Source organism: Aegilops tauschii, chromosome 2 (genome assembly GCF_002575655.3).
Source record: "Aegilops tauschii subsp. strangulata cultivar AL8/78 chromosome 2, Aet v6.0, whole genome shotgun sequence".
Taxonomy (NCBI): Eukaryota; Viridiplantae; Streptophyta; class Magnoliopsida; order Poales; family Poaceae; genus Aegilops; species Aegilops tauschii.
The window spans coordinates 32381542-32453630 of NC_053036.3; positions in this window are offsets into that span (position 1 = coordinate 32381542).

Below are 72089 nucleotides of genomic sequence, written 5' to 3' on the forward strand. Positions count from 1 at the left end.
GGGACTGGAACCTGGAGGAGGACATGTAGCCCATCTATAACGTATAAGTGGAGTACGGTAAATTGTGAACGATAGCGCTGTGAATATATGTAGACTAGTCGTGCACAAATTTATCACATGAATTGGAGATGAACTTGTGTGGCATACTGGCATTTGTCATTTAGAATTTATTACTAGTAAATGTGTTATGTGCATGTGCAACTTGTGTGGTTGTTGCACGGGCTCCAACACGCTCTTTGAGAAAAAAAGGTGGCACAGCTTCGGATATATGTGATGCGGTGGCATCATACAGTAGCATCGTTCGCTATAGTTGTAGTACGCTCCTACTAGGACGACAACTCCTATAAAACCTTGCGCTTGGCTCTTTGCCTCTTTGGGAGGTTCAACAGTTCGTACTCGTGTGAACCTTGCACTTGGCTCTTCGCCTCTTCGGAAGGTCCAACAATGATGATACTACAGTACACATTATGCTTCTGGCAATCTGACACCGATTGAACTGCTGCACGTCCACCGCGAGGGCGAGGGCGAGGGAGAGGGAGAGGGAGAGGGCGCGCTGTAGTCAAAACCCTCTCCTCGTCCTGCGAACCACCGCGCACGTGGGTGAGGGAGAGGCGTAGTAAGCAAGCTTCTCCTCGTTCGGCGAGTTGACGGGACACATCAAAGCAGTACTAGTACTAGTCCATACTGCGTCCTTTCCGGTTAATATGTCTTAATTTGAAATGAGAAAAGGCGGTCAACGTATGTAACAATACGCTCTTTACGGTCACTATATATAGTTTTGCGGTGATTATACGATCACTAGCTCATCGTAGAGCACCGTATTGCACCCTACTGACCGGCCACATAGTCGACGTGGCACTTTGTTGACTGGTTAAATTGTCACTTGGTTTCTGGGTCCCACCTGTCAGTTGGCAGAGCAAAGAAATCAGCTAAAAAACAAAGAGTGTAGTACATCTACACTTCCAATGCATTTAGCCTTTAATCTAAATCGATATTGATTGACTAATGCACAAACTTGTGCTCTAGGTATAGGCTACATGTCTATCCTTAATTACAACATGCAACGACCTTCATTTAATCTTCTTCTCTCAATGGTCGCATGCACACATAACTTTTGGGCGTTAATTATGCCCTGGTCAATGTGTAAATCTCTAAATGTACAGTCTTTCACGGACGTAGGGAGTAGGTTGAGTACACGTAGTTCATATACCTATAGTTTTACTAGTTCATATACACGTACCATTATATTGAAAATACATAAAATTCACTTTTCATATTTACATCCTTATTTTTGTTGTTGTTTTCCCTCCCATCGCTGATTTTTTACCACTGGTTTTCCCTTAAACCAACTCAATTGTCCCACGTCTTATTTGCTTACAAAAACAAAACAATTTTTTTGGCAAATAAATAAGTTCTTAAAAAAATGTTTATCATTTCGGGATTACAAAAGTTCGGACTCCACCGAAATATGCAAAATAAGGTTGAACTTTTTGACCGTGGTCCTGGGCAGAAAATGGGCTGTAATAAATTACTTAAGAATTAGCAAATGGGCTGCAAATTATTAAAAAATAGCAAATGGGCTCTATGTTGTCTGCCACAGATTTGGAGGCTAACTTGTGGGCCTACTAAGTTCATGCATACACAAGGTTTATCAAAAAAGAAACTTAGTCAACAATCGACTCTACCAGTGTCAGACCGTTAGATGTCAATCTAATGGCAACCGTGCTTCTTCAGTCTCTGATCTTCCTGCCCCAGCCGCCCAAACCAGCGCCGTCGGAACCGCCTGCTCCCGCCTCCCATGGCCGGCTGTGCTGCCGGGCAGGCCTCACGGCCCCATCATATACTCGCATCCCTGGCCTGTCTATCCCTCTACTCACTCACACCTCCTGTTATTTTCCGGCGACGGCAGCCGAACCAGTCAACCCTCGTACTCTCCACCGCGTGGGCAGCCACTGCCGTGTCTTCCCCGGCTCCGTGTCGTTCCCTTCGTAGGCCTCGCCGTCGTCCACCGCCCTGGTGCTCTCGGTGCGGCGTGGTCAACGTGGTCAACGAACGACATCCATCGGAAGTGGACTGTACGTGGAGAGGCTGACAGCTAGGTCCACGGCCGCACTCAAGGAGATGCCTCCTTATTACGCGCAAAATAATGATTCCTCCACCTGACATCTGGGACCTGCTGGAAGGGCCTCTGTATTTCGTGAAAAAAACGTTCCCTCTGCTGACAGGTCGGACCCACCAACTATATCTTCGACGCAAGGAAGTGCCTCCTTATTGCGCACAAAAAAATGAATACCCCCTGCCAGCTGGGACCCACCACAGTGGGAGGCTTACTTGTGGGCCTACTAACTTGATGGGGACGGAGGGCTTTGTGAACTTAGTCAATATGAACGATTCTAGCTCCAGTGACCGTATGATGTCCATCCAATGGCCTTAGTGCTTCTTCAACCTATGGTCTTCTTGCTCCATCCGCCCAAAGCAGCGCCGGTTGTGCCGCATGCTCCTACCTCCCGTGGCCGGCTGTGCTGCCGCGGAGGCCTCACCGCCCCTACTATTCCCACCGCTGGCAAGGCCCTGCGGTGACGGAAGCCTCACACCGCAGCGAACCAGTGAACCCTCGTACTCCTCTCCGCGCGGTCTTCCACTACCGCGTCTTCCCCGGCTCCGCGTCGTCCCCTTCCTAGGCCTCGCCGTCGTCCACCACCCTGGTGCTCTCGGCGCGGCTTGGTCAACGTGGTCATGGAATGGCTTCCATCGGACGTGGACTGTACGTGGAGAGGCTGACAGCTGGGTCCACAGCCACAGCAAGGAAGTGCCTCCTTATTACGCGCAAAATAATTATTCCTGCACCTGACAGCGGGGACCCACCGGACGGGCCACCGTATTTCACGAAAAAACATTTCCCCCTGACTACTGGGACCCACCAGCTACATCTTCACACGCAAGGAAGTGCGTCCGGGCAAAAAAAAAAAACGATTCGCCCCCCTGACTGCTGGGACCCACCAGCTACATCTTCGCAGGCAAGGAAGTGCTTGACAGTCGGGACCCACCTGTTCGAAGCGTACGTAGCGTTGTCATTCTGGTCGCGAACGTGTACGTACATACTGGTCGATGTAGAGGCGCGCACGTGTCGTAGTAGAGGCGCGCATGTAGCATGTACACGTACGTACAACGGCCAGTGTGCAAGAAAGAAAATACGGCCACGTACGTACATACGGGTAGGGTCTCGAACGCCTACTCGTGCATACGTACGGCCAGGGCTCGTGTACATGGCTGGGTCGGAACGGAGAAATAGCGTCGTCGTCGTGTTCATGGGGAGCCAACCGGCTGGGTCGGAACGGAATGCGTCGTCATGTTCATCGGGAGGGCTTGGACGGAACAGCCGATGGAAACGAGGCCTGGCGTACCGCAGAACGGAGGAAACGGCCTTGTGTTCGACCGGCCACGTTCGAAACAGGATCCTGTTCATCAGGAGGGGTCTGGCGTACCGCAAGATGGAGGAAACGGACCTCCTACGGTCGAAACGGGGGTCATGTTGATCGGGAGGGGTGTGGCGTACCGCAAAACGGAGGAAACGGACTTGTGTTGGAGCGCTACGGTCGAAACGGGGGTCCTGTTCATCGGGTGGGGTGTGGCGTACCGCAAAACGGGACTCCACGGGATACTGTTCATCTCCACCGTCGACCCCCTCCAGCCTCCACGGGCTACTGTTCATCCACCGTCGACCTCCTCCACCCTCCACCTGTGACTGTTCATCCACGGGCTCCTGTTCATCCAGCCTCCATCGTGCGCTACTCCATCGGCTACTGTTCAACCAGCCCTCTCCACGGGCTCCTGTTCAACCAACCCTCCACGGGCTACTGTTCATCCTTCCCTCCACCGTCTACTGTTCATCCTGCCCTCCACGGGGTGGTCCTATTCATCCAGCCTTCCACGGGGTCCTGTTCATCCAGCCCCAACCGGCTCGATCGATCGGGGTACTGTTCATCCAGAGGCAACACCACGGGGTCCTGTTCATCCACCCCCATCGGGAACTGTTCATCCAACCCCCCCCCCCCCACAACGCTCACTGTTCATCCAGAGGCAACATCGATCGGCTTCAGTTAGCAGCAATAATGAAGGAATCGCTCGATCGGGTTCAGTTAACAGCCATCGATCAATCGCTCGGGTTCAGTAACGCGTAGCCTGCAGTGCAATCGCTCGGGTTCAGTTAGTGCCCAACGCCTCGCTCGGGTTCAGTTAGATCCCAACGCCTCGCACACACGCGCGTACATACGAGAGAAACGCGCATCGCTCGGCCCCCGACCACCCACCATAACCGGGGACTCCCCGATATTTTCCGCGCCCTCGCTTCTACCATGGTTTTTTCCGTCATGGACGCCCAAAGAATGTCATGCAGCTGCGTCTCCGGCCCGCCCAGGACGAAAAGCCCATTTTCTGTCATGATTTTTTGTCATAGAAGTAGGACCCCACCACATCTATGATGATACCGGGTTTTGTCACAATTATCGTCATAGAAGTGGCATAAGTATGATAGAAAAGATTTTCGTTCGGCCCAAAATGTCACGGATGTGTCTTTTTTTTGTAGTGTTGGGCGCCTGGGAGCCGGGCCTCTCGCGAGGGGCCTTCCCCTTCTCTGCGGCAGAGAACCTCTTCGACGGCGCCATTGGTGTCGGCGATGGAGCAGGAGAGGAGAAGCAAGCGGAACGGGAAGAGATGGGCGACGGGGGCTCCGCCCCCTCCCCATTTATAGCAGGAGAAGGCCAACCAGCGCCCCCCATGATCACAGGTAATGCTGGTTTTCCTTGCTTGTCGCAGGGACTTGTCAAGCCGGGCAGTTGCCGATGCAACGTGGGGAAGCGGAGATGCCCACGTCCAATCAACCGCCACGCGTTGACCAAGGGCGCAAGCTATTGGGGCCCGCGGCGCTCCGCACTTGACCTTTGGCTTCGCCTCGAAGCCAAGCCCGAGCGCGCCTTGGGCCCGGGGGCTACTGTCGGCGTTCTGGGAACAGGAGTCCCTAGACTTGCCTGCCTGCGGCCCATGGTGTGGCTCTGCTAGCAGGCCCGTACGGCCCATCTTCATCAGCAAGGCATTCAAAACCCTCACAAGGGGCCAAGCCTAGCGAGGCGGACGACACAAGGCCTCCTCAGGAGCAGCCTCACCAGGTTGGCTAGTGAGGGGCGGAGAGATCTAGGCAAGGCGAACCTCGCGAGGTTCTCGTGACGTGAGCTGTGACGACTGAGACCAGGCGGGCGCTAGCGCGCACAGTGTCCTTGTTTCCTCTTTGGTGCAAAGTGTTGGGGAACGTAGTAATTTCAAAAAAAAATTCCTACGCACACGCAAGATCATGGTGATGCATAGCAACGAGAGGGGAGAGTGTTGTCCACGTACCCTCGTAGACCGACAGCAGAAGCATTATCACAACGCGGGTGATGTAGTCGTACGTCTTCACGATCCGACCGATCAAGTACCGAACGTACGGCACCTCCAAGTTCTACACACGTTCAGCTCGATGACGTCCCTCGAACTCCGATCCAGCCGAGTGTTGAGGGAGAGTTTCGTCAGCACGACGGCGTGGTGACGATGATGATGTTCCACCGATGCAGGGCTTCACCTAAGCTCCGCGACGGTATTATCGAGGTGTAATCTGGTGGAGGGGGGCACCGCACACGGCTAAAATATCGTATATCAAAGTGTGTCCATGGGGTGCCCCCTGCCCCCGTATATAAAGGAGCAAGGGAGGAGGAGGCCGGCCCTAGGAGGGGGCGCACCAAGTGTGGAGTCCTACTAGGACTCCCTAGTCCTAGTAGAATTCCACCTCCCATATGAAATAGGAAAAGAGGAAGGGAAAAAGAGAAGGAAGGAAGGGGGCGCCCCCCTTTCCTAGTCCAATTCGGACCAGACCAAGGGGAGGGGTGCGGCCACCCTTGAGGCCCTTTTCCTTCTTTCCCGTATGGCCCAATAAGGCCCAATACGTATTCCCGTAACTCTCCGGTACTCCGAAAAATACCCGAATCACTCGGAACCTTTCCGTAGTCCGAATATAGTCGTGCAATATATCGATCTTTACGTCTCGACCATTTCGAGACTCCTCGTCATATCCCCGATCTCATCTGGGACTCCGAACTCCTTCGGTACATCAAAACTCAATAAAACTGTCATCGTAACGTTAAGCGTGCGGACCCTACGGGTTCGAGAACTATGTAGACATGACCAAGACACGTCTCCGGTCAATAACCAATAGTGGGACCTGGATGCCCATATTGGCTCCCACATATTCTACGAAGATCTTTATCGGTCAGACCGCATAACAACATACGTTGTTCCCTTTGTCACTGGTATGTTACTTGCCCGAGATTTGATCGTCGGTATCTCGATACCTAGTTCAATCTCGTTACCGGCAAGTCTCTTTACTCGTTCCGTAACACATCATCCCGCAACTAACTCATTAGTCATAATGCTTGCAAGGCTTATAGTGATGTGCATTACCGAGTGGGCCCAGAGATACCTCTCCGACAATTGGAGTGACAAATCCTAATCTCGAAATACGCCAACCCAACAAGTACCTTTGGAGACACCTGTAGAGCACCTTTATAATCACCCATTTACGTTGTGATGTTTGGTAGCACACAAAGTGTTCCTCCGGTAAACGGGAGTTGCATAATCTCATAGTCATAGGAACATGTATAAGTCATGAAGAAAGCAATAGCAACATACTAAACGATCGAGTGCTAAGCTAACGGAATGGGTCAAGTCAATCACGTCATTCTCCTAATGAGGTGATCTCGTTAATCAAATGACAACTTATTTCTATGACTAGGAAACATAACCATCTTTGATTAACGAGCTAGTCAAGTAGAGGCATACTAGTGACACTCTGTTTGTCTATGTATTCACACATGTATTATGTTTCCGGTTAATACAATTCTAGCATGAATAATAAACATTTATCATGATATAGGGAAATATATAATACTTTATTATTGCCTCTAGGGCATATTTCCTTCAGTCTCACACTTGCACTAGAGTCAATAATCTAGTTCACATCGCCATGTGATTTAACATCAATAATTCACATCACCATGTGATTAACACCCATAGTTCACATCTCTATGTGACCAACACTCAAAGGGTTTACTAGAGTCAATAATCTAGTTCACATCGCTATGTGATTAACACCCAAAGAGTACTAAGGTGTGATCATGTTTTGATTGTGAGATAATTTTAGTCAACGGGTCTGTCACATTCAGATCCGTAAGTATTTTGCAAATTTCTATGTCTACAATGCTCTGCACGGAGCTACTCTAGCTAATTGCTCCCACTTTCAATATGTATCTACACGGAGACTTAGAGTCATCTAGATTTAGTGTCAAAACTTGCATCGACGTAACCCTTTACGACGAACCTTTTGTCACTTCCATAATCGAGAAACATTTCCTTATTCCACTAAGGATAATTTTGACCGCTGTCCAGTGATCTACTCCTAGATCACTATTGTACTCCCTTGCCAAAATCAGTGTAGGGTATACAATAGATCTGGTACACAACATGGCATACTTTATAGAACCTATGGCCAAGGCATAGGGAATGACTTTCATTCTCTTTCTATCTTCTGCCGTGGTCGGGCTTTGAGTCTTACTCAATTTCACACCATGTAACACAGGCAAGAAACTCTTTTCTTTGACTGTTCTATTTTGAACTACTTCAAAATCTTGTTAAGGTATGTACTCATTGAAAAACTTATCAAGCGTCTTCATCTATCTCTATAGATCTTGATGCTCAATATGTAACCAGCTTCACCGAGGTCTTTCTTTGAAAAACTCCTTTCAAACACTCCTTTATGCTTTGCAGAATAATTCTACATTATTTCCGATCAACAATATGTCATTCACATATACTTATCAGAAATGTTGTAGTGCTCCCACTCACTTTCTTGTAAATACAGGCTTCATCGCAAGTCTGTATAAAACTATATCCTTTGATCAACTTATCAAAGCGTATATTCCAACTCCGAGATGCTTGCACCAGTCCATAGATGGATCGCTGGAGTTTGCATATTTTGTTAGCACCTTTAGGATTGACAAAACCTCCTGGTTGCATCATATACAACTCTTCTTTAATAAATCCATTAAGGAATGCAGTTTTGTTTATCCATTTGCCATATTTCATAAAATGCGGCAATTGCTAACATGATTCAGACAGACTTAAGCATAGATACGAGTGAGAAACTCTCATCGTAGTCAACACCTTGAACTTGTCGAAAACCTTTTGCGACAATTCTAGCTTTGTAGATAGTGACACTACTATCAGCGTTCGTCTTCCTCTTGAAGATCCATTTAATCTCAATGGCTCGCCAATCATTGGGCAAGTCAATCAAAGTCCATACTTTGTTCTCATATATGGATCTTATCTCAGATTTCATGGCCTCAAGCCATTTCGTGGAATCTGGGCTCACCATCGCTTCTTCATAGTTCGTAGGTTCGTCATGGTCTAGTAACATAACCTCCAGAACAGGATTACCGTACCACCCTGGTGCGGATCTTACTCTGGTTGACCTACGAGGTTCAGTAATAACTTGATCTGAAGTTCCATGATCATCATCATTAACTTCCTCACTAATTGGTGTAGGAGTCACAGGAACAGATTTCTGTGATGAACTACTTTCCAATAAGGGAGCAGGTACAGTTACCTCATCAAGTTCTACTTTCCTCCCACTCACTTCTTTCGAGAGAAACTCCTTCTCTAGAAAGGATCCATACTAAGCAACGAATGTCTTGCCTTCGGATCTGTGATAGAAGGTGTACCCAACTGTCTCCTTTGGGTATCCTATGAAGACACATTTCTCCGATTTAGGTTTGAGCTTATCAGGATGAAACTTTTTCACATAAGCATCGCAACCCCAAACTTTAAGAAACGACAACTTTGGTTTCTTGCCAAACCACAGTTCATAAGGCGTCGTCTCAACGGATTTTGATGGTGCCCTTTTTAACGTGAATGTAGCTGTCTCTAATGCATAACCTCAAAACGATAGTGGTAGATCGGTAAGAGACATCATATATTGCACCATATCTAATAAAGTACGGTTACGATGTTCAGACACACCATTACACCGTGGTGTTCCAGGTGGCGTGAGTAGTGAAACTATTTCACATTGTTTTAACTGAAGGCCAAACTCGTAACTCAAATACTCTTCTCTACGATCAGATCATAGAAACTTTATTTTCTTGTCACGATGATTTTCCACTTCACTCTGAAATTCTTTGAACTTTTCAAATGTTTCAGACTTATGTTTCATTAAGTAGATATACCCATATCTGCTCAAATCATCTGTGAAGGTGAGAAAATAACGATATCCGCCACGAGCCTCAATATTCATTGGACCACATACATCTGTATGTATGACTTCCAACAAATTTGTTGCTCTCTCCATAGTTCCGGAGAACGGCGTTTTAGTCATCTTGCCCATGAGGCATGGTTCGCAAGCATCAAGTGATTCATAATCAAGTGATTCCAAAATCCCATCAGTATGGAGTTTCTTCATGTGCTTTACACCAATATGACCTAAACGGCAGTGCCACAAATAAGTTGCACTATCATTATTAACTTTGCATCTTTTGGCTTCATTATTATGAATATGTGTATCACTACGATCGAGATCCAACAAACCATTTTCGTTGGTGTGTATGACCATAGAAGGTTTTTATTCATGTAAACAGAACAACAATTGTTCTCTAACTTAAATGAATAACCGTATTGCAATAAACATGATCAAATCATATTCATGCTCAACGCAAACACCAAATAACACTTATTTAGTTTCAACACTAATCCCGAAAGTATAGGGAGTGTGCGATGATGATCATATCAATATTGGAACTACTTCGAACACACATCGTCACCTCGCCTTTTACTAGTCTCTGTTTATTCTGCAACTCCCGTTTTCGAGTTACTACTCTTTAGCAACTGAACCAGTATCAAATACTGAGGGGTTGCTATAAACACTAGTAAGTGCACATCAATAACATGTATATCCAATATACCTTTGTTCACTTTGCCATCCTTCTTATCCACCAAATACTTGGGGCAGTTCCGCCTCCAGTGACCAGTTCCTTTGCAGTAGAAGCACTTAGTCTCAGGCTTAGGTACAGACTTGGGCTTCTTTACTTGAGTAGCAACTTGCTTGCCGTTCTTTTTGAAGTTTCCCTTCTTCCCTTTGCCCTTTTCTTGAAACTAGTGGTCTCGTCAACCATCAACACTTGAAGTGGTCTCGTCAACCATCAACACTTGATGTTTTTCTTGTTTTCTACCTTCGTCGATTTCAGCATCACGAAGAGCTTGGGAATTACTTTCGTCATCCCTTGCATATTATAGTTCATCACGAAGTTCTACTAACTTGGTGATGGTGACTAGAGAATTCTGTCAATCACTATTTTATCTGGAAGATTAACTCCCACTTGATTCAAGCGATTGTAGTACCCAGACAATCTGAGCACATGCTCACTAGTTGAGCGATTCTCCTCCATCTTTTAGCTATAGAACTTGTTGGAGACTTCATATCTCTCAACTCGGGTATTTGCTTGAAATATTAACTTCAACTCCTGGAACATCTTATATGGTCCATGACGTTCAAAACGTCTTTGAAGTCCCGATTCTAAGCCGTTAAGCATGGTGCACTAAACTATCAAGTAGTCATCATATTGAGCTAGCCAAACGTTCATAACGTCTGCATCTGCTCCTGCAATAGGTCTGTCACCTAGCGGTGCATCAAGGACATAATTTTTCTGTGTAGCAATGAGGATAATCCTCAGATCACGGATCCAATCCGCATCTTTGCTACTAACATCTTTCAACATAATTTTTCTCTAGGAACATATCAAAAATAAACACAGGGAAGCAACAACGCGAGCTATTGATCTACAACATAATTTGCAAAATACTATCAGGACCAAGTTCATGATAAATTTAAGTTCAATTAATCATATTACTAAAGAACTCCCACTTAGATAGATATCCCTCTAATCATCTAAGTGATTACGTGATCCAAATCAACTAAACCATGTCCGATCATCACGTGAGATGGAGTAGTTTCAATGGTGAACATCACTATGTTGATCATATCTACTATATGATTCACGCTCGACCTTTCGGTCTCTGTGTTCCGAGGCCATATCTGTTATATGCTAGGCTCGTCAAGTTTAACCTGAGTATTCCGCGTGTGCAACTGTTTTGCACCCGTTGTATTTGAACGTAGAGCCTATCACACCCGATCATCACGAGGTGTCTCAACACGAAGAACTTTCGCAACGGTGCATACTCAGGGAGAACACTTATACTTTGATAATTTAGTGAAGGATCATCTTATAATCCTACCGTCAAACAAAGCAAGATAAGATGCATAAAGGATTAACATCACATGCAATCAATATAAGTGATATGATATGGCCATCATCATCTTGTGCTTGTGATCTCCATCTCCGAAGCACCGTGCTTGTGATCTCCATCTCCGAAGCACCGTGCTTGTGATCTCCATCTCCGAAGCACCGTCATGATCACCATCGTCACCGGCGCGACACCTTGATCTCCATCGTAGCATCGTTGTCGTCTCGCCAACTTATTGCTTTTACGACTATCGCTACCGCTTAGTGATAAAGTAAAACTATTACATGGCGATTGCATCTCATACAATAAAGCGACAACCATATGGCTCCTGCCAGTTGCCGATAACTCGGTTACAAAACATGATCATCTCATACAACACATTATATCACATCATGTCTTGACCATATCACATCACGACATGCCCTGCAAAAACAAGTTAGACGTCCTCTACTTTGTTGTTGCATATTTTACGTGGCTGCTACGGGCTTAGCAAGAACCGTTCTTACCTACGCATCAAAACCACAACGATAGTTTGTCAAGTTGGTGCTGTTTTAACCTTCGCAAGGACCGGGCGTAGCCACACTCGGTTCAACTAAAGTGAGAGAGACAGACACCCGCCGGTCACCTTTAAGCAACGAGTGCTCGCAACGGTGAAACCAGTCTCGCGTAAGCGTACGCGTAATGTTGGTCCGGGCTGCTTCATCTCACAATACCGCTGAACCAAAGTATGACATGCTGGTAAGCAGTATGACTTATATCGCCCACAACTCACTTGTGTTCTACTCGTGCATAGCATCACCGCATAAAACCAGGCTCGGATGCCACTGTTGGGGAACGTAGTAATTTAAAAAAAATCCTACGCACACGCAAGATCATGGTGATGCATAGTAACGAGAGGGGAGAGTGTTGTCCACGTACCCTCGTAGACCGACAGCGGAAGCGTTATCACAACGCGGTTGATGTAGTCGTACGTCTTTACGATCCGACCGATCAAGTACCGAACGTACGGCACCTCCGAGTTCTACACACGTTCAGCTCGATGACGTCCCTCGAACTCTGATCCAGCCGAGTGTTGAGGGAGAGTTTCGTCAGCACGACGGCGTGGTGACGATGATGATGTTCCACCGACGCAGGGCTTCGCCTAAGCTCCGCGACGGCATTATCGAGGTGTAATCTGGTGGAGGGGGGCACCGCACACGGCTAAAATATCGTATATCAAAGTGTGTCCATGGGGTGCCCCCTGCCCCCGTATATAAAGGAGCAAGGGAGGAGGAGGCCGGCCCTAGGAGGGGGCGCACCAAGTGTGGAGTCCTACTAGGACTCCCTAGTCCTAGTAGGATTCCACCTCCCATATGGAATAGGAAAAGAGGAAGGGAAAAAGAGAAGGAAGGAAGGTGGCCCCCCTTTCCTAGTCCAATTCGGACCAGACCAAGGGGAGGGGTGCGGCCACCCTTGAGGCCCTTTTCCTTCTTTCCCGTATGGCCCAATAAGGCCCAATACGTATTCCCGTAACTCTTCGGTACTCCGAAAAATACCCGAATCACTCGGAACCTTTCCGAAGTCCGAATATAGTCGTCCAATATATTGATATTTACGTCTTGACCATTTCGAGACTCCTCGTCATATCCCCGATCTCATCCGGGACTCCGAACTCCTTCGGTACATCAAAACTCAATAAAACTGTCATCGTAACGTTAAGCGTGCGGAACCTACGGGTTCGAGAACTATGTAGACATGACCGAGACACGTCTCCGGTCAATAACCAATAGCGGGACCTGGATGCCCATATTGGCTCCCACATATTCTATGAAGATCTTTATCGGTCAGACCGCATAACAACATACGTTGTTCCCTTTGTCACCGGTATGTTACTTGCCCGAGATTTGATCGTCGGTATCTCGATACCTAGTTCAATCTCATTACCGGCAAGTCTCTTTACTCGTTCCGTAACACATCATCCCGCAACTAACTCATTAGTCACAATGCTTGCAAGGCTTATAGTGATGTGCATTACCGAGTGGGCCCAGAGATACCTCTTCGACAATTGGAGTGACAAATCCTAATCTCGAAATACGCCAACCCAACAAGTACCTTTGGAGACACCTGTAGAGCACCTTTATAATCACCCATTTACGTTGTGACGTTTGGTAGCACACAAAGTGTTCCTCCGGTAAACGGGAGTTGCATAATCTCATAGTCATAGGAACATGTATAAGTCATGAAGAAAGCAATAGCAACATACTAAACGATCGAATGCTAAGCTAATGGAATGGGTCAAGTCAATCACGTCATTCTCCTAATGAGGTGATCTCGTTAATCAAATGACAACTTATGTGTATGGCTAGGAAACATAACCATCTTTGATTAACGAGCTAGTCAAGTAGAGGCATACTAGTGACACTCTGTTTGTCTATGTATTCACACATGTATTATGTTTCCGGTTAATACAATTCTAGCATGAATAATAAACATTTATCATGATATAAGGAAATATATAATACTTTATTATTGCCTCTAGGGCATATTTCCTTCACAAAGGGGGCAAGCGCAGGCGCGGAGTACCGAGGCGTCAAGCAAAGGTTTCCATATCAGTGCAACGAGACCAAGACCAGCAGGACGGCAAGACGGAGGTCACCATGGAGCCCAAGACGACGTCACCACCAGAGCCTTTTGCAGGCGAAGACTGCTTTTGTCAGGATAAGCTGTACTAGCTATCCCCTTTCAAATTGGCCGTTGTTGGCCCCCTTCCCGCTCAATATTTGGGGAGAGGACCAGGGCCTCTATAAATAGGCCTAGCCACCACAGTAGGAATGGGTCTGTTCTTCAGCTGTTCCTTAGCCACACACCGAACACAAGAACTCCTCAACCTCAGGAGGCTGTTCTTCCCCTTGTACTGTTCATCCTTAGCCCAAGAGGCAATCCACCACCACCACACTGGAGTAGGGTATTACACCACAATGGTGGCCCGAACCAGTATAAATCTTGTGTCCCTTGTGTTGTGAGTTCGTCGAGTTAGCCCTTGAGATCTTAACGAAGCTAGGACGTGGATCGGTAGGAGGAGATCTTCGTGCGCACCCCAGTGTTCAAACCTTGAGGGTTTTGCCGGAACCCGTGATCCGACAACAACATCGAACAATGTCTCTCCTTGTTTCACAAAGGGTCTCTGTTAGGGAATGGACTTGTGTCTGGAGCGCAGATACAACATTGTTTTGAGCTTGCATATCTTGATCATGAGGCAGTTTGGACGAGATTGCCTTAACAACCAACCCAGTATTACGCAGGAACGTGCTTTTGGCACTGTTAGTGGATAGGTACTGACCCACTGCAGCAAGAGCTGACATTGCGGTTATAGTTGCCTCGCCATCTTCAGAAGGTGGCGGTTCCACCATTTTTTCCATAGCTCGCTGAAAAGTTGAGGTTTTACATTAGTAGTACCAGAACAGAAGATATTAAGGAGGCAGCAAAACCAAACAAAATAGCTTTGGTCTATATACAGAACTTATTCTGGTGAACCCATGTAAAATATTAGTTGTATTTTATTGCAAAGTACATAATAAAACCAGGTTTCAAACATATGACCATGTACCATCGCTAATGTATTGTCTATTTCTTCACATTGTATTGAGGGCTAAGGATAAAGAGACAAAGTTTATAATACCGTAAGCATAGTATGACATCATTCATATCACAAAACAACTGAGAACAGACAAATAGGCAATTGTAACATTGTGTGGGAAAGTCCAGCACGGAACTAGATTACAGGTCAAGATCAAAGGAACATCACTCCTCTCTTTTAAACGTTGTAAGGTGCAATGATACGCTAAGACAATTGTGTATAAAATTGAAAAGAGTAATAGACATTGGCTGCAAACCATGCAGTTCAAGGCACAAGTCAGAGTAAGTAGTAGTTAAAAGGCATGAGTATTAAGGACTTACAACAACGGCTTTGACTGGTGTAGTCATGCCCTTCTTCTTGCTGGTGTGACAGTCCTTGAAGATTTCCACAGCATTTGGTTCAGGCACTTTTTGGTCCTTGCGGGCTTTCCTCAGCATTTGGAACAAGTCAATATAGATATGATAATATGGTACAGCGAAAAGAGTGAAACAGCAGCTAATTACAAGAGCCTCGCAGTGTGCAATATAGCTATGAGATCCTGTCGTCTGTTGGAATTTCACTTTCGTACGGTTGGCCTTGTTCTTTGAACAGTTCACCTACAAGAAGATAGATTTGTGTGGCACATGCGTAAATAGGACTTCAACATGTGATCTGATCACATATATATAATGTACCTGATACTTCGGATTAGACCAGTGTTTAACGAGGCCCCTCCAGTCTTCATCTGATATATTTTCCACTAGAGATGTTTGGGAAAGTTCACTGTTAGCCTTGCCTTCAAAGTGAGTTTTCCTCAAGTTATACCGATACTATCGTAGAGCAGACTTGAAAACATGGGTGCAAGCTTGTCTGGTTGTATCATCTGGTATTCAACTTGATCCTTATCTGTTGAAAATTATGGGAGTCTCATTATCAGCAACCTAGAAAGTATGGGGCATAGCAAGACGATATTACTAGTTTCCATACATAACCATACTTACAGATAAATGGTCGAGGAAGGTGTTGAACTGGGTTTCTTCTTTGTCATTCCTGTACTGAATCCATGTTGGGAGGATACGTACATGACACCTAACGGCAACCGCTGCCTCTGATACTAACTTGGCTGACTCTGTAGCATCACGTGGCCTTTTTAAACCTGCCTCAAAATGGATCTCCATTCTTCCTCCTCTAGATTTAGTTAACCTATCGAGCATTATCCCTGATGTTTTTCCTCTTGCGCCTAGGTGCTAGTCCAACAACGAACATAGGAAGTGTTAGTGTACATCAAACTGTGAGACTACATATAAAGAAGCATGCAACTGTAACTTGACTCCAGTACTACTAGGAAAAGGGCTATAGATGGAATGGCCACTAATGGCGCACCAGACATGTGGTGCGCCATTGCTATATAGCAGTGGCGCACCATGTGCTGGTGCGCCATTAGTGTGAAAGACACTAATGGCGCACCAGCCACACGGTGCGCCATTAGTAACAATTTTTTTTATTTTTCAAAACATACTAATGGCGCACCAGGGCACAGTGCGCCATTACTAGTTCTAACTAGTAATGGCGCACTAGCCAGATAGTGCGCCACTACTAATTTTTTTATTTTTTATTCTTTTGCAAAACTACTAATGGCGCACCAGGGAACAGTGCGCCATTACTAGTTTAAACTAGTAATGGCGCACTGTTCCCTGGTGCGCCATTAGTGTTTTTTTTGCAAAACTACTAATGGCGCACCACCAGCAGGTGCACCATTAGTAACCAGGGTTACTAATGGCGCATTAGGTGGTGGTGCACCATTAGTAACCTGGGACGAGCTAGATATTTTGGACAGCCACACCTACCCACTCACTTTCCCCACTTCATTCTCTCCACCTCCTACTCCAAGCTTGTCTCGGCTGCCTCCTCCTCCTCACCTCATTTGCACCATAAATTCATCCAAATTAAGTGGTTAAATTACCTTTTTTGATAGGTAAGTAAGGGGGAAGCTATCTTTATGTTGTTCTCCCTCTCGAACAACGTGCACATGCACTTTTTATGGCCTAGCTAGATCTATGTATGTTTGTGGTGTTGCATATGTTTGTGGTGTTGCATATATGTTTGTGTTTGCAGGTACCGGTATTTGAAATGCGATAGTTGCCAATATTTTGCCGGAATGTTGATTCATTTCCGTTTCGGCGAGAATTTTGGCACTATGCATTCTTTTTGGTCCTATTTTTAGGGAAAGTCATGCCAATTTTTTTCTTGGTTCTAAAATATCGTTTTGCTCTACCCCGCAGGCGACCATGGTCTGCACGATGACCGAAGGCATCGTGAATAGGTTTTTGAGCTCCGCGAAGGCCGAGATGCTTGAAAAGAACGAGACGGAGATAAGATGTCCGTGTCGAAGATGCAAGCTGAAGAGCCTTATTGCGGACCCGGATTCCGGGCAGGTGCGGGACCACCTGCTCTTGCGTGGTTTCATGGATGGCTATCGGTGGCAAGGTGATGAAGATGACTATGAAGTCGTCCATGGGGGTCGGGCAAGAAATGAGGATGGGCAGCAAGACAACCACCGCGGCTCGGGCGGGCGAGAAGACGAAGAATCTCCAGGACATGATCACGACGGTGATGCTGTACACAGTCATCATGTAGAAGATGCCGGACATGATGATGAGGAAGATGCGGGAGCAGACGAAGGGCATGATCATGAAGATGAAGATGCCGGCAGAGCAGACGACGATGGACCATCGATGGGCTGGGTGCAGGACCCTCATATTCAAGAGCTGCTTCTCAAGCAGACGGATAACGCAAGAGCTGCCGCCCGAGAGAAAGCCAAGCTGGATCAACTGGAGATAGACGCGGTTACTCCATTGTATGAAGGATGTAGGCCCGAGGATACCCGCCTGACAGTAACGCTCATGGCTCTGGAGATGAAGGTAAAACACAAAATGACCGACGCATGCTTCGACGAGAACATGTCATTCTGGCACGAACGTCTTCCCAAGGGGAACAAGTGCCCGACCAGTTTCGAGGAGGCGAAGAAAATCGTGTGTCCTCTGGATTTACCGCACGTGAAATACCATGTGTGCATGAACAATTGCATCATTTATCGGGACGAGCACGCGGAGTCTACCATATGTCCGGTGTGCGGCGTCACTCGATACAAGAAGAGGAAGAAAGCTCCTCGAAAAGTGGTGTGGTACTTTCCGATCACTCCTCGTCTGCAACGGTATTTCGCGGACCCTAAGGTAGCAAAGCTCCTGCGTTGGCACGCAGATAGGGAGGAGAAGAAGCGAGAAGATGACGCAAATGATCCGGAGATAAATAAAAAAGACAAGATGCTGAGTCACCCTAAGGATGGGAGCCAGTGGCAAGCGTTGAACTTCGAACAACCAGAATTTGGGAAGGATCCAAGGAACATCGTGCTGGGCGCGAGCACCGATGGAGTCAATCCATTTGGCAGCCAGAGAAGCACACATAGCACCTGGCCTGTGTTTGTGTGGATGTACAACCTTCCCCCCTGGTTGTGCATGAAGAGGAAGTACATTCACATGAGTATGCTAATTGAAGGGCCGAAACAACCAGGGAACGACACCAATCTGTATCTGGGGCTGCTGAAAGAGGAGCTAGACACGCTGTGGAAAACGCCAGCCAATACGTGGGACACCGCAGAGAAAGAATATTTCCCTATGAGAGCCGCACTGCTCATGACGGTGCACGACTATCTCGGTTACGGATATCTCGCGGGGCAGGTGGTCCACGGATTTTCTGGATGCGTCAGGTGCATGGATGACACAACGTATCGCCAGCTAGATAGAGATCCCGGGTCTTCGAAAACCGTGTTCATGGGACATCGAAGGTGGCTTCGCGACGATGACCCGTGGAGGAAACGCAAGGATCTGTTCGATGGTGAAACCGAACCCCGAAGACGCCCGCGTACGAGGAGCGGCGAGGAAATAGACGAGCTGTTGAAAAATTGGAAAGATTGCCCACTGCCGGGAAAGAAGCAAAAGGCGCCAGAGCCGGGAAAGAAGCAAAAGGCGCCAGAGCCACTGCTGAAGGTATGGAAAACGAGGTCTGTTTTCTGGGACTTGCCGTACTGGAAGATCCACCGTGTGCCTCACAGCCTTGATGCCATGCATATCACGAAGAACGTGTGCGAGAGTCTGCTTGGTACCCTGCTCAACATGCCAGAGAGGACCAAAGATGGGCCAAAAGCAAGGGCAGACTTGAAATCAATGGGCATCAGGGAGGAGCTTCACGCTAATGATGATGATGATGATGAGGCGAAGCAGGACACGGAAAGTCGTCGCAAAGGCAAAAAGGCCAAGAAGACCGGAAATGACTTCCCTCCCGCGTGCTTCACTCTAAGTCAGGAGGAGATCGATCAGTTTTTCACCTGCCTCGTAGGAGTAAAACTTCCTTACGGTTACGCGGGGAAGATAAGCAGATACCTAGACTTAGCGAAGCAGAAGTTCAGCGGGATGAAGTCTCACGACTGTCACGTGCTGATGACGCAGATACTTCCAGTTGCAATCCGTGGGATCATGGACGCGCACGTCCGTGAAACGCTATTTTGCCTATGCAACTTTTTCGACGTCATCTCTCGGAAGTCGGTTGGCGTGAGGCAACTCAGAAGGCTACAGGAAGAGATCGTGGTGATACTATGCGAGCTTGAGATGTACTTCCCTCCCGCATTCTTCGACGTTATGGTGCATCTACTGGTCCATATCGTGGAGGATATCATCCAACTCGGGCCAACGTTCCTGCACAGCATGATGCCGTTCGAAAGGATGAATGGTGTCCTCAAAGGATACGTTCGCAACATGTCACGTCCAGAGGGAAGCATAGCCAGGGGTTTTCTGACCGAAGAGTGCATCTCCTACTGCACGAATTATCTAGGCATCGAGAACCCCGTTGGTCTGCCCGTCAACAGGCACCTCGGCAGGCTCGGTGGATGGGGTCACCGTGAGGGTCGCCGCGAAATGCATGTCGACTTCGATGGTCGACTCGCCGACTTTGAAAGAGCAAACCTAGTCGCGCTACAACACATAGACATGGTCGATCCTTGGGTGGTACAGCACAAAACGTTTATTGAGAAGACGTACAATGACCGAGGCCAACAGAGGACGGACGGAGATATAATCAAAGAGCACAACTCATGTTTCACGCATTGGTTCAAGCAGAAGCTTCTGTCGTACCCTTTACATGAGGATTCTTCCGCGGAAGAACAACTCATATTCGCCTTGTCACAGGGCGCCAAGCACAACCTGATGACGTATGAGGCGTACGATATCAACGGCTACACATTCTACACCAAGGACAAGGACATGAAGAGCGATGGTTATCAGAACTCCGGGGTAACGATGGATTCCTACACCGGTAACGACAAGGACAGATACTACGGAAGGATCGAGGAGATCTGGGAGCTGAGCTACGCTGGAGAGAAGGTCCCGATGTTCCGTGTCAGATGGGCCAAGAGCGTCATAAAAGAAGACCGATATGTCACCACCATGGTTATACCCGAAGCCAAATCCAAGACCGCAGGCGCGAACGTCACCGCAAAAAATGAGCCATGGGTACTGGCTTCCCAAGTGGACCAATGCTTCTTCATTACCGACCCGTCAAAGCCCAGTCGTGTTGTCGTGAGGAGAGGCAAAAGGAAGATCATCGGAATGGATGGAGTTGCCAATGAGCAAGACTTCGACAAGTACGGCGACCCGAAGATGGAACATGACGACGACGATGAAGTATCAGCATACACCACAAGAAGAAGCAGGACCACCCTACCTAAAGGACGTCCGTTCAAGAGAAGAACTCCATTTACGAAAAATAAGGGCAAGAAGATTGTGAACAGATAGCTAGCTAAGAACTCCATTTCTCGATTGTATTTCGACATATTGAAATGATATTTCTTCTGTTCTAGTGTCCTCATGAATATTTATTTATGTTTATTATTAATATTTTTTGAACTCATGAATATTTTTAAATTTCATGGGCACTTTTTGAATTCATGAATATTTTTTAAATTTGATGATATTTTTTCATATTCAATATGAAAAAATATTGAATATTCATGAGGTCGACACTCGATCTCGATCCCCCTCCATCTCGATCGCTATCCCCCCTCGCCAGATCCCCCTCGCCGCCGAGCACCCCCCCACCCTCCCCCGCTCCACCGCCGCCGCCGACCCCCCGCACCCTCCCCGCTCCACCGCCGCCGCCGACCCCCCGCACCCTCCCCCGCACCCTCCCCGGCCCGCTCCACCGTCACAAATGAATGCAACTAAAATTGCAAAAAAAAAACAAATTTGATTATATTTTCAAATAATAAATTTGATGATTTTTTTCATATTCATAAATATTATTACTGTTTTTATAAAAAATTATTACTGTTTCATATTCATATTCATTTTCTAAAAAATTATTACATGCAACAAAAAAAAATAATAATAATAAAAGTTTACTAATGGCGCACCTCTGGCTGGTGCGCCATTGCTACATAAAAAAAAGTTTACTAATGGCGCACCGATCGTGGTGCGCCATTGCTATATAAAAAAACATTCTAATGGCGCACCGCTTCGTGGTGCGCCATTAGAATGTTTCCCCCCTATAGCTAATTCCTCCCTCTCCCTCGCCAGTTCCTCTTCGTCCCTCTCCCTCGCCAAGATCCACCCGCGCCGCCGCCCCCACGCCCCGTCGCTCCTTTGCCGCCCCGCCCCAGCACGTACGTCCCCTCCCTCCCTTCCCCCATCCCCCGACCCACTGCGCCGCCTCCTCGACGCGCCGCTGCCCGCAGCCTCCTCGACGTCGGTGTTCTCCTACGGCAGCCTGCCGTTCTCCCACAGGTGATTCCTCCCCTCTCCTCCCCTCCCCCCTTCCCCCTAGGTTTTCTTGCCTCCTCCCACCATGGCTACCTCCGGCGAGCACGACGCTGCACCAACACTGACCTAGCTCCCGGGCTCCGCCGCCCCCACCCACCCCCTCCCTCGCCTTCGCTTCCCCTTGCCCTCTCCCCCAGAGCCCAGAAAGCCTCGCCGCTGTCGCCCCGTCTCCTCCCACCTGCCGCCAGACCGCAACCGCTGCCGCAGCCATCCAAGGTTTTCTGCTTGATTTTAGTTATCAGCATACTTGTAGTTAGGGATCCCCTCCTGTTATTTTTTTGATGAGATGCTTAAGGCAGCTAGTGGGTTCTGTTGTTATCAATCTTAAGGCAGCTAGTTTCTGTAAATCTAGTCTGAAACTAGTAGAGCTCTTGGTGATTTGCAAATTCAGTTTAAATAAAAATTTGGTACATGACTACTGATCATGTATGAAAGATGTTGCTACTGGATGAGCACAAGAACTACTGTTATATTGCTTGTTTTTTATTTGATGATTCTTAAATTGTTTTCTGAAGATTGCTGAAGAGCACAACTTTCTGATCTTTGAAGACTACAAATTCACTGACATTGGGAACACAGTAACTACGCAATAGGAAGGGTGAGAGCAGAGTAAAAATAAACCACCTATTAAGTTTGTTTATTTTATATTTACTGGCATAAGATAACTAGGGCTTGATGTATGGAGGCTTGTCTACTTGCTGCTAATACAACATAATATTTGATATGAGCAGGGTGAACAACCTTCAGGTCCCGGGAATCTACTCAAGGCTGCAGACACTTCTTGTCTCACTTCTTTTATCATCGGTAGAATATTCATATTAAGGAGTTTCTATAAGTTCATTGTTCTTACCTGCAAATTTAAAATGAAAGCACAATCAATCCATATTAAAGACTTTAGGTTGGTTTTGTTTTGAAGGTTCTTACTAGGTTTCTTCTTGGCTGCAATTCCCTGGTATATTGGTGCTTTTCTTCTATTCTTTGTTGCTTTGGATCACCAGGAGAAGCCTGGATTGATTGCCTACACAGTTGCTGTAAGTACTCCATTTTCTAAAGCTTATCACATAGTACTAGCATTTTCTTCCGGTGCAAAAGAAAAGGGCTGTTGTTTGTCTTTTGTATAAAATGAACTGAAAACACTTAGATACTTATTAATGTTTCCTAACACGAATACTTCCTGTAAAGTTGATTTTATAAAGATGTGTGATCTTTGTTTCTGAGACTGAAAGTGCTTCTATCTCAAAAAAAGAAGAAGCAAAAAATTAAAAGTGCTCATTCTAGTGGCAGGCACAGCTCCTGTCACTTGTGACCATTGCTGCTGGGAGCTTGATGGCATCTTGCCGCACGCCCTTCCCTTTTAATGCAGCTCCTTAGAGATCTACACCACCTTGTATACTATTCAGAGAAATGTATAACACTTATGTACCCAAATTGTATTTGTTTTCTGTGTACCCAAATATGTACCACCTTGTATAGAGGTACCCAAATTGTATAGTGGTACCCAAATATGTACCCAATTTTTTGATGGTTTTTGTTTTCTGTGTTACTGACAAAAATGCATTTTCTGAATTTTTGCTGTCAAAAACTGTATGTGCAATCTCCAGAACAATTATGCTTATGCTGAGAACTTCATGTATGTGAAAACTGCCATAGGTGCTGTGTTGTGTGATTCTTCATGCTTATGTGAAAACTGTATGTGCAATCTCCAAATGTGAAAAACTGTATGTGCTGTCATAGGTGCTGTGCTGTCAAAAACAGTATGTGCAATCTCTAGAACAATTATTCTTATGTGAAAACTGTATGTGCAATCTCCAAATGTATCATCATAATGTAGGTGCTGTGTTTTGTGATTCTTCATGCTGAGAACTTCAGCTTTTTCAACTTGCTGCTGTATCATCATAATCTAGGACTTGTGATGCTGCTGCTGTACCCCGAGAGGCCCTTGAGTTTGCCGGAATGTCGATTAACTTCCGTTCCGGCAAATTCGGGTACTCCATATGTCCTATTTTCAGCAAAGGTCATGCTGAAATTTTTCGTGAATTTTAGCATGACTTTGCTAAAAATAGGACATATGGGGTACTTGCGACTAATGCATGGGCCGGGGTATCTTAGTACTTAATTAAGTAGGATCAACTGCCCCTTTATTCTTGCTGCATTAAACCATAGGTGGCAATAGAGCCAAGTGATTAGGCCCAACTTAGAATTCTCCTTCCCAGCTTAGCTTTTAGGGTGCCTCAGTGTCGATGAAAACCTAAATGATGTACGCTTAGGCTTTTAGGGTGCCTCGGCGTCGACAAACCCTAAATGATAAAAGCTTAGCTTTTAGGATGCCTCGGTGTCGACAAACCCTAAATGATGAGACCATGATCTTGTTCCTTGACAATAACCAACTTTTTGACCAAACTTTTTTCCTATTTAGAGCGAAACATGGCCCACAACGATGAGGCCGGCGGTTCGGGCGGCAAGCAATTCTGGGAGCTATCCCAGGAGATGGGAGGAAGAACCTCACCGCTATGAGGACGCCGCTGCGGAGGACACCGATCCTGACTACACAACCCCTAGTGGCGTCGGGGATGACACCACTGATGGTGTCGCCGAGGATGCCACCACTGATGATGGCGGCGCACGCACAGATGGCAGCCAACCGAAGAGGCAACGGAAGGACCGGCGCCAGAACGTGCTCGGCACCGTCAAGGAGGAATTTACTGAAGTGAACTCCGACGGGCATCCAACGGCGCCCAAACATGTAGTCAAGGGGTACTCGGTTCAGCTCGGGTGCATTCTCCGGAGCACTGTCTCGATCAACACCGAGAACCTAAGGCATAAGGACCGAGGGAATTTGCGCAACCTCCTCTTCACGAAGCTGCACGAACGATACAAGTTCCCCACTGAGTTTGCAAACACACGCCTCTCAGGGAATAAAGTGAACAGTGCCGCCCTCACGAGGATGAGCACGGCCCTGTCTACATGGAGAAGCACGGTGAAGGCAATGATTGAAAAAGGCGATAGTTATGAGAAGATCAAGGCGAAATATCCTTTGATGAGCGAAGATGACTACAAGGAGTTCAAGATCAAGTGCGAGAGCAGCGCAACCTCCGAATCAAGTCAGTGGGGGAAAGAAATGCGGGAATTGAACTTAGGGGTCCACCAACTCGGTCCCAGCGGTTACAGAGTGGCGGAGCCTATATGGGACAAGGAGGACGCGGAGCGTGCCGAGCAAGGCCTACCGCCCCGCTTTGAGAAATTACGTGACAAGCAGACCAGGAACTTTGTCAGGGCCCGGTACAAGGAGGACCCGGTAACAAAGGAGCTTACCACGGATCCGAAGACCAGGGCGCTTGAGCTTGTTCTGGTAAGGAATACACCCCCGCATAATTAGCTCCATATGGTTGCATTCTAATTAATGAAGCCAAATTTCTAAATGGTTCACATTCCTTCCGCAGGAGGCTGAAAGCAGTAGCGCGGGGTCGTCTCAGAGCTCCCCTTTTGACACCCCTTTAAATAGGGCGTTGAACGTAATGAAAAACAAGGATAAGCTCAGTAAGCCGCCGTCAGCTGGTCGTGTGGCCGGCAAAGGCTTGTCCACAAAATGGTCGTCATACTATACCGCTGGTTGGCGAAAGGAGAAAAAGACCAGCTCGAAAAGCCAGTCGCGCGAGGTTCAAGAACTCAAGGCACAAGTGGCGCGGATTCTGGAGATTGTCCAAGAGCAAGTGCAACAACAACTGGGAACGACGCTCACCACCATTGTGCCTACCTTGATTCAGGGGCTGACGACGTGGATTGCGGGCGGCCAACAGGGGCCTCCCCCGGTTCCCAGCTTCACGGCCAGCAACTCGCACAACGCGCAGGCGGCGCCATTGGTGTCTCCGGCGGAGGCGGTATTCGTGTCTCCGGCACCGGCACGGGCATTGGACCTTAATGCACCCGGGTGTACACCGGCCGGCACCTCGCCAGCAAGCGGCCCCTCCGTCAGTTGCACGCGCACACCCGCCGTTGGTGGTGCCTCGACATTAGCCGAGCTCGACGGCATCACGGTAACTAAGCCTCTCGGCCGATGACTTCATCTCCTTGCCTTTGACTGGGCATCCCTGACGCCCTACATGTTTTCGCAGGGCGCCACCGATGTTCCTTGCACTCTCCTGCACTTCGTGGGCGGCGAGTTGGTCGATGTCGCCAAGGGCAGAATCGTTCAACCGGGCATCCGCGTGTTCCACGGTAATCCGATGCCACCCACCTTGTATAGGGTTGAACTGGTTTGGGTGCTGCCAGGCTGCGACGAGTTGTTACCTTCGATTCGACCCGCTGTGGCCGACGAAGATGATGTGATGACCCTCAGCACCTGTGTAAGCTGGCCCCTGCTTTGGCCGAAGAGCCAGATTCGTTTGGGGGCGGGGGACACCACCCCACAGACAAGACCGCCAGTCGTGCCAACGCCAAGCCATGGCAAGAACGCCGCAACGCTACCGGACATGCCAGACATCCCTATGGCACAGGATGTGGACATGCATATGGCACAGGATCCGGACGACGACGACAATGACGGCGGTACATTTTCCAACGTCGATAAGTACTTTGCCGAACATGGCTACGGTGACGAGTTCTGCGGGCCTCCTTCTCAAGAACCCAACCCTGAAAAAGACGACCGCGATCTAGCTGGTACGGCGGAGAAACCCAATTGCAACAGGCGTCGTTTGGCGTTCAGTTCTCAGGAGACGCCTCCAGCTGCCGCCTTCATCGAGCCTCAGATAGCTGAGGTGCCAAATATTATCAGCCCCAACACGCTCAAGAAGGCGGTCTGTGAGCAGAACTCGATCCCATTACAGCAGATCAGGAAGAAGGGACGGAAACGAAAGACTAACAAGGGTGCCAGTGCGAGCCAGCCGGCATCGAGTACGATCCGTGCTCAGGACGGGCCAGCTTCACCTAAGGATATCTCGAGGAGGGTACATGTGGCGGGTAGGCCGATGCTACCGACAAATATGCTCAATGCTGCAACCAGTGCTATGCGGAGTTTCCATGACAGTGTTCTTTCTTTGGAGAAGCGGCGTCTCAGAGAGAATGATGTGGCATACCCGGTTTTCGTGGCCAAGGTGCCAGAGGGCAAGGGCTTTGTGGATAGCGCCGTCGGGGGTACGATCGTCCTGCGGTTTGATGACATCTTTGCTATGCTTAACCTTCATCCGCTGCACTACACCTTCGTTCGGCTGTTCTCGCTGAGTATGGAGATGCGGATCATTAGAGACAAGACCCCGGACATTGTGATAGTCGACCCCTTCTACATGCGTGCCAAGATCTTGGGCAGCGCTGGGGACCGGCAAGTCGCGAGTTCACACCTCGAAGGCGTCATTCTGGCAAACCCAGATAAGGATAACTTCCTCGTGCCTTACTTTCCCGAGTAAGTCATCTCCTAACCTCCCCGTAACATATGACTTCTTAGATTTCGATCGTTCTTTTTTTTTCTAACATTCTGTGTTCTGTGCAGTGACACACATTGCACACTCATCCTCTTAAGTCCGAAATATTCCATGGCCACGTATTTCGACCCGGACCGTGACTCCAAGATAGACTACACAAATATCAAGAAAGTTCTTGATGATGCTCTCCCCGGTTACGCCGCATCTGGAGGCACCTTTAAGAGGCCATCTCGTAGGTACGGCAGGCACGTGTTCACCCACAATACGACGTTCCCCTGCGTCAAGCAGCCGCCTGGCGGTCAGAAGGATGCCTACTACGCCCTCCATCACATGCGGGCGATCGTACGGGACCATAATCACCTTCTGCTACCAAATAATCTCAAAGATTGGGCCGCAAGCTTGGCGGCAATCCAGGACGCGGACATCCGACAAGAATTCTTTCGCATCCAGTCGGAGTTTGCAGAAATCATCCATCAAGATGTCCTTCGTACCTCGGGGCAGTTCTACATCAAATTTCAACCGTCCAACAGCGAGATAGACACAATGCTACAAATGCAGGCTGACAACGCCCGCGACTTCATGACCATCACGACAGATGGCGGCTTCATCCACGCTCCGGTCCGATGAGTCGAGTCGAAAGTAGTGATGCTATGTGTAGTTTTGAAACATTGATTAGCTCTTGTTGTAATTAAACTTTAATGAACTTGTATTTCTCTTTGGTTTGGACAGTCGTTCAACTTAGATGTAATCGACGCTATTTATTAGTAGGACCATGAATCATGCTATTAATGTCTTGCTTTTCTCTTCCGATCCTTTTGTTGCATACTTATATATTGCTTATGTATTGTCTGTTGTTTGGCTAGTGCATAGAGATGCCGTCGTATGTCGTGTACAAGGGTAAGGTTCCCGGAGTCTACGACGACTGGGAGGAGTGTCGGAGATAGGTTCACCGTTTCAGCGGTAACAGTTACAAAGGGTACACCACTGGGGCGGAGGCGGAATCTAGATACGCGCGCTATCTAGTGGGAGAGAGGAGGGAGCGTTGGAGGAACCGGATGAAGACCAGTTTCATCGCGATGATGCTCATCGTGATGACCGCAGCTCTCTTCTATGTGATGGTAGTTTAGATGATCGATATCGACTTGTAATGTGAAGACAAACTCGCTACTCGCGGTCTCGAGACTTGTAATGTTCTATCTTTGTTCGGTCTTTTGAATTCGGAGACTAATATGATGAATTGTATTCGGAGACTAATCTTCTATTGTATTCGATGAATCTGCTGTTGCTGTGTGGTGCTTCTTATATTCTGTCCAATAATATATTTTGTAATCTGTGCAAAAATCAGAAAAGAAAAAAAAATCCCTAATATACATACTAATGGCGCATCACCCCAACATGCGCCATTAGTATGCCAAAGGATACTAATGGCGCATCACACCGCAGTGCGCCATTAGTATGCCAAAGGATACTAATGGCGCATCACCCCGCAGTGCGCCATTAGTATGTCAAAGGATACTAATGGCGCATCACCCCGCGGTGCGCCACTAGTATGGCTAGGCACATGGGTAAATATGGCCCTCTGGGAGGCATACTAATGGCGCACCGTGGCCTATACTAATGGCGCACTGCCTGGTGCGCCATTTGTATACCAGATACTAATGGCGCACCAATGGTGCGCCATTAGTAAAAAATACTAGTGGCGTTGTACTAGTGGCGCACCAGTAGTGCGCCATTAGTAGGCAAAACTGGTGCGCCACTAGTAGGCCTTTTCCTAGTAGTGCAGCAACTACCTTCTTGCTGTTGAAGCTCACAAGGTTCATTTGATCTTGCCAACTCGTCTTGTGTCAAGAGTGCTTGGGAAGTAGTGTCAGGTGGCAAGGGAGCTTGGGAACATGCTGCTAGCTCAGTTGACGCACGAGTAACTCGTGCAACTGGTAGTACTATGGAAGGTGTTGCAAGAACTAGGGCTGTCTCTGCTTGTTTGGTGGCAGCTATTTGTTTCTGTTTGGCTTTTTCTGCAGCTCGTGTAGCATGGGATACCCTGTTTGTAGAATTTTCCGCTGGACTTTGACCTTCTATTGCACCATCAGTACCAATAGAATCTGCAGGAGTCTTCTGGTTCCCATTCCCTGCCATTCTTTGTTTCTTCCTCTTTCTCTGTGCCATGTTAAGTCAAGCCAACAAGAAAAACGAATAACAATTTAGTTCTTCAGAACAAATTGATGCGTGATACAAACGAACTGAACTTTGATGTTAGACAACCACATGATAGGAGGATGTAATATGTACGAAAAACAGGACGGAAGAGATAACCAGAACTATGATGTGTAAACTAAGCAGAAGACATTTCAGTAAATTAGAAACAATGCAATGGAAGGTAGACACCATATGAAAGATGCTACAAATATCGCTCTGCCAAGTTAACAGTGTCTCATCATAAATGGCGTTTAAACAAATGTGAAGCAGTACAAGAAATAAATCATATGCAAGATGCAAACAACATCACACTACCAAGTTAGAGGTCTCTCGTCATTAGTGCCATTGCATATTCACAGCTTATGATGTGTAAACTAAGGAGAAGGCATTTCAACAAATTAGAAGCAATGAAAGCTAGACACCGTGTGAAAGATGCAACGAATATCACTCTACCAAGTTAAAACTGTCTCGTCATAAGTGCCATTTCAACAAATTAGTAGTACAAGCTAGAAAAGAATGCGAGAGGTAACCTATATCACACTCCGAAGTCAAACGTGTCTTATGATAAGTGATTGTTGCAGGTTACACAACAGTAGTAATTTGATGTAAGAACATGGTGTGATAGACATATATTGTATGTTCTAGAAATAGGGACACGTGTCTTATTCAAGTATAATGTGTAAAGTAAGCAGATGGAATTCAACAAAATTAGAAGCAATACAAGCTAGACATCACACATAACATGCAACCACATATAACAGTGCCGAGTTAGAGGGAGCACCGGTGATGGTGCACTAGGGGAGACGTGCTCATCATAAACACAGCTACGTTGAGTGTCTATGCATGTGTTGTCTTGAAAATCATCTTGGGGGGATGGAGGAGTAGAAACTGTAGAGGCCCTCCGTTTGGAAGGAGCACCTTTATCCGCTGCCTTGCTAACTTCCTTCCGCTTTATTGATTTTGAATTGTCAAGTAAAACTGACAAGAAAAAGCAATAAAATTCTCTCTTCAGGACTCATTCATGCATGATACTGACAATCACTACTTTGATGTAAGGCAAACACATGATACAAGGATGGAATATGTACGAAAAACAGGACGGCATGGCATGTTCACAACTATTTGTGTAAACTAAGCAGAAACCATTCCAACATAAGAAGCAATGCAAGCTAGACACCACATGAAAGATGCAACCAATATGACTCTGCCAAGTTAAAAGTGTCCCATCATAAATGGAATTTCAACAAATTAGAAGCAGCACATGCTATAAATCATATGAAAGATGCAACTAATATCGCACTGCATATACTAAAGGTGTCTCATCATATTGATTGATGCGGGATACAAAAAAACAATAGTTTTATGTAAGGACATGCTTAATAGACAGATGTACTATGTACTAAATACAGGAAGGCATGTCACATTAACAGGTATAATGTATAAGCTAAGCAGAATAGCACATGCAGTTTAACCAGATTGGGAAATTACAATCTAGACACCATATGCAACATGCAACCACATATCACGCTGCCAAGTTAGAGCAAGCACCTGCGATGCTAGTGTAGGGCAAATGCGGTAATCAACTACAGAGCTACGTTCACTATCTTCATCTAGCCTTGCTGTTTCTTGAGAATCATGTCGGGAGGCTGACGCTGCATTCTTTAAATGAGGATTAGTCCACTTGCCTGACTGTCTCATCATAAGTGATTGATGAGGGATACACAAGAACATTAGTTTGATGTAAGAACATGGTTAATACACAGATGTACTAGTATGTACCAAAAACAGAAAGGCATGTCATATTCAAAGGTATAATGTGTAAGCTAAGCAGATGCAATTTAACCAAATTGGAAGCAATACAAGCTAGACATTCGGCTGGAGTGGTGAGCATGATCATCTAGGACCTGAGAGCCTGGTGGGAGGCGGGCTGCTTCGCCACCATCGCGGCTTTTTAGTTGGCTTTCAGGTGATGCCTGTCTTTGCTGGGCTTGTCACTGGCTCGGCCAGTGCCCTGACTAGCTATTTGTCTTCTGGTGCTCACGGGATGGTGGTTCATGTAAAAAATATCTTTCCTTATCTTAATAAAGACCGACTTCGGCCTTTCAAATACAAGCTAGACACCATATGGAACATGCAACCACATATGACACCGCGAAGTTAAAGCAAGCACCTAGGATGGTGGTTCATTGCGAGCGAGGTCATCAACTCCAGAGCTACGTTTACCGTCTCCATCTGCTGACACTGCACCCTTTATAGCGCTGTAATGTGCCGTGCTTACCCACGTAGAAAGCTGGAGCAACTTCTCTCTTTTCTTTTCTGCTTCTCTCGAGGTAGACTCTGAAATACCCTTGCATAAAAACACAATAGTGAGAGTATGGGTGAAGTGTGTGCAGAACTAGTGCACTGTAAAAGTAGCAGATAGCAGGTGGATGAAAAATAAATGACAGGAGACATATGATAGCTCTACAACATTGCATGGCAAACAAAATTAGATTCTACTCCGTATGATTTTGTAATATATGAGCACAGGAAATGCAGGTACTCCTCCAGCACACCACCACATGTGGTCATATCAAGATAACAGTTGACTGAAAATAAATAGGTCAGTCAATTTTTTAATGAACCGTTCGATCTATAAGGAACGGGCAGATGACCTTCGTCTACCTCCCGCCAGTCACTGTTGACGATCTTTCTCGAACCGCCAGTGACCACCGGCCCAGACCCCTGCCTCCGCCGCCCCGCCCTCCCCTCGACCTCACACCACCGCCGTGCTTGGCAGCGCCCCCAGGCCATCCCTTTAATCCCGGCCGACCTCCAGATCGGGCGCCAGTAGCTCTAGGCCCCACACACCCCTAAGATAAACACTGAGGCGCTGCTTCCCCGGCGTAATAGGCGGACTAGCGCTTGTTACGCCAGGGAATGCTTCCGTTAATTGGGAATCAACTGACCAGGAATTGAAATTCAGGGGGGCGACGGACCTTTAGCTAAGGTGAAATAGTATATGAGGAGAAACCTTGTGCATCGCGAGTTACTAGGAACATCTAGTATCAAGAAGAAGCGGTCAACTAGTGTCTTTTGTGGGATGAATACCGTGCAAGGAGACACGTAAGATTTGCATGAATACGGGAAGAGGAGTACCCTTATCGGTTGCCAGTGTGGTCTCCTCCATATGTCGCGGCGATCTTCTTTTTTCTCCCGGGGGAACTGATGTTTTGGAGAACCGTGGATCCTTGGACAAACCCATGGCCAAATTGTTGACTGTGTTGCCGTGGCCGTATATCGACGGAGGGGAAGCAGATCCGAGGCGGCGAAGGATGGTGTAGCAGGAACAGCTCCGGTGCAGTGGAGGGTGGCGAAGTTGGAGTGGCAACGGTGAGGCGCAGGACGGCGTGGTTGAATTGGCTCGGGTACGGACGGCTCGGCCTCGGCTTCAACTACTAGCCGTGGAGGGCGTTGCGGTTGAGGTTACGGTGGACGACGACGTCGGGGTATCGGCTCCGGCGTGATGGAGGAGGGCGGCGGTTGATGGGTGGGATGGGGTGGCGGACGGAGAACGCCGGGGTTTCGCGGCTGGTGGAGAGGTAGTTTTTGCACCCACGGAGTATGAATGGGGAATCAAACGGGTGGGCGGGGGGGGGGGGGGAGGGGGGAGAACCATGTTTTGGTCTGGGACGCGCTTGTTTTTGGCTTTTTTGAACAGAAGATGAGACGCGCTTGTTTGAAATTTGGGGAAAGTACAAACTTTGCGCCCCTCTTAAATTTCGGACCTACTGCGGGTCGAGGGTAGGATGGTAATCCCATGTGTCCCAAATAGTGGGCGGGAGCGATTTTGGCCGCGCGCATGTGTGCTTAGGCGACCATTGTGTATGAATGTTTTTTGGAGGCGGTTGCGTGGCATCTAGATGAAGCTACAAACCTACCCCGGTTTAGACCTTTGGACGTCGGGCCGGTAGGTTTCACGGGTCGGAGTTATTAGAAAAGTAATTTCTTTGTACTACCAAACATTGGTCTCACGCGGTTTCGGGCGAGTAGGAGGCTCTTTTGGCGCTTCGTTCAAAATTTTGAAACACAAGCATTCACGTTTAGAGTACTCTTGAACTTTGAGGATTGACCTAAATAGACAACGTTAAATTTGACCTTGTATGTTTGAAAACCTCATTAAATTATCCGCTTCTTTTTGAAATTTTGACACTTGAAAATCCTATAAATACAATTATTTTGGAATGGAGGAGCTAAATTTGAATCTATTTTGTACACGACTACATATGCTATTATGTACAAAATCAGAGCAAAGATTGGTGCCCCCATAATTTAGGTATGATTTACAAATGCCATGATATCAAATTCAAATAATTGAATGGACTTCATGTTGAATTCGATTTTTTAAACCACCTTAAGTTGAATTCAAATGTATGCTAGTTCATAGGTAGATATTTATAATGTTCATTGTGTAACTTTCGTATGTATAATGTGCTTTACACACACAACATGAACTATACTCACGTTTATATTCGATTGCTAAAGCGATGCATTGTATGGAGTTCAAAATACTAACTATGTGGATCAATTGTGTCGAATAATAACATAGACATGCTCAAATTCTATAGAGTCTAGATGTCTGATGGATCAATGACTGTTCCTTACATGAATTGCAAATATCATGATCCCATCCTAATATTTGGATACAATTTATATCTTTAATCAATGTGTACATCAGTCTTTTACGTGTAGTTTCACTCTCCGTCGGTGGTCTCTCACACATGCTCACACACTCTCTCCCGAGGTGTGTTTCTCGCACACATGCTCTCGATATAACCCTCCCTCCCTCTCGTAACCATTTACGACTGTTTTCACTAACCTTTATCACAAGCACTCTTCCTCTCGGAAGCATACACACGCACAATCCCCATCGACCCTTTCTATATACATAGACCTGCCTACGTGTCTCCTGTACGCACATTATCTTTAGGCCTATCTCTCACGCATTGTCTCGCACCTCTCTTCCTAATAGACGAGTATGATTCTAGCAGAGTATTCTGTAGGATGCCCCTTAAAGTTAGGTTGGATGAATAGTAATATCAGAGACAAAGGGGTTACCTTAGTCCGAGAACCTAGGGTTACAAATCCTAGCCGGCTTTGTCAGTGGACACAGAGTTCTTCACAATTATGCTATCTTTGTCTTGTACGACTAGTCATCCATGGGTCTCCCTAAATGTGTCACGGGCCAACCAATGTGGCGCAGGACGGAACCGAACGAAGGGCCTCACCTCGACCCACCGGACCTCACGCGGTGACACACCCTCTGCCCCCATGTCTCGTTATCTTCTCACACCCACACATACCAACACAGACACCACACACTCAAAAAAAATTCTCCTCGTGCCTCTATCCACTCCCCCTTGCATGTACACACTCAAGGGAATCTCTCGCCATGACATCATATTCATCTCTCTCTCTAGACCACTCTCATTTCTCGTGCTATCTCTCCCACGCCCCCCCACCGGCCCCTCTATCCATGCCTCTCTCGAATACGTAGTACACACACATACCTCTCTAGGCCCTGCCAAATGCATCAACTACACATTCACACATGTTACATCACGTACCCCATTGATCTAAAAAGCCCTCTCTTCACGTTTATTTCGCATACAACATTCCTTTTGAATAAAGTATGGCCAAAAAATTATTTTAGAATTTCTACATATATACAACATTACAAAGTTATATGGAGGAGTATGAACGCTAATTTGCATTGCATGGTGCCCACAATGATATTTATTCCACACTGTGAATTTGTACATTTTTATACTATATATAAAGTTAGTCATAATAAAGAGAAACGAAGAGCATCTCTCTCTCCACCGCATACCCCCCTCTACGCCCCTTTCACGTACGCACACAAACTATCTCCAGGTCCTCTAAAATTAAGCCCCCAGCACATCCATGCATGTTTCATCTTTCTCTCACGATATATACAGTGACGATCATTGTATTTGAAGCGAAAGCACGATACGTACATTGGACTTCAGAATCCACTCATTACGGTCACCATTTATGTTTTGTGGTTATTATACTGTCACGGGCTCACCGTACAACTCTGTATTTGCTCAAGACACGACTAGTTGACCAGTTAAACGCTCCACGTGGCACCTCTAGTGTTGCATCACATTATCTCACTACCATCGGGCCCACCTGTCGGCTTGTATCTACTCTACATATACACTCTTATAAAAAACAGAGTTGGTGATGATGGTGTGCCTACCATCCTACAATATAGGCCGTCCGATTTATATCTGACGGATAGGAAAGAAACTATGACAATTTTGCAGAAAGGTACCCACACACCTCTCCACATTTGCAAATAAGGCCTTCCCTCGTTCATCCTTTTCTCTGACAAGATAAACTAGTCATACAAATGCATCTTGATGTTACGTGCAACGTAGGGGTATCTTGCTAGTAAGAATGAAAACAAACGACAAAAAAATATTGGACGGTGGTTCGAAGTCATGACCGCGGGCACAACGGACAAGGTGGCCTTGTATTGGTATGCTGAGCCGTCTGTTTTAACACACAGGAGCTGGTGTGGGGATTATACACACACGCACACATGCACACGAACTACATGCACGCAACACTCACACGAACACATGCACCCACGCACGCACGCAACACTCACGCGTACACACGCAGCCATGCCCGCACGCAACACTCACACGCACACACGCACGCATGCATGCACACACCAGTACACCACACGACCAGCACACACTCTCACGCTCAAGTGCTCAACCTACACGTGCATGCGCACACATCAGGCCCTGACAGACACATACACAACCAGGTGATTCCCGCGCACGGGTTGGAGTCTTGTCGCGCCTGCATAAATTTATGTTTATCCGACCTTTTCCCTATGCGAACTGATAGGTGGGACCCACAAGGAACGTGGTCAATTTAACTAGTCAACATGGTGCCACTCAAACTATTTGGCCGGTCAATAGAGTGCAATCCGATGCTGAACCGTGAGCAAGTGACCGTATAATCACCTCAAGACGTATATAGTGACCGTAATCAGCTTATTCTGAAGTTCGGTGAACGTATTACGCTTTTCTCTCTGTAGGCCCTCCAAAACTACATCTCTACATGTTCTCGCATGTTACATCTAACAACTATGCAATACAGCACTACTACTACACTCTAACACAATAAATCATATGTGTTTTTAGTTTTACTAGATATCATATTGTTACTTAATTATTCAGTTTGCATACATTAAAATTGCCTTTGAAATGTATGGCCAGTATCATATACCGCGCGGGAAAAATCCCGCCCTTTCCTGTTTAATCGGGTTTGTATCGATGGATCGTGCGAAACAACAAAACTATAGTACTATATAGTACAAGTGACAGTTCACTGGGCCGTCGTGTCGTGTACTCCTCCGTCGTAAGAGTGGAGCGCTTGGTTTCATAAATCTTCTAGTCCCTTTCTCCGACATGTGGGACATCAAGCTACCGGGTCCACGTGCCATACCGGAATACAGTGCAGAGCAGCTGGGGTGAAGCACCCAGTCATGGCGCCGGTGTAGTAATGAGCAATGAGGCGTCAAATCACAAAGCTGCACCTTTCCCGCAGTTAAGTTGGAGGGACGAAGTAATAATGCTAAAAAAAGAAGTTGGAGGGACGAAGCAACCATCATTTCACTCGTTGCTGAATCCGCTTCTCCCTCATCTTCTTCAAGTTAACCACGTGTTGCTTCTGCCGTTGTTCTGCCTCATGTGGGAAGCGGATCGGCTTGGTAAAGCACTGACACGTGGGACCGCATGTTAGCAAACCGCCAGGACAACGTCCTCTAAAAATAAGAAACCTCCCCCGCCATCCGCGCGACAAAATCACGTCCTTTTTACTAATCTTGATTCTATAATTTTTTAGATCAATATAATTGAGATTTGTATAGATAGCACACAGGAGCAAAACCAAGTGGTACGGTTAAGGGCATCCACAATGTGTAGCCAAATGTGAAAATAGCTTTTGGCATCGTGGGAACCATTGTGGACGGTGTTGCCAAAGCCAAAAGGATGGAACCGAAGCTCCCTGATTGATTGATTGAAGGAATAGAAAAATGCAACGTCTCTCCTCTTTCTCCCATGCTTGGACGCATGTACAGTATAGAGCACAGAGTCTACTCCCCTGTCCCTTCTATCACAAATCACAAAGCAGTGAGGCGTCAAATCACAAAGCACGGACGAAGCAACCATCATTTCACTCTTCACTGACTCCGCCTCTCCATCGCCTTCTTCGAGAAACCATCTCACCGCACTAAGCTGGACGGACGACGCTATTGTGTACAAGTAGTACTAGTACATTTACGCGTCCTTTGGTTCAACAGACTTCCTGGATGCAAATAAGGCGGTTGTCTCGGCTTGCAGGCGGCACTTGCGAACGATTTACCGTGATCTCCCTCAATGGTGTTCTCCGTCGAACGCACTTCGCCAAACCACAACGTTCGAGATATCGTCGACATCACCGCAATGGGGAAGGAAGTCAAATATAGTTACTACCTCCATTTTTTTGTACACAAGGCCAGTATATCAAAATTACAATTTGCAAAAGGCCACTAACACTAATCGAGGCAAAATTGATGGGGTTTGCCTCGTACTAGCAACCAAGGACATTAATATCCCCTGCATGCATGCGGAAGTGAGAAGGTTGGTTTGCATGGCGCTGCATTAATCAAGTGATGAGGAGTGAGATGGTTAGCTCTTTGGGCTTTGGAGAAAAAAATACGCATTAATTGACAAGTGAAATGAGGATTTGTATCGATTAATCCTGCGAATGAAAACCCTGCCTTTCTTTTTTAACACTAGTACTCCTAGTACGTAGTACGTACTTATCCTGTTTGGGTCTAGGCCTTGCATTGCCATACTTCGCCACACATTTTTGCCAAGCTTGCCTAAAGGTTTCAAAATGAAAAGGAGGTACACTTGCGCACGGCTGTCGCGGTCACACCGCACCCTCACACGGTCGCACCGCACCCTCACACAGTCGCTCCTGCACGCCGCAAACCCAACTAAGGGAACGCACCCTCACTGACACGTGATGTCGCATGTGAACAAACTAAACTCAGCCATCCTACCGCTGACACAGAATTTTCGTTCATAAAGTATGTTTATCCAACCGCATGTTGGGGAGTATCCGTACGGCCCGTGCGGTGGTCTGTTGGGGAAGAAGAAGAGATGAGGAAGAAGGGTTAGGAGATGTAGCATATTCATCCAACCGCCTGAAATGGTCGACTGCTACCTCTTGAGCACTGCGTTGGTTTTCCCTTGAAGAGGAAAGGGTGATGCAGTAAAGTAGCGTAAGTATTTCCCTCAGTTTTTGAGAACCAAGGTATCAATCCAGTAGGAGATCACGCACGAGTCCCTCGCACCTACACAAACAAATAAGAACCTCGCAACCAACGCGATAAAGGGGTTGTCAATCCCTCAATGGTCACTTACGAGAGTGAGATTTGATAGATATGATAAGATAATATTTTTGGTATTTTTATGATAAAGAGAAATAAAGATGCAATGTAAAATAAAAGGCAAAAGAAATAACTAAGTGTCGCAAGATTAATATGATGGAAAATAGACCCGGGGGCCATAGGTTTCACTAGTGGCTTCTCTCAAGAGCATAAGTATTACGGTGGGTGAACAAATTACTTTTGAGCAATTGATAAAATTGAGCATAGTTATGAGAATATCTAGGTATGATCATGTATATAGGCATCACATCCGTGACAAGTAGACCGACTCCTGCCTGCATCTACTACTATTACTCCACACATCGACCGCTATCCAGCATGCATCTAGAGTATTAAGTTCATAAGAACAGAGTAACGCTTTAAGCAAGATGACATGATGTAGAGGGATAAACTCATGCAATATGATATAAACCCCATCTTGTTATCCTCGATGGCAACAATACAATACGTTCCTTGCTGCCCCTGCTGTCACTGGGAAAGGACAACACAAGATTGAACCCAAAGCTAAGCACTTCTCCCATTACAAGAAAGATCAATCTAGTAGGCCAAACCAAACTGATAATTCGAAGAGACTTGCAAAGATAACCAATCATACATAAAAGAATTCAGGGGAGATTCAAATATTGTTCATAGATAAACTTGATCATAAACCCACAATTCATCGGTCTCAACAAACACACCGCAAAGAAGATTACATCGAATAGATCTCCACAAGAATCATGGAGAACTTTGTATTGAGATCCAAAGAGAGAGAAGAAGCCATCTAGTTAATAACTATGGACCCGAAGGTCTGAGATAAACTACTCACACATCATCAGAGAGGCTATGGTGTTGATGTAGAAGCCCTCAGTGATCAATGCCCCCTCCGGCGGAGCGCCGGAAAAGGCCCCAAGATGAGATCTCACGGGTATAGAAGGTTGCGGCGGTGGAATTAGGTTTTTGGCTCCGTATCTGATAGTTTGGGGGTACGTAGGTATATATAGGAGGAAGAAGTACGTCGGTGGAGCAACGTGGGCCCCACAAGGGTGGAGGGCGCGCCCCCTGCCTCGTGCTCTCCTGGTTGATTTCTTGGCGTGGACTCCAACTCCTCTGGATCACGTTTGTTGCGAAAATCACGTTCCTGAAGGTTTCATTCCGTTTGGACTCCGTTTGATATTCTTTTTCTGCGAAACCCTGAAATAGGCAAAAACAGCAATTTGGGCTGGGCCTCCGGTTAATAGGTTAGTCCCAAAAATAATATAAAAGTGTATAATAAAGCCCACTAACATCCAAAACAGAATATAATATAGCATGGAACAATAAAAAATTATAGATACGTTGGAGACGCATCAAGCATCCCCAAGCTTAATTCCTACTCGTCCTTGAGTAGGTAAATGATAAAAACAGAATTTTTGATGTGGAATGCTACTTAGCATAATTTTCAATGTAATTCTCTTAATTGTGGTATGAATATTCAGATCCAAAATATTCAAGACAAAAGTTTAATATTGACATAAAAATAATAATACTTCAAGCATACTAACTAAGCAATTATGTCTTCTCAAAATAACATGGCCAAAGGAAGTTATCCCTACAAAATCATATAGTCTGACTATGCTCTATCTTCATCACACAAAATATTTAAATCATGCACAACCCCGATGACAAGCCAAGCAATTGTTTCATAGTTTTGGTGCTCTCATACTTTTTCAATCTTCACGCAATACATGAGCGTGAGCCATGGACATAGCACTATATGTGGAATAGAATGGTGGTTGTGGAGAATACAAAAAAGGAGAAGATAGTCTCACATCAACTAGGCGTATTAACGGGCTATGGAGATGCCCATTAATAGATATCAATGTGAGTGGGTAGGGATTGCCATGCAACAGATGCACTAGAGCTATAAGTATATGAAAGCTCAACAAAAGAAGCTAAGTGGGTGTGCATCCAACTCGCTTGCTCACGAAGACCTAGGGCATTTTGAGGAAGCCCATCATTGGAATATACAAGCCAAGTTCTATAATGAAAAATTCCCACTAGTATATGAAAGTGATATCATAGGAGACTCTCTATCATGAAGATCATGGTGCTACTTTGAAGCACAAGTGTGGTAAAAGGATAGTAACATTGTCCCTTCTCCCTTTTTCTCTCATTTGTTTATTTGGGACTTTTCTCTTCTTTTTTATGGCCTCTTTTTTTATTTTTATTTATTTTCATCCGGAGTCTCATCCCGACTTGTGGGGGAATCATAGTCTCCATCATCCTTTCCTCACTTGGGACAATGCTCTAAAAATGATGATCATCACACTTTTATTTACTTACAACTCAACAATTACAACTCAATACTTAGAACAAAATTTGACTCTATGTGAATGCCTCCGGCGGTGTACCGGGATATGCAATGAATCAAGAGTGACATGTATGAAAGAATTATGAACGGTGGCTTTGCCACAAATACGATGTCAACTACATGATCATGCGAAGCAATATGACAATGATGGAGCGTGTCATAGTAAACGGAACGGTGGTAAGTTGCATGGCAATATATCTCGGAATGGCTATGGAAATGCCATGATAGGTAGGTATGGTGGCTGTTTTGAGGAAGGTATATGGTGGGTGTATGATACCGGCGAAAAGTGCGCGGTATTAGAGAGGCTAGCAATGGTGGAAGGAAGAGAGTGCGTATAATCCATGGACGCAACATTAGTCATAAAGAACTCATATATTTATTGCAAAAATCTACAAGTTATCGAAACAAAGTATTACGCGCATGCTCCTAGGGGGATAGATTGGTAGGAAAAGACCATCGCTCGTCCCCGACCGCCACTCATAAGGAAGACAATCAATAAATAAATCATGCTCCGACTTACCGAGTTCATCACATAACGGTTCACCATACGTGCATTCTACGGGAATCACAAACTTTAACACAAGTATTCCTCAAATCCACAACTACTCAACTAGCATGACTCTAATATCACCATCTTCATATATCAAAACAATTATCAATCATCAAACCTCTCATAGTATTCAACACACTCATAAGATAATTTTTACTAATCTTGGATGCCTATTACTTTAGGACTAATTTCTCAATTTAAGCAAATTACCATGCTGTTTTGTAGGACTCTCAAAATAATATAAGTGAAGCATGAGAGAACAATAGTTTCTATAAAACAAATCCACCACCGTGCTCTAAAAGATATAAGTGAAGCGCTAGAGCAAAAACTATATAGCTCAAAAGATATAAGTGAAGCACATAGAGTATTCTAATAAATTCCGAATCATGTGTGTCTCTCTCACAAGGTGTGTACAGCAAGGATGATAGTGGCAAACTAACAAATAAAGACTCAAATAATACAAGACGCTCCAAGCAAAACACATATCATGTGGTGAATAAAAATATAGCTCCAAGTAAAGTTACCGATGGAAGTAGACGAAAGAGGGGATGCCTTCCGGGGCATCCCCAAGCTTTGGCTTTTTGGTGTCCTTAGATTATCTTGGGGTGCCATGGGCATCCCCAAGCTTAGGCTCTTGCCACTCCTTTTTTCCATAATCCATCAAATCTTTTACCCAAAACTTGAAAACTTCACAACACAAAACTTAGCAGAAAATCTCGTGAGCTCCGTTAGCGAAAGAAAACAAAACACCACTTCAAGGTACTGTAATGAACTCATTATTTATTTATATGGGTGTTAAACCTACTGTATTCCAACTTCTCTATGGTTTATAAACTATTTTACTAGTCATAGATTCATCAAAATAAGCAAACAACACACGAAAAACAGAATCTGTCAAAAACAGAACAGTCTGTAGTAATCTGTAACTAACGCAAACTTATGGAAATCTTAAAATTGAGCCAAAATAGGAAGACCTAAACAATTTGTTTATTGATCTGCTGAAATTGGAATCAATATTATATCACGTTCTGGTAATTTTTAACAATTGTTTTCATGAACAGAAAGTTTCTGGAATTTTCAGAAAGATCAAATAACTATCATCCAAGAAGATCCTATAGGTTTAACTTGGCACAAACACTAATTAAAACATAAAAACAAATCTAACCAGAGGCTAGATCAAATATTTATTCCTAAACAGAAGCAAAAAGCAAAAAAACTAAAAAATAAAATAAAATTGGGTTGCCTCCCAACAAGCGCTATTGTTTAACGCCCCTAGCTAGGCATAAAAGCAAGGATAGATCTAGGCATTGCCATCTTTGGTAGGCAATCCATAAGTGGCTCTCATAATAGATTCATAAGGTAATTTTATTTTCTTTCTAGGGAAGTGTTCCATGCCTTTCCTTAACGGAAATTGGAATCTAATATTCCCTTCCTTCATATCAATGATTGCACCAATCGTTCTAAGGAAAGGTCTACCAAGAATAATAGGACATGAAGGATTGCAGTCTATATCAAGAACAATAAAATCTACGGGCACATAATTCCTATTTGCAACAATAAGAACATCATTAATTCTTCCCATAGGTTTTTTAATAGTAGAATCCACAAGGTGTAAGTTTAAAGAGCAATCATCAAATTCACGGAATCCTAGCAAATCACACAAAGTTTTTGGAATCGTGGAAACACTAGCACCCAAATCACACAAAAGCATAGCATTCATGATCTTTAATTTTAATTTTAATAGTAGGTTCCCACTCATCATAAAGTTTTCTAGGGATAGAAACTTCCAACTCAAGTTTTTCTTCATAAGATTGCATTAAAGCATCAACGATATGTTTAGTAAAAGCTTTATGCTGACTATAAGCATGCGGAGAATTTAGCACGGATTGCAACAAGGAAATACAATCTATCAAAGAGAAATTATCATAATTAAATTTCTTGAAATCCAAAATAGTGGGTTCATTGCTATCTAAAGTTTTAACTTCTTCAATCCCACTTTTATCAATTTTTGCATCAAGATCTAAAAACTCTGAATTTTTGGAACGCCTTCTAGGTAAAGGTGGATCATATTCAGTCCCATCATTATCAAGATTCATATTCCAAAACAAAGATTTAATAGGGGACACATCAATAACTTTTAGATCTTCATCTTTATTTTCATAGAAACTAGAAGAACACGCTTTCACAAAACAATCTTTCTTAGCACGCATCCTAGCGGTTCTTTCTTTGCACTCATCAATGGAAATTCTCATGGCTTTGAGAGACTCATTGATATCATGCTTAGGTGGAATAGATCTAAGTTTCAAAGAATCAACATCAAGAGAAATTCTATCAACGTTCCTAGCCAATTCATCAATCTTAGGCAACTTTTCTTCAAGCAAAGCATTGAATTTTTTTTGCGAATTTATAAATTCTTTAACACTAGTATCAAATTCAGAGGGCATCTTATTAAAATTTCCATAAGAGTTGTTGTAGGAATTACCATAATTATTAGAGGAGTTACTAGGATATGGCCTAGGATTGAAGTTTCCTCTATACGCGTTGTTACCAAAATTATTCCTACCAACAAAATTCACCTCCATAGATTCATTATTATTCTCAATCAAAGTGGACAAAGGCATATCATTAGGATCAGAAGGAACACTTTTATTAGCAAATAATTTCATAAGTTCATCCATCTTTCCACTCAAAACATTAATTTCTTCTATTGCATGCACCTTTTTACTAGTAGATCTTTCAGGCGTTGTTTGGATAGTGAAGATTAGCGATAGGATTATAGAAAATGAGTTTTTAGCCAATTTCTAGGAAAACCTGTTTTACGTCAGTTTTTACGAATAACCAGTTTATAAATAACTACGTTTGGTATGGAAATTTGGAAAACTGGTCGGCCCAGTTCCTTGTTTGGATGCCCACGACCACTAGCTGCTCCTATTCCTATTCTCCTCCCGTGAGTGACTCACTTTCCCCAAATCGCACACCATGGCCTCATCCATCCAAGCTCGTTGAGCTGCTGCTGCCCTCCGATTCCTCCTCCGCTCGCTCACACCGCTGCTCCCTCGTCTCGCCCGTGGAAGAATCCGCGCGCGGACGCCGGGTACGGCGCGCCTCCGCCGTCATGGACACCGGTTGCTGCTGGACTCCCAGGTCACCAGGTACACGCCGCCACGCGCGGACGCCCACTACTGCGCGCCTCCGCCCCCTGGATGTTGGTTGCTACTCGCCTCCCCTCCCCTGGACGGCTAGGTCCCCAGGCGTACTCCGTTTCGTCGGTCGTCGACCCCGCACAAGCTCTACCTAGCGAGCGGTCCTACTTCAGGTCAACGCACAGGCCTGCCTCCCCTCAACGTCGACCGTGTAGGCTGCACTGACATCAGCCTGTATCGGCGGCGCCGAGGGCAGCAGGCAGCTGTAGCGGATGGGGATTCCAAGCTAGCGGATGGGGATTCAGAGGAGCAGGTATGTTTGAGTATTATTTTCAAGTTTTGTACTAGTAAATTAACATGAACTACATCATGCACTTGACGAGAGAAGCTACAGTTATCTCCCTTTTTGGTTTCTTAGCATGTTTACATGGTCTACATCACGCACTTGCGGAGAGTATACTACTTCATAACTGACAGGACTTAGCAATTAGCTACATATCTACTTGGTCCATTGAAGAATCTGGTGCGTAGGTACAAGGGGAACACTTGAATGTCACATAAAAATGCACCAATTTGAAGTAGTCTATTGGTTGCTTTACTTGCTGAAAAGATTGGTAGACAATAACATTTCATCTTGTAGCTCCAGATAGAGAGAGGGAGAGGCAGAGGGTGAGAGAGAGAGAGAGATAGAGCATATAAGCCTATAAAAGAATGGGAAGTTCATGTCCATATAAAGAATTAAAAGTTGCAACAAAAATTATGCAGATATATCTGCAATTGAAGATGGAAAACAAATATTACAGCATCTAATCATCTTATGGTTGAGCACTACGTTGTTGATGTTTAGTCCACAACTCTCGGGCGATGGCAGCACGAACTCTCTCACCAGCAACTCTATCATCTTCTCTTGCTTTCCCATGAACTTGTTGATCACCATGGTCAGTATTTTGTTCTGTTTCCCCATGCTCATAAAGCTCGAATAACTCATCAGGATGATTAACCTTCCTTATGAAGTTGTGGATAATGCAACAAGCCATAACAATTTTCACTTGAGTTCTGTATGGATAAGGAATTCCTCCTTTCCTACTTAGAATTGGAAAACGAGCTTTTAGAACACCAAAAGTTCGTTCAACAACATTCCGCAACTGTGCATGTAGATGGTTGAACAAGTCCTTCTCACCAGTATATCACCGATTACTTCCACGAAAAGAAGCAATATGATAGCGATCTCCATGATACGGGGCAATAAATCTTGGAGTATTTGCGTAGCCTGAATCAACAAGGTAAAATTTACCTGCACATTAATTTCATATCAAACTCAGCATCTTTATATATATTGTAGATACACAAATAATTGTACTTCACCTTGAGGAACAACTAAACCCCCACTAGTCACAGCCCATCTTAGAACAGCTTGATCTGATGCAGAACCCTCCCATCCAGCAGCGACATAAGAGAATGACATGTCAAATGACACTACTGCCATTACATTTTGAGACGGATAACCATGTCTGTTTCTATAAGGAGTTTGCTTATCAAGCCTGACTTTTGCCTCAATATGTGTCCCATCAATTGCTCCTAGGCAGTTCTGTTGGGATTTTTTGTTAGTCAAAAAATAAAGTTTAAATGGTGCTGTCCTTCTATTTATGAAAATCATATGTAAAAGAGTATCTGCTTCTAATAGCAAACATACCTTGAAATATGGGTAGAATCTTGCGTCATCCAATATTTTTGATGGGACTTGATTGCTTGAATCTATTATGCAAACATCACGCAAAACATTTATGGCGTATAAAACTTTTTTGAAGTGTCGGCTGATTGGTTCGCCAGAATGCTGATATCTATATTGGATGACACGGTTTCTAACATTGTGACCAATTGTATGTAGAAACATGAGTAGTTGTTCGTCCACTGTCATTCGATTTGTATCCTTGAGTAACTTCCTCTCGCACAAAGCATCCTGCAACAAGTAGAATGTGTGCTTCTCAAGACGAAATTGTTCATAAAATCTAACTGGATGTCCCTCTAAAAACTCTATCGTTTTCTGAGCACCAGTTAATATAGAAGTGTTGCGGGACGTTCTGAATAACCTTGTGAACAACACATCGCGAAACAAGGACACTGCAGAAATGTTATTAATAAGCACTTGCTCAGAATCAGAAAGTTCATCATCTGGCACATCCAAAATGTTCATAGATCCCTGCACAATTTGCATAGTTGACCAGATCATCTCTGGATAATTGTTTTAAAATGTAATAGTGCTGAACCGGACAATGAACAATACCAAACTGAAAACAATATTTATTACTTCACACAAACTGACAAAATATAAGTGAAATTGTTTTCTGAATCTTGTAAAGTGCGACAACGACTGAAATAATATACTATGCTCAAAGGTTTATTACAAAAAATCTGAGGATCAAGAATCCAGAGCTTCCGCGTCTCTTCATCCATCTCAATGAAGATGGCCCGTTTATCACCATCTGTAAATGCCTTTACCGCTTTTAGTTTCTCTTTGGGATCTAGATTACTCATACTATTTAGTATTGCCATACAAGATTTAACCGAGTAAGCTTCAGTTTGTTGTGCTACTGTTTTCTTTGCTTCAGCAATGCTAAGTGATGCATCTGCAAGGCGATCAATTGCTATTATGGCATCATCGGCTGTCCGTTTTTGTCCTCTTGCAGTTTCCTTGGATCCACTTCCAGGGGACTTCTTTTTTTCTGGCTCAATGGTAGTTGACTTCTTAGTGAAGACACCAGGGGAAGCATTGATTTCATCAGAATCGAAGTCATGTACTTCAACTTCCGTATTGAGATCAATTTGTGAAGATTTGGTCGTACATGTACCATCTTTTCCTTTGCTAGATACAACACCAGCTCCAGATGTTGTTGAACTAGCACATATGGCTTGAAGATCTATCCAACTAGGCCACACCTTATCTCGATATTCTTGGATAGCCTTATCCTTCTGCAAGTTGTTTAATGTTTTTGTTAATAATAGGATATGGAAACTTTATATGAATTCTACTCGAACGAACTTACCTTAATTAGTTCTTCCCAAATATATTCTGGAGCTTTTATCATTTTGTCATCGTCATCCCAACCAAATCTCGTGAGTTTTGGAAGTCTGTCCATGGTGCTGTAGCAACTCCTGTAGTACTTATGACGATTTTTTAGTTGTTGTAATTCAAGTTTTTCTACCCTTCAATCATTGAATTGTTCTAAGATATCATGCCATGCTTTCTTTGTGTAACATGTTCCTTATTTTCCTCCATGTAGGCTTTGATCTTTTAATATATTCAGCAGTATTTTGTCCTCTGAAGATTTCCATACATGGCGCTTAGCTTTATCTGTGTTTTCCTTCTTAATATTTTTTCCTTCTCATCATCCATATTTTTCTACGGAGGGGATACAAGAAGCAACAATGGAAGACGAGTCATTTGGTTCAAAAGGAATAAATCTACGAAGTGGAAGAAAATGAGCATGCCACTAATCTTTTGTTCATGCTATGACTGGACACTTGAATTTTTGTCGCTTGTTTGTCTAACGGGATGTTCACATCCCTTATCAGTTATTTTCCTAGGTTGCTGCCAAGATCTTTAATTTGCTATTAAATCTGGTCTCGCTTGCCCCACGTACTGCTATCAACATCAGATGACATCACAAGGTATTCTAATCTTCATCTGCTTACTGCTTAGCTCTTATTGCACACTATATATTCTGGATAAATATGATTGATACTTATGGAAAATTATCCTTACAGTGTGCTTTAAACTGTATCCTTGTCATGAAAAATTAACTACTGCACTTGATATATATAGTCATCGATAATCTAATTGTGGTTCGGTGTTAGATCATTTTAGTATGTATATAGGCATTCATAGTGCAATCTGATTCTCTTATGTGCCACATGTTCATATTTACGGTACTCCCTAATCAACAGTAAATGTTATCATTTAGATTAGCAGATTACCAGGTTGTTGGATCTACTATGTCCTAGGAATTGCCCATATGAAATTATCAGAGGTTTTATGCAAAATAGGGTTCACTACCAAATAGATTAATTCAATCAACAGTTCCATGAAAAAATTTACAAATACAAATTCGTACTGCTGTGTAGGATGGTGAAGGTATGGAACCTGATTGAAGATGGGAAGACTGATTGAAGGTGGGAAGACGATGCACGGAAAGCTTGAAGGAGATGTGGAGCCTTATTGAAGATGACCAACTTCAGATCCAAGGTCAACGTCTCCCATCCAGTGCCTGTCACGGGGATCACAGCCAGCCCTTTGCGATCTAGGTGTATAACATGCGGGAAACAAAGTCTGTCTTTTATAGGCAGTGAAAAGGGCGTGAGTTGAGACGCAAAAAGCAGAATTGGCGCCATCAGAGGTTGTTGAGGAATAGGCGGGGGCGGAGAAAGGCAGTTGCATCTGTATATGCTAATCGCGTCTGTGAAAAAACGAGTAATACTAGTTTTCCCACAAACCCGGAATTATGGGATTTTGGGAAACGAGTTTCCCCTATCCACGGGGTTGTTGGACGAGCCAAACAAGATTTTTTACGGTTAGGCAGTTTCCTTGGCTTATGTAGATTGCGTTCTCTATATTCCTCTTATCCAAACAACGCCTCAGTGTGCCATTGAGAATAATTAACCATAATATTATCTAGGAGTTTAGTAGCTTCTCCTAAAGTGATTTCCATATAAGTGCCTCCCGCGGCCGAATCTAAAAGATTTCTAGAAGCAAAATTCAATCCGGCATAAATTTTTTGTATAATCATCCACAAGTTCAAACCATGAGTAGGGCAATTACGTATCATTAATTTCATTCTTTCCCAAGATTGTGCAACTTGTTCATGATCAAGTTGCTTAAAATTCATAATGTCGTTTCTAAGAGAGATGATCTTAGCGGGAGGAAAATACTTAGAGATAAAAGCATCTTTGCACTTATTCCATGAATCAATACTATTTTTAGGCAAAGACGAAAACCAAACTTTAGCACGATCTCTAAGCGAAAAAGGAAATAGCTTCAATTTAACAATATCATTGTCCACATCTTTCTTCTTTTGCATATCACACAAATCAACGAAGCTATTTAGATGGGTAGCGGCATCTTCACTAGGAAGGCCGGCGAATTGATCTTTCATAACAAGATTCAACAAAGCAGCATTAATTTCACAAGATTCAGTATCGGTAAGAGGATCAATCGGAGTGCTAAGAAAATCATTGTTGTTGGTATTGGTACAGTCACACAATTTAGTATTGTCTTGAGCCATCATGACAAACAAGCAATCCAACACACGAGCAAACAAGAAGCAAGTGAAAAAGGCGAACGGAAAAGAGAGGGCGAATAAAACGGCAAGGGTGAAGTGGGGGAGAGGAAAACGAGAGGCAAATGGCAAATAATGTAATGCGAGGGATAAGAGTTTGTGATGGGTACTTGGTATGTCTTGACTTGACTTGACTTGGCGCGAATCTCCCCGGCAACGGCGCCAGAAATCCTTCTTGAAAGGATCGATATAGTTGACTAGAGGGGGGTGAATAGGCAACTAACAATTTTTTAGCTTTTCTTTACCAATTTAAAGTTTGCATCAAAGTAGGTTGTCTAGATATGCAACTAAGTGAGCAACCTATATGATGCAATGACAACAAGCACACAAGCAAGCAAGGGATTTAACACAATTACGCTTGCGAAAGTAAAGGGACGAGATAACCAAGAGTGGAGCCGGTGAAGACGAGGATGTGATACCGAAGTTCCTTCCTTTTGAGGGGAAGTACGTCTCCGTTGGAGCGGTGTGGAGACACAATGCTCCCCAAGAAGCCACTAGGGCCACCGTATTCTCCTCACGCCCTCACACAATACGAGATGTCGTGATTCCACTATTGGTGCCCTTGAAGGCGGCGACCGGACCTTTACAAACAAGGTTGGGGCAATCTCCACAACTTAATTGGAGGCTCCCAACGACACCACAAAGCTTCACCACAATGGACTATGGCTCCGTGGTGACCTCAACCGTCTAGGGTGCTCAAGCACCCAAGAGTAACAAGATCCACTAGGGATTAGTGGGGGAATCAAATTTCTCTTGGTGGAAGTGTAGATCGGGGCCTTCTCAACCAATCCCGAGCAAATCAACAAGTTTGATTGGCTAGGGAGAGAGATCGGGCGAAAATGGAGCTTGGAGCAACAATGGAGCTTTTTGGGGGAAGAGGTGAGTCAACTTTGGGAAGAAGACCTCCTTATATAGTGGGGGGAACAATCCAACCGTTACCCCCAAAACAGCCCCGCAGAGGGCGGTACTACCGCAGGAGGCAGCGGCACTACCGCTGAGCACAGCGGTACTACCGCTCCCCCGGGCGGTACTACCATGAAGTTTGGAGGGCAGGAGAGAGACGGACCCGAGCGGTACTGCCACGGTGGTAGGGCGGTACTACCGCTCATGAGTGGCACTGCCGCTCTACTGCCGCTGCAAAGTACTGCACAATCCGACACGAGAAATGACCCCTCGAGTCGACGCGGTAGGGGCCTGGTACCGCAGCAGTAATACTACTGAGGACCCACCGGCGGTACTACCGCTGCGGAGCGGTACTGCCGCCTGTGACCCCTAAGCGGTACTACCGCTGAGACTAGACACAGCCCAAAGAAAGGGGAAAGAGATATCCATTGAAGCGGAAAGGCTCAGAGGGTGTAAAAGGATGTGTACGTGTTGATTCCACCCTAGCCTTACCAAAGCGGACCCCCTCTTGATAGTACGGTGACTCCTACGAAACTAGTCCACCAAAAAGAAGCGAAAGAGCTACACCGTCTTGAATGACACTCCGAGGGGAAAGTAATCGTCTCGTGCCAAAGGATGAATCTCTGAAATGCTCAAAGCACACGATTAGTCCGCAAACATGTTGTCATCAATCACCAAAACTACATCTAGAGAGATATGCCTTAACAATCTCCCCCTTTTTGGTGGATTGATGACAACCAGGGATTTGCACAAGCATATATCATGAAAGTAAAGATAGTTAGAACTACAAAATATAGACGGGCTCCCCCTGAATGTGTGCACCTAGTTAGTAGTGCCTTTGGAATGTAGGACACACACATTAGGATCAACACTCCCCTATATTTTATAGTCCATCAACCTAAGCATAGGATACATGAGAGTAGGTAATATAACAGGATAGACAAGCAACTCATAAGAAACCAAAGTACTAGAAAGACATAGATAAAGATAAGGTAGCATATGTCTTACACCATATGTCTGGAACTTAGGTCTCACTGGCACAAAACCAAACAAAGCAAATGGCGAGAAAACACAACGACACTACAGAGAAAACGACGAAACGACGACACCATAAAGCACACCATAAAGCACAAATCCCTAAGCTCTCTCCCCCTTTGGCATCGAGACACCAAAAGGGCAAAGAGCGACGCTACGGCTCCAGGTGAAAGCAAACTGAGGAGCTCTCTCATCACATCCTGGCAGGGTCATCTGCACAGCTATCCTCAGTCGGAAACTGCTCGGTGTCGGAATCGGTCCACGGACAGTGCTGCTGAATCCACTCCTCTTCCTGAGTGATCTGGCCCTCAGACCCACTGACAACGGTCGCACCCAGCTGACACATGAGCTCCTTGTGACGCCCCTGGCCTTCTTCTCAGCCATATGAGTCATGTACTGACCATGAGACTCCATGCAGAAGAGCTTCTTCATCTTGCGCTTGAGCTTCTTTGCCCAAGAGGGCTCTGTCCCAGAAGGCTCATAATCCTCATCGTCATCATCGGCCTCAGCCCCATCCTCGGTCTCCATGTCAGCAGCAGTAGATGGACCCCCAGATTTAGGGGCTGGGGTGCCCCAATTGTCCTTCTTCCTCAGACGCTTGATCTCATGAGAAACCAATTCTCCAGTTTCCAGCATCACCTGGGGATAGACACGTGCCCAGGCCTTCTCAATGAGCAGCATGATGAACGAACCATAGATCGGGCACTTGCGCTCAGAAATGGCAGTAAGAAGTTCAGACCACATAACATGAGAAATGTCCAGGGACTCGCCAGTGTTTGCTTCCTTCTCATGCTGGTAGAAGAGAAGCATATCCACGAGATAGGAGTGGACCGTATCCAGATTCCCGATGCGAGGGAAGAGGGTCTCCCGAAAGACACGATGAAGGATGTCTAGGAAGGTAGACAGCTCATAGGTTTCCTTCTTAGTCACAGGGTTAACCTTCACAGTGCAGTAGGGCCAGGGGGCTTGCTTGTGAGTGGAGTTGACATTGCGGTGAGGGCGAAAGCCGACAGGAGTCTCAAGCCCGTGATCTTCCACCTCAAGTAACTCCATGAAGGCCTTCCACTTGATAGACAACAACTTGCCATTTGTCATCCAGGTCAGAGTTCTTTCTTCATCAGTTCCAAGATGGACAGTAGCATAGAATTGAGCCACCAAATCTGCATCAAAGTCCTTGTTGAACTGCATGATTTTGAGAATGTTTAGCTGAGAACACATCTGAAGAGCTTCACCAAAGTACTCAGGATCCTTCTCCATGGCATCCGTGTCGATGGAGCGAACATCAACATAGAGATTCTTCTTGGCCTTGATCACATCAAAGTAGATGGCAAACTGAAAGCGGTTCCAGAATGGGCGGTTGACCAAATTGGGTTCTTGGTCTTCCGCATAGGGGTTGCGGCGACTCCTTTCCCAGAACTCCTTGGCAGTCAACTCAATCACAGTCTTGCCCCTTGGCTTCGGCCTGTTGGCAGGTTTCTTCTGGAGTTGAGGCGGAGGTGCCACACTTGAGGAAGCACCTGCTGACTCAGAGGTGCGGTAGCGCTTTGATGTTGCACGTCCGGGGTTGACACGGCGGACTTGCTGCTCAGGATGTTCATCACCTGGAACCAAACACATGAACAGAAGAACCAACACGAAAGAAAGAGCATAAGCTTCCAAACAAAACAACATGGATCAAACAGTGGTAGGAAAATGATGGAATCTGGCAAGCAGCGGTAGTACCGCTGGCCATAGGTGGCAGTACCGCTCAAGCGGTAGTACCGCTCCAGTGGGAGCGGTAGTACCACTCAAGACTGGGAAACGGCGGTTCCTACTGCCGTGGTCAGATCCGGCACTACCGGACTGCCAAATTCAAAAATACTCCTACCAAAACTTAATCCACACAGTCTAGACGCCTTCTCCAAACTACTCAAGCTGAGATTTAGCCAAAAAACGAGAGATGCAACCACTATTGCCCCAAAGACGCTAGATCTAAGAACTAGACAAAAAGAGAGGAGGAACTAGGGCAATACCGGCATCCATGGCAAGAGGACGAGGTGGGGATCGACTCCACCAAAGGGAATGGAGAGGGATGGCCCGGAGATGGCGGCCCGCCAGAGTCCTCCCGCGGCGAGGCGACGCTGGAGAGAGGAAGAGGAACGAGGGGGCGGTGCGAATGGGTATGGGAGGAGAAGCCTCCCCTGCCCCGACATAACCCCTGGTCCCGCCCCCCAACGGTAGTACCGCTCGGGTGGGCGGTAGTACCGCTTGTCAACATAAGCGGTAGTACCGCGCACCACCAGCGGCAGTACCGCCCAGCGAGATGCAACTACTAGACAAGAAGGCTTGGCTCAAAAAGGAACGAAAAACAAACGCAAGAAGAGGAGACTAAGAAAAGGCAGAGAGAAAGTCAAGAGACAACGAGAACCAACCACAAGACACAACCTCTCCAAGGAGAGGGCGGTGGCCGGAGCCACCTATGTTTGAGTCAATTGGTATGGCACCGCGAAGAATTATCCTTGGGCCCATGACCAAAACTCGTCTTTGAAGCACAAGTACCATCAAAAATGGCTAATGTGAAAGAGTTGATCAATTTATGCATAATAAGGGGAGGAAGAGTTCATTGAGAGAACAACACTCCCCCTATGTCCATGCCTACACCTAAACAAGATAACAAGTTGAGTATGGTGGCGAGTGCAAGTGTTCAAGCAACATTGCTCGAATCAATGATATTTAGCTCATGCCTTAACTCGTGAAATCTTGCTTCATCCAACGGCTTCGTGAAAATATCTGCAAGGTTATCATGAGTGTTGACATAGTTGAGCTCGATCTCCCCTCGCCTAATATGATCCCGGATGAAGTGATACCGAATCTCAATATGCTTCGTCTTGAAGTGTTGCACCGGGTTGAGAGAAATCTTGATGGCACTTTCATTGTCACACCAAAGAGGCACTTTGTCACAAATGACACCGTAATCCTTTAAAGTTTGCCTCATCCATAAGAGTTGTGCACAACAACTGCCGGCCTCCACATACTTCGCTTCGGTGGACGAGAGAGACACACACCTTTGCTTTTTAGAAGACCAACTTACCAAAGAGCAACCAAGGAATTGGCACCCTCCGGAAGTGGACTTCCTATCCACTTTGTCTCCCTCCCAATCGGAGTCGAATACCCTACAAGCTTGAAGTTTGCTCCTCTTGGGTACCATAAGCCAAAGTTTGGGGTATGAGCCAAATATCGAAAGATTCGCTTAACCGCCACAAAGTGGCTTTCCTTAGGTGCGGCTTGAAAACGTGCACAAATTCCCACACTCAACATGATATCCGGTCTAGATGCACAAAGGTAAAGTAAGGAACCAATCATGGAGCGATATACCTTTTGATCCACCGCTTTACCATTGGGATTGATGTCAAGTTGGCACTTGGTGGGCATTGGAGTGGACGCCGGCTTGACATCACTTAGCTTGAATCTCTTGAGCATGTCTTGAGTGTATTTGGCTTGGTTGATGAAGGTTCCTTCTCTTCTTTGCTTTACTTCGAAACCGAGAAAGAACTTCAACTCTCCCATGGAAGACATCTTGAACTTTGAGGTCATGAGTGCGGCAAATTCCTCATTGAAAGCTTTGTTAGGGGAACCAAAGATAATGTCATCAACATATAGTTGGCACACAAACAACTCCCCTTTGACCTTCTTATTAAAAAGAGTGGGGTCGATTAGCCCAACTTCAAACCCACGATCTTGTAACAACTCGGTAAGGTGGTCATACCACGCACGTGGGGCTTGTTTAAGGCCATAGAGTGCCTTATCGAGTTGATACACATGATCGGGAAAGTAGGGATCCTCGAACCCGGGGGGTTTCTTGACATAAACCAACTCATTAATAGGACCATTAAGAAAAGCACTCTTCACATCCATTTGTTGCAACTTAAAGTTGTGATGAGAAGCATAAGCAATCAACAAACGAATAGATTCAAGGCGAGCAACGGGAGCAAAGGTTTCACCGTAGTCGATACCCTCGACTTGGGAGTAGCCTTGTGCCACCAATCGTGCCTTGTTGCAGATGATGGTCCCATGAGCATCTTGCTTGTTCTTGAATATCCACTTGGTTCCAATGACATTGTGGTTCCCCGTTGGCCTTGGCACTAATCTCCACACCTTATTGTACTCGAAGTTGTTGAGTTCTTCATGCATGGCATTAAACCAATCCGGATCTTCGAGTGCTTCATATACCTTTTGGAGTTCCACACAAGAGACAAACGCGTGATGTTCACAATAGTTTGCCAATTGTCTACGAGTGCTTACCCCCTTTTGAATGCTTCCAAGCACATTCTTCATGAGATGACCCTTGGTGGAGAGCTTGGAAGTAATCTTGGCGGCACGACGCCCCAATTCCTCCTCGGTGGTGAGTTGAGGAGCGGTCACTTGATCATCTTGACCGTCGTCTTGAGCTTGTTCTTGATCTTGAACTTGCTCGGAGGAGAGAACTTGACCTTGGGCATCACTTGGTGTGTCACCACCGTCTTGAGCATGATCTTGCCCTTGGTCTTGTTCATGAGGTTGAGGGCCTTCACTTTGTTCTTCGGAAGCGTGTGGGCCTTGGGTTGGTGATGGCTCCACTTGAGTGGAGCATTGTCCTTCTCCTTCGGCCACAAGGGGTTCCTCAATGGGTAGGATAAAACCAACACCCATTCTTCTTATGGCTTGAGGAGGAATTTCATCACCTACATCACAAGTGCCACTTTGCTCCACTTGGGAGCCGTTATTCTCATCAAACTCCACGTTACACGTCTCCTCAATAAGTCCCGTGGATTTATTGAGGACACGGTAAGCATGAGAGTTTGTAGCATAACCAACAAATATGCCCTCATAAGCTCTAGCCTCAAATTTAGACAACCGAACACCTTTCTTGAGAATGAAACACTTACACCCGAACACCCGAAAGTACTTGAGGTTGGGCTTGTTACCGGTGAGTATCTCATATGGAGTCTTGTTCAAGTCCTTGCGGAGGAAGAGCCGATTGGATGCATGACACGCGGTGTTGATGGCTTCGGCCCAAAAGTTGTATGGAGACTTGAAATCCGCCATCATGGTCCTTGCGGCATCCATCAACGTCCGGTTCTTCCTCTCCGCAACACCGTTTTGTTGAGGGGTGTAAGGTGCGGAATATTGATGCTTGATCCCCTCATCACTAAGAAACTCATCCAAGGTGTAGTTCTTGAACTCGGTGCCGTTGTCACTTCTTATTGTCAAGATCTTTGCATTGTGTTGACGTTGGGCTTCATTTGCAAAGTCAATGACGGTTTGTTGGGTCTCACTCTTCCTCTTGAAGAAATACACCCAAGTGTATCTTGAATAGTCATCCACAATCACCAAGCAATACTTCCTACCCCAAGACTATCAAAGGATGGAGGCCCAAAGAGATCCAAATGAAGGAGCTCCAAAGGCCTCTTCGAGTAAATGAGAGTCGTGGGAGGGTGAGCCTTCTCATGAAGCTTTCCTTCGATACAAGCACTGCAAGCACGATCTTTAGCAAAACTAACGTTCGTTAGTCCACGGACATGGTCCCCCTTGAGAAGAATTTGCAAAGATCTCATATTGACATGGGCTAAACGGCGATGCCAAAGCCATCCCACGTCAACTTTAGCCATTAGGCATGTCGCGGTCTTAGTGGGTCGCTCCGAAAAGTTAATCACATAGAGACCGTTCTCGACATGCCCAAAAAAGGCTACTTTAAGAGTCTTGCTCCACAAGAGGGCCATGGTATCAATATCAAAGAAGGTGGCAAAACCCATGATTGCAAGTTGACGAACAGAAAGTAAATTGTATGCAAGGGACTCAACAAGCATGACTTTCTCGATCGTGAGATCATGAGAAATGACAACTTTGCCGAGTCCCAATACCTTAGAAGACGAGGCATCACCCCACTCGACATTGGTGGGCATAGATGGAATCTTGTGCACGTCCACCACCAAGTCCTTGCTTCTGGTCATATGATTTGTAGCTCCACTATCGAGCAACCATGATCCCCCACCGAAAGCAAACACCTACAAGAGATCAATGCTTGGTTTTAGGTACCCATTTTGTAATGGGTCCTTTGATGTTAGTAACAAGGGTCTTAGGAACCCAAATAGACCATTCAATATACTCATGAGGAGAACCAACAAATTTGGCATACACATGCCCATCACTAGCATGGCATAGCACATAAGAAGGATTAAAGTCGCCGGCTTTGTTGGAAGGGGTGGCATTGCCCTTCTTGACACCGCCACCCTTCGCATTGTTCTTCTTCTCCTTGGAAGCACCCTCTCCCTCCTTCACAAAGGTTTGCTTGAGAGGAGGAGGTCGTTTGGTCTTGTCATTCTTCTTCTTGTTCATGGGCTTGGGTGCGAACCCAATCCCCTCCTTGGCCACAACTTCCTTTTGATTGCTCAAAAGGTCGTTGAGGTTCTTCTCACCTTGTATGCATGACACAAGGCCTTTCTCAAGTTGCTCCTTCAACTTAGCATTCTCCTCAACAAGATGCACATGCTCACAACAAGGGTTAGTAGCATTTACATTATCAATTAACACCATATGAGGAAAGGTGGCTTTCTCCTTAGTTAGCTTCACTTGGAGTTGATCATGAGACTCCTTGAGGCTAGCATGAAAACCCTTCAAGACTTTGTGAGCCTTGTCGAGAATGTCAAACTCCTCTTTGAGTCTGGCAAGATCAACCCCAAGCTTTGCCTTCTCGGAGTTTAGCACACGAGACACAACAAGAGCATGATCAAGATCTTTCTTTAACTTAGCATGATCATCGTTGTATGACTCCTCAAGAGCCAAACGAAGACCACGCTCTTCGTCAAGAGCATTGGAAAGATCCGAAATCTCATCGGCATAGTCACGACTATGCCCCTCCATCTTAGAGATGGTATCTTCGTGAGCCTCGATCATGTCATTGGCTTCACCAAGTTGTTCCAAGAGAGCAACGAAGTGCTTCTTGGATTTACCCTTGAGTTTACCCATAAAGGTCTCAAAGTCATTTTCCTCCACATTTGTCCCCTCATGTTCATCAATGCTATCCGTCGAAGAAGGATGATTAATGATGGTAGTTTTGATGTTGGGGGTTACCTTGTTGGTGGCTTTAGCCATGAGGCACTTGGCGGTGATATTCTCATTGGGTGAGTCAAAGAGAGACATCCGTGGAGTCATTGCAATGGCAACGGAGGCCATGGCAACCGACTCACCATCTTCATCATCGTCATCATCCTCATTGTACTCTTCTTGTACCACCAATGCCTTGGGAGGAGTCTTCTTGGTGAAGTTGCTCTTGTTGGGGAACGACTTGGCCTTGTCCTTTCGGATGAGCTTGCCACCATTGTCTTCCCTCTTCTCGTAAGGGCACTCCGCAACAAAGTGGCTCACATTGCCACAATTGAAGCAAGTCCTCACTCGTTGCTTGCCCTTTGCACCACTTGAATTGTTCTTGTTGAAGTTTGGCCTTGTTTTCTTCTTGCTCCAAAATTGCCTTGAAGCAAGAGCCATGTGTTCATGATAGGCATACTTCGTATCTTCGAGGTTGCTCTCCTCTTCTTCCTCTTCATCCTCTTCTTCCATACTCACCTTGGACTTTAGAGCAAGGTTGGGCTTCTTTACTCTTTGATAGCGAAGAACCGCATTGTCAGCGGTCTTGTCCAAGATGCTCATAGCAACGAACTCATCCAACACTTCACTTGAGGACAAGGTGTGGAAGTCCGGCCTTTGACGAATGACGGAGGACATGGCTTTGTGGTAGGACATCATTGCCTTGAGGAATTTGCGCTTGATCCAATTGTCATCCGTGTCCTTACTTCCATGATCTCGGAGAGAGACCGCGAGTTTGGTTACTCTCCGAAAAAGCTCACGAGGTTCTTCATCTTCTTTCATTGCAAACTCATCGGCTTCATCTTCCACCACTTCATAGTTGGAGCGTTGAATGCTTGCGCTTCCCCGATAGAGGGAAACCACTTGGAGCCAAGCATCTTTGGCCACGGTGTAGGGCCGGAGATGAGGAAGATCTTCGGGTGGGATTGCTTCTTGGATGATGAAGAGAGCATTCTCATTGAATTGATGATCCACGACTTCTCTAGGAGTGAAGTTACTTCGGTCATGCGGATAGAAACCTTCTTCAATGATTCTCCAAAGGTTAGTGTTCACATGATTTAAATGACGCTTAAAACGATAGACCCAAGAATCAAAATCTACATTCTTCTCAATCTTAGGGGCCGGGCCGGCATGATTCAAATGAGTGGAATGAAGCCGTCCACCATAGACAAGTGGAGGTTCCACATGGGCAAAGATGCCGGTGCCATTTTTACCACTAGAAGAAGGAGCTTTCTCGCTAGTAGCTTCCCCCTTGTCGGAGGTAGCATCCGTCACCTTGTTGGCGGGATCACCCACTTTCAATGGTGCGGTGGAAAGTTTAAGCCCTTCTAAGAATTTATTAAACATGCTTTCGACCTCGGTAGTCATGGAGGTTTTCAATGTGTCCAACGCCACATTGAATTCCTCACGAGAGACCGCGGTTCCCCCATCTCCCGTAGACAAGACCAGATTCACACCGAAGTGCTCCTCCACACCGTCTACGACGTCAACCATACTCTTCTGATGGTAAAGTCCTTAATAAAGAGATGAGGCTCTGATACCAATTGAAGGATCGATATAGTTGACTAGAGGGGGGTGAATAGGCAACTAACAATTTTTTAGCTTTTCTTTACCAATTTAAAGTTTGCATCAAAGTAGGTTGTCTAGATATGCAACTAAGTGAGCAACCTATATGATGCAATGACAACAAGCACACAAGCAAGCAAGGGATTTAACACAATTACACCTGCGAAAGTAAAGGGACGAGATAACCAAGAGTGGAGCCGGTGAAGACGAGGATGTGTTACCGAAGTTCCTTCCTTTTGAGGGGAAGTACGTCTCCGTTGGAGCGGTGTGGAGACACAATGCTCCCCAAGAAGCCACTAGGGCCACCGTATTCTCCTCACGCCCTCACACAATGCGAGATGCCGTGCTTCCACTATTGGTGCCCTTGAAGGCGGCGACCGGACCTTTATAAACAAGGTTGGGGCAATCTCCACAACTTAATTGGAGGCTCCCAACGACACCACAAAGCTTCACCACAATGGACTATGGCTCCGTGGTGACCTCAACCGTCTAGGGTGCTCAAGCACCCAAGAGTAACAAGATCCGCTAGGGATTAGTGGGGGGAATCAAATTTCTCTTGGTGGAAGTGTAGATCGGGGCCTTCTCAACCAATCCCGAGCAAATCAACAAGTTTGATTGGCTAGGGAGAGAGATCGGGCGAAAATGGAGCTTGGAGCAACAATGGAGCTTTTTGGGGGAAGAGGTGAGTCAACTTTGGGAAGAAGACCTCCTTATATAGTGGGGGGGACAATCCAACCGTTACCCCCAAAATAGCCCCGCAGAGGGCGGTACTACCGCAGGAGGCAGCGGAACTACCACTGAGCACAGCGGTACTACCGCTCCCCCGGGCGGTACTACCGTGAAGTTTGGAGGGCAGGAGAGAGACGGACCCGAGCGGTACTGCCGCGGTGGTAGGGCGGTACTACCGCTCATGAGCAGCACTGCCGCTCTACTGCCGCTGCAAAGTACCGCACAATCCGACACGAGAAATGACCCCTCGAGTCGACGCGGTAGGTGCCTAGTACCGCACCGGTACTACTGCCGAGGACCCACCGGCGGTACTACCGCTGCGGAGCGGTACTGCCGCCTGTGACCCCTCAGCGGTACTACCGCTGGGTACCGCGGTACTACCGCTGAGACCAGACACAGCCCAAAGAAAGGGGAAAGAGATCTCCATTGAAGCGAAAAGGCTCAGAGGGTGTAAAAGGATGTGTACGTGTTGATTCCACCCTAGCCTTACCAAAGCGGACCCCCTCTTGATAGTACGGTGACTCCTACGAAACTAGTCCACCAAAAAGAAGCGAAAGAGCTACACCGTCTTGAATGACACTCCGAGGGGAAAGTAATCATCTCGTGCCAAAGGATGAATCTCTGAAATGCTCAAAGCACACGATTAGTCCGCAAACATGTTGTCATCAATCACCAAAACTACATCTAGAGAGATATGCCTTAACACTTCTTGCTACCTCTTGAGCACTGCGTTGGTTTTCCCTTGAAGAGGAAAGGGTGATGCAGTAAAGTAGCATAAGTATTTCCCTCAGTTTTTGAGAACCAAGGTATCAATCCAGTAGGAGATCACGCACGAGTCCCTCGCACCTACACAAACAAATAAGAACCTCGCAACCAACGCGATAAAGGGGTTGTCAATCCCTCAACGGTCACTTACGAGAGTGAGATCTGATAGATATGATGAGATAATGTTTTTGGTATTTTTATGATAAAGAGAAATAAAGATGCAAAGTAAAATAAAAGGCAAAAGAAATAACTAAGTGTTGGAAGATTAATATGATGGAAAATAGACCCGGGGGCCATAGGTTTCACTAGTGGCTTCTCTCAAGAGCATAAGTATTACGGTGGGTGAACAAATTACTGTTGAGCAATTGATAGAATTGAGCATAGTTATGAGAATATCTAGGTATGATCATGTATATAGGCATCACGCCCGTGACAAGTATACCGACTCCTGCCTGCATCTACTACTATTACTCCACACATCGACCACTATCCAGCATGCATCTAGAGTATTAAGTTCATAAGAACAGAGTAACGCTTTAAGCAAGATGACATGATGTAGAGGGATAAACTCATGCAATATGATATAAACGCCATCTTGTTATCCTCGATGGCAACAATACAATACGTGCCTTGCAGCCCCTGCTGTCACTGGGAAAGGACACCGCAAGATTGAACCCAAAGCTAAGCACTTCTCCCATTGCAAGAAAGATCAATCTAGTAGGCCAAACCAAACTGATAATTCGAAGAGACTTGCAAAGATAACCAATCATACATAAAAGAATTCAGAGGAGATTCAAATATTGTTCATAGATAAACTTGATCATAAACCCACAATTCATCGGTCTCAACAAACACACCGCAAAAGAAGATTACATCGAATAGATCTCCACAAGAATCATGGAGAACTTTGTATTGAGATCCAAAGAGAGAGAAGAAGCCATCTAGCTAATAACTATGGACCCGAAGGTCTGAGATAAACTACTCACACATCATCGGAGAGGCTATGGTGTTGATGTAGAAGCCCTCCGTGATCAATGCCCCCTCCGGCGGAGCGCCGAAAAAGGCCCCAATATGAGATCTCACGGGTACAGAAGGTTGCGGCGGTGGAATTAGGTTTTTGGCTCCGTATCTGATAGTTTGGGGGTACGTAGGTATATATAGGAGGAAGAAGTACGTCGATGGAGCAACATGGGCCCCACGAGGGTGGAGGGCGCGCCCGGGGGGGGTAGGCGCGCCCCCTGCCTCGTGCTCTCCTGGTTGATTTCTTGACATGGACTCCAAGTCCTCTGGATCACGTTTGTTGCGAAAATCACGTTCCCGAAGGTTTCATTCCGTTTGGACTCCGTTTGATATTCTTTTTCTGCGAAACACTGAAATAGGCAAAAAAAACAACAATTTGGGCTGGGCCTCCGGTTAATAGGTTAGTCCCAAAAATAATATAAAAGTGTATAATAAAACCATTAACATCCAAAACAGAATATAATATAGCATGGAACAATAAAAAATTATAGATACATTGGAGACGTATCATAGACTGACCCAAGTCAGGCAACTTGCATAACAATATATGTTTTTACACAGCAAAAGATCCATAAAAACAACAACATAAAGAAAAACTATCACTGGTCGCGGAATGAGACGGCCTCGTCGTCTTTGGCTGCCGGCGCGAACCAGCCGTAGCTGCCGATGTGTGTCTCCGCACCGTGGTTGTCCTCGGCCTCCAGCTACTCGTTCACGCGGAGTGTGCGGGCGCTCTGCACGGACGAGAGCACCGCCCGGTTCAAGTCGAGAACGTTCGGTTCCGCCTGCAGGAGGGCCTCGATGGCAGCGGCATCCGCGCGCTCCGCGTTGAGTCGAGCCTCCACCGCCCGGTTCAAGTTCAGGACATCCGGTTCCGCCTGCAGGAGGGCCTCGATGAGAACGGCATCCGCATGCTCCATGTCGAGTTGAGCCTCTGCCGCCCGATTCAAGTCCAGGACGTCCGGTTCCGCCTGCAGGAGGGCCTCAATGGCAGCGGCATCCGCGTGCTCCGCCTCAAGTTGAGCCTCCACCGCCCGGTTCACATCCACGACATCCGGTTCCGCCTGCAGGAGAGCCTCGATGGCAGCGGCATGCGCGCGCTCCGCGTCGAGTTGAGCCTCTGCCTCCCGGTCCTCCTTTAGTATCGCCAGGTTGAACCGCTGGTCCGCCTGCACCATGGGGGACTCGGACGCCGGCACGAAGTTGACGGCCATCGTCTCATACCCATCGGGGGCCTTCTGCGCCGCTACCTCCGCCATGAACATTGGATCGGCTTCCTCCTCCTCGTAGCTTGGCTCCAGAGAACTCGGGGATTGGCCCGCTGAGGGAGTCCTGGACTAAGGGGTCCTCGGGCGTCCAGCCTGTTATCCATGGGCCGGACTGATGGACTGTGAAGACATGAAGGCCAAAGGCTGTACCCGTGTCCGGATTGGACTCTACTTGGCGTGGAAGGCAAGCTTGGCAACCGATTATGAAGATTCCTTCTTATGTAACCGACTCTATGTAGCCCTAGATTCCCCCCGGTGTCTATATAAACCGGAGGGGTTAGTCCGGAAAGGACAGACATATATACTCATTACCATAGTCATACAGGCTAGGCTTCTAGGGTTTAGCCATTACGATCTCGTGGTAGATCAACTCTTGTAATACTCATATTCATCAAGGTCAATCAAGCAGGAAGTAGGGTATTACCTCCATAGAGAGGGCCCGAACCTGGGTAAACATCGTGTCCCCCGTCTCCAGTTACCATCGATCCTAGACGCACAGTTCGGGACCCCCTACCCTAGATCCGCCGGTTTTGACACCGACATTGGTGCTTTCATTGAGAGTTCCACTATGTCATCGACGAAAGGTTCGATGGCCCCTCCAATCGTCGATAGAGATGCTGTCCAAGGGGAAACCTTCCTCCCCGGACAGATTTTTGTGTTCGGCGGCTTCGTACTGTGGGCCAACTTGCTTGGAAATCTGGAGCAGATCGATAGCTACGCCCCTGGCCACCAGGTCATATTTGGAAGCTTGAACTACATCGCGGATATCCGTGGAGACTTGATCTTCACTGGATTCGAGACCGCGGCGGTCGCTCCCCCTCGCTCCGATGAACATGACTTAAATATGCCGTCGGACCAGGCTCAGGAGATGGTTCATGTAAACGCTACGGCCTTAGATCCGGGGCAGATTGCACCATCCGAAGCCACAGAGTCCGCGGTGTTGACGCCGCACACAGACTCAACACCAAGCAATATCTGCGTCAACAGAATTCCGGACTCGTTTCGGGCTATAAACTCCGAACCACATGCGCCTGCAGATACCGAGCTGGATCGATCATCGATCTTCGAGTTCAATGCCGCAGACATCTTCCAACACTCGCCCTTGGGCGATGTGCTAAATTCATTAAAAAACCTGTCCCTGACGAGGGACTCATAGCCGAACTATGTCCGGTTCGAACTAGAGGCTGATGATGGGAAATTTTGCTTCCCACCCGCCACCCACTTCATAGCCACTGTCGATGACTTAACCGACGTGCTTGATTATGGCTCCGAAGACATCGACGGTATGGACGACGATGCCGGCAAGGAGCAAGGCCAAGACCCGCCATTTACTGGACGTTGGACGGCCACCTCTTCGTACGATGTGTACATGGTTGATACACCTAAAGGATCTGACGGCAATGACAATGAAGAGCCGGATGTGAATAAACCATCCGAGACGCAGTCCAGGCGCCGGCGCCCTAAACGCTGCTCTAAGTCACGTCGCTCAAAAGACAGCAACACCGACACCGGGGAAAATAGTACTCCTGACGACGCTGAAAACAATGAAGACCCTGCTGGAGCAACATCCGAACAAGAGGAACAAGACAACGAGCAAGTTAACCCTGATAAATAGGCCATGCCCAGTGACCCGGAGGACGATAGTTACCGTCCACCCTCCGAGGATGATGAGAGCCTCGGCAACGAGGATTTCATCATGCCTGAGGCACCCCTAGAGCAGGAGCGCTTCAAGCGCCAGCTAATAGCTACTGCCAGAAGCCTGAAGAAAAAGCAGCAGCAGCTCCAGGTCGATCAAGACCTACTCATCGACAGATGGACCGATGTCCTGGCAGCCGAAGAATACGGCCTCAAGCGCCCAGCCAAAAGTTACCTAAAGCGTAGACTGCTACCTCAGTTCGATGAGGAGGCACCAGATCCCATACCTCCCTCACGCAATGCGGACCAACCACCACGTGGTCGGGATAGTGTGGCGGACCGACCACCCCGCGGTCGGGATAAAACGGCAACTCAGGCCGAACAACAGCCCGCCCCACCGCCTCGCAAAAATAGGGACAGAACAGCTCGGGACCACACATACGACCTTCAGCAGGACTTGGACAGTAGAGCAGGACACACCAGATCAATCTATGGATCACGAGGACGCTTCCCGGCTCGGGATGACGGCTATCTATTCGGACATGACAAACCTAGTCACACCTGGGCCGATAACCGCAGACGGACTTCATCGGAGGTGCGCCGTGACGCGGCCTGATATAGAGGCGCCGCGCACCCTCTCTGCTTCACAGATGAGGTGCTGGATCACGAATTCCCCGAGGGGTTCAAGCCCGTCAATATAGAATCATACGACGGAACAACCAATCCCGCGGTGTGGATCGAAGATTTTATTCTCCACATCCATATGGCCCGTGGGGACGACCTCCACGCTATCAAATACCTCCCATTAAAGCTCAAAGGACCAGCTCGACACTGGCTAAATAGCCTGCCTGAAAATTCTATAGGCAGCTGGGAGAACTTGGAAGAAGCTTTTCTTGACAACTTCCAAGGTACTTATGTCCGGCCACCAGACGCTGATGACTTAAGTCATATAGTCCAACAACCCGGAGAATCAGCCAGAAAATTCTGGACTAGGTCCTAACCAAAAAGAACCAGATCGTTGACTGTCCGGACGCCGAAGCCCTGGCAGCCTTCAAACACAGCATCCGTGACGAATGGCTCGCACGCCACCTCGGCCAAGAAAAGCCGAAATCCATGGCAGCCCTCACAGCACTCATGACCCGCTTTTGCGCGGGTGAGGACAGCTGGCTGGCTCGAAATAAAAACACAACCAGCGAGGCAGGCCCCTCCGAGGCCAAGAACAGCACCAGCAAGCTCCGGCGCAATAGACACAAACGCCGAAACAATGGCGATAACACCGATGACACCACAGTGAACGCCGGATTCAGCGGCTCCAAGTCCGGCCAACGGAAGAAGCCCTACAAAAGGAACAATGAGGGACCTTCCAGCCTGGACCGCATACTCGACCGTTCGTGCCAGATACACGGCACCCCAGACAAACAAGCCAATCACACCAACAAAGATTGTTGGGTTTTCAAACAGGCTGGCACGTTAAATTCCGAAAACAAAGAAAAGGGATCACAAAGTGAGGATGAGGACGAAGAGCCCCGGCAGCCGAACACCGGGGGGCAGAAGAAATTTCCCCCTCAAGTCAAAATGGTGAACATGATATATGCTACGCACATCCCCAAAAGGGAGCGCAAGCGAGCACTCATGGACGTCTACGCGGTAGAGCCGGTCGCCCCAAAATTCAATCTGTGGTCGTCATTTCCGATCACCTTCGATTGTCGAGATCACCCAACTAGTATCTGCCATGGCGGTTCGGCTGCACTGGTCCTCGACCCAATCATTGATGGATTTCACCTAACACAAGTCCTAATGGACGGTGGAAGCAGCCTCAACCTGCTCTATCAGGATACAGTGTGGAAGATGGGCATTAATCCCTCACGAATCAAACCCACAAGGACTACCTTTAAAGGAGTCATACCAGACGTAGAGGCCCGTTGTTCGGGCTCAATCACGCTGGAGGTGGTCTTCGGTTCTCCGGACAACTTCCGAAGCGAAGAGTTAATCTTTGATATCGTCCCCTTCCGCAGCGGCTACCACGCGCTGCTCGGACGAACCGCGTTTGCTAGATTCAACGCAGTGCCACACTATGCTTATCTCAAGCTCAAGATGCCCGGTCCACGCAGCGTCATAACAGTCAATGGCAACACTGAACGCTCCCTCCGAACAGAGGAGCACACAGCCGCCCTAGCAGCAGAGGTACAGAGCGGCCTTCTCAAGCAGCACCATAGTCTGGCTGCCGAGGCCCTGGACATCATTAAGAGGGTCCGGACTACACTGCAACAGGACAGCGCTGCCCGTCAAGAGCTCGATTAGCAATTCGGCCTCCGTCCCAATTCCGATGAGGTAGTAGCATTCGTACCACGCGTACATAATTATGCACTCAAAATTCCATGGCCATCGACGGAGGCACAAGCTAGACTGGGATCTACAGTTCGGCTAGACCGATCCCGGACACACATATCACTTTACTATTTCCCTCCCCCTTCTCTTTCTTTTTTCAGGTTTCTTTTATGCGGGCCTCCTTCGACGGCCTGATTAATGGTCCTGTCAAAGGATAAACACACCGGATTGACACGAAGCACAGGCGTACACGGGAAGCCCTAGAGGCTAACTCAACGATTACTCTATCTGTTTTCAGGACCCACACGCAGCTCGCCTTCAGTTGTGGCATGTCAAATAGCCGGTTGCTTATGGCATTATTTTGTACCAATGTGCTTTGACACATTAATCCAACTATAATGGAAACAGTTCGTGGTCCAAGTTCAAGGGCCCCAGATACTATCTCTGTTCTCCTTCTGTTTTCCTTTCAATTACTTATTTCCTAGCCATCGTACACTATGGTACGTTTCATATTCGCCAGGGGCTCCTCATCGCCCCATAACACGGCACCCTGAATTTAGCATTATATGCATTGGCTCCGAATCATGTCTTTGGTCAATAGTTGGGTTGCCCGGCTCCTGTGTTTGCTACCCTACGTTCCGCTACATCGGCTAGGGTAGTAAAGGGAGAACTGCTGCAATTGTGCCCTGGTCTAAACCGGACGAGCACCTCAGTAGAGAAAGCCGAAAACTGACTGTCATGATGCGGCGAGAGCCGGTCAGCTGTTCGAGGGTTACAAATCGTTGGAGATTTTTTCCGCATTATGCGAAGGATCGGTACTTCCTGATCAGATGCTGACAGCATCCTGGTCCGCATACCAGGGGCTGTGCCCATGTTTTATTATAAAACTCCTATGGCTAAGTGAGGGCATTTAAGCCGCATAGTCCGCTTGCCTGGTTCGTCGCGCTAAACAACTCCTTCAAGGACCATATAATTAGATCAAGATTGTTTAGATTCCACCCCGAACACCTCCGTACTACCTACGTGAGGGCAGAAGCTGACGACTGGCCAACCCTGAAATTCTATACACAACGGCCGCACAGGAGGAAACAATCAAAACATAACAAATATTATATTACAAACGAACTTTGTTTCAGTCATACAAAGCAAAGACAACACGAATGTTTTCATTCGAAAATAATGTCCTGCCCGCACTGTGCTGCTGCAAGTCGAGACCCTTCTATGACATCCGCAAAATAACGCTCGGGTGTGCGGTGCTCCTTGCCCTCCGGCGGCCCTCTGGCCACCTCAACGGCGTTCATCTTCGCCCACCACATCTTGCAACGGGCGAAGGCCATACGGGCACCTTCGATGCAGACTAATTGCTTGACGGTGTCCAGCCGCGGACAGGCTTCCACCAGCCGCTTCACGAGGCCGAAGTAGCTGCCGGGCATAGCTTCGGTTGGCCACAGTCGGATTATCAAATCCTTCATTGCCAGTTCGGCCACCCTATGCAGCTCCACCAGCTGTTTCAGTTGGTCGGTAAAGGGCACCGGATGCTCTGGCACAGCGTACTGCAACCAGAACAGCTTCTCCGTGGAGCTCCCTTCTCCGGCTCGAAAGAACTCCGCAGCATCGGACACGCTGCGTGGCAGATCCGCAAACGCCCCTGGGCAACTCCGAATCTGGGTTAGTAAAAGGTACTTCCTCTCCGCATACTTGCTTTGCATGTTAAATGCCTTACCCGCTGCGATCTTCTTGGCCTCCTGGATCTCCTCGAGAGCGCCCTGGGCCTCACTCCGTGCGGCCTCCTCACCCTGGCGAACCTTGGTAAGTTCGGTCTCTCGGACCAGCGCCTCGCGCTCCAAGGCTTCGCACTTCTTCACCGCGTCCTGGAGCTCCTGCTGGACCTCCTTGACCCGGGCCTTGAGCTTTTTTCAGGCGGCTTACTGCTGGACAGCCTTCCCCTCAGCTTCGCCTAGGGCCTTCTTTAGGGCCTCGACCTCGGTCGCGGCTCCTGCACATATTATGACACTACGGTCAATATACAGCACCTGTTCTTTCCGAACACACAACAAGTCGTCACTCACCTTGCTTCTCCTGTAGCCGAACCTTAACCTCGCCGAGCTCGTTCTCGGTCCGGTCTAGCCTCTGCCTCAGTTCAGAGACTTCGGCAGCATGCGAGGTTGCGGCCAATAGCGACGCCTGCTTATTCATACATATTACATTAGTATCCTAAAATAAAATATTGATCCTCTGTCCGGTTCTTCTCGCCGAACACCGGACAGTGTCTCAGGGGCTACTGACTACATGGGGTTTTTCTCTTTCTATGTCACTTACCTCGAAACCTGTCAACAAGTTGCTGCAGGCTTCATTAAGTCCACTCTTGGCGGACTGAACCTTCTCGATCACCGCACCCATAAGGACACGGTGCTCGTCCACAACGGAGGCGCCTCGTAACGCCTCCATCAGGTCATCTGGCGCCCCTGGATGGACAGGGGCCACCGGTGGAATCGGTGCACCCCCCCTCCTTCGAAGGGGGCTGCTCGCCCGATTCCGGAACCATATGGGTCTCCGAAATCATATTCGGCTGAGGGCCGAACTGAATACGGCCCTCTTCGCCAGTCTCCATGGGGATCTGCTCCCCCATGTGTCCGGCAGTGAAGGTCTCGCCTTGTGGCGCCTCTCGGACAGCGTCCTGGGCCCCTCCCCGGCTCGGAGCGGCCATCCGGGACAACACTTCGGTGTCTCCCATGGCCCCAGGGGAATAAGCAGGCGGTGGCGACATGCTGGCCATTTCCGTCGAACCCAACGAACCTCCAAATGAGGATCGCTGGATGTGGTCGCGGGCCGGGCTGCAATAGTACAGTTAACATTATCAAGATGACGAAGAGAAAGGGCTGGACATGCACGTGTACGAGTCATGACACTTACGATGCGGCCTGGGGCTTAGTGCGGGGGCGCCGTTCCGGACTGCTGTCAACGTCCCACGCGGTGTTGACCGCTGGGACTCCCTTTCCCTTCTTGGGCGTTTTCGCCTCCAGATGCGCAGAAGCCGCCCTCTTCTTCTTTCTCTCCTCAGGGGCAGGGTTGTCCTCCTCCTCCTCTTCCTCGTCATTGTCCTCAGGGACAGAGGAATGGGCTTTGTCGTCTCCGTACGTCATGTCCGAAGTGCCTTGCGACGGGGGCCACTCTTGGCCCCCTTGGCCTTCTTCTCCGGCGCCTTATAGGGCACCGGCACCAGCATCTTCGCCAGGCGCGGGATGACCGGTTCTTCACGCAGTGGAGCCGGACACTGGATCCGCTTCGCCCTCTCCATCCAGTCCTGAAAAAGCAATAATAAAAGCTCAGACATCATCCTCGAAACAATTAAGTTGGGGATACATCAAAAATAACATACCTCGCTGGCGGGGTGTTTACAATCGTGAC